At 49.3% G+C, this 71,921-nt stretch overlaps 1 long non-coding RNA gene across 1 annotated transcript; it reads right to left on the bottom strand.

Moving 5' to 3' along the window:
• Positions 1-38,531: 38,531 nt before the first annotated feature.
• Positions 38,532-47,331, bottom strand: LOC140596307 (uncharacterized). The gene is made up of 2 exons (XR_011998342.1): positions 46,751-47,331; positions 38,532-46,148 (listed from the first exon to the last, which is right to left on the bottom strand). It is a non-coding gene; the product is annotated as an uncharacterized lncRNA (long non-coding RNA).
• Positions 47,332-71,921: the final 24,590 nt, after the last annotated feature.

Here is a 71,921-nt window from a genome sequence, read left to right as displayed (position 1 = left end):
GCCTAGCTATAAATCGCTTATATGTCTGGGTGATAAAAAGCAAATATAAATTTTCAAAAAATTTAACCTTGCATGGTATATAAAGAGAATACATAATATTCTCAGGCATAAATATGTCTCAAGACAAACTCATTGCGTATACCCAGAATACATAATGGATCTTACCGAGACATATTTTTCCCCAAGCAAGGAAAAGTCAGATTTCTACAGTAAACTGTGTGCTTTCTGCAAGTCTGAGACGAGAGCCATGTCCTCGACTTGGGGCTGTCCACACCTGGGATCTCTGAGGACTCTCAGTGCCCTTCTAGGGTGACATGGAGTCCAGCTGAGGAAGAGGAAGTCTGGTTGAAGCTGGGAGATCTGGGGCTTCAGCATGCTTCTGGGGACCTTGACCAGATCGCTTCGGTGGGATGGGGCTCCAGTTTCTGCATCACAAAATAGAGGAGGCTGATCCAAACTCTGATTTCTAAGGCGGCGTTTTTCAAACTTTAGCGGGCATGCACCACTCCCTGGGGTCTTGTTAAAAATGCAGATTCTGAATGGGTAGGTCTGGGGTGGGGCCTGGGATTCTGTATTGGTCACAGGCTGCCAGGTAATGCTGACGCTGCTGGTCTGAGGCCCACAGTGTGAATAGTCAGGGTCGAGGCTTTCTAGATCTGATGATCTAGGGCAATGACACTCACCCTTGGCTGCACCTTGCAATTACCTGGGAGAGCTTTAGAAAGTGTCATCAACCCAGACTATACCCTGGACCAATTAAAATCTGAATCTTTGGGGGTCCGACTCAGGCAAAAATAGTCTTTAAAGGTCCTCCGGTGATTCCAAGGAGCCACCAAGGGTAAGTAGAGCTGGTAGAAGGCTCCACGTGGCTTCACACATGCAGCCGATTCTCCTGAGGTTTGTCACCCACGTAGCTTGCCTGTGACAATCCGTTCAGTAGAGCAAATGCAATTCACCGACACGGTGGGCAGCTCTGTGCAACCGAGTCATAGAGTCACGGCCCCCTGCCTCAACAGGTGAGGAGCCCGTTTCTCCAGGACACCAAGGCTGATGGGCCCACAGACTTTTACTGGGAAAACAGGCTGAGACGGGTGGGATGTTTTCCTTTACTAAAGGTCGGATTAGTGGTTGCAAATGCAGATGCCTACATGGGCCCAGGTGGGCAGCACAAATCATAAATCAGGACAAGATGTTCGCATATTTAAATGTGCAGGTGCGTTTTTCCCTTCCTCCAAGAATTATGCTTGTTCACATTTTTCTTAAAACTCGAGGGCATCTTTTCCTTCATTTTCCTTTTTGATAGAGACATGGGAAGGAGAAAAGGATCTACCTACGCTAAGAAATTGAACAAGGCAAGTGCAGGGGTGAGGTCTGGCTTACGGAGAGCCTGAGATTTGTACAAATGCACAATACTTCCCTTACTTTTGCAAAGATACAAAAATGCACAACCGTGAGAATATACTGATCTCTGTGCCTGAGGACGTGGGACCGGGCCCGAGGGAGCGAGGATCCTGAAGGTTCGGCTTCGTTACTTGTCAGGACATGCACTCCTTGCATGAGCCGGGGATAAAAGGCAGCTCACGTGGAGTCCTTGCACACAGCACCATGCACCTCAGACCGGACTGTACGGTCAAAACAAACACACATGCATGATGAAAAGGAGGGGGGCTTTAATTCAAGTAGTCCCCGGGAAGGATGAGGGTCCCTGCTTTTGTGACCTGGAGCTTACTACCCGCAGTGTGGCCCACAGAGCAGTGGGGGCGGCATCACCTGGGAGCTGGTGAGACACACACAACCCCAGGCCCCACCTCAGACCTCTGTCATCAGAATCCAGCCTCCCAGCGCCGAGGGGCAGGTTGAGGAACCACCACCACCGTCTTAAAGGACACAGTTTTTTCGGGAGTTCATTCATTCATTCATTCACACCCTTCTGCATTCATTCAACAAATAGCCTCCTCCGGACCAGGAACCGTGACCTGGGTAAGTGGCGTCAGGAAAGAGGCACGCAGTGGTGATGAGCCACCTGGCTCTCCCCCCAGGCTTTCTCTCCTTACTTCCCCCACCCGGCAACACACGGCCCACCCACATCAGGATCGCGAACGCGTGACATTTGCTGCGACAGGCACCTACTCGTTGGGCCACCGAAAGCTAGATGGGGGTGTGTGTGGAATTCCTGAAGGTGCCTGGGGCCGTCTGTGGAGCTGAAGTCAGGCTGGGGGAGGAGACAGCCCCGAGGTTCACTACCACTGGACAATGACAGATATTCCCTTTTGAGGTGATGGATCTTTTAAGACGCATGGGGAAATGACTGTCCTGCATTGTGAACCATGGGTCTCACAGCTCATAGGGAACCCCCACCCTCCACCCCGGCTTGAAATGCAGAGGAGTGAGGGCGGAGGGTTTGGACTCTGGGATCTGATTGCCTGGATCTGGGCTGTGGGGACATTAAGGTGATCCTCCATCCCCTCTTCTGTAATGCTGTCATGGCAATGATGCCTCTCAGGGGTGCATGAGAATGTAGGGAGAACCCTCTCCGGGCTTGGAGAAAGTGAGCCCCGCAGTAAATGGGAGCTGCTACCTTTTGGGGCTGCTGAGGCCGTATCAATCTTTTACATGTTAGTATGAATTAGATTTTACAGTAAGGCTTTGATCAGGGTGAGGGGAAGGGCCAACTTCTCACTGCCAGGGTTTTGAAAGGGGCTGGTCCAAAGAGCCGAGTGTGAGGTGCCCCTCTAACATGTGAGGAAGGAATAGCAATGCACAGACATTTCAAGGACTGAAAGCTCTGCCTGTTACCTCCCAGCTTCGAAGGCCAGCCCCTGGCGCCTTTGCTCCTAACTGACTCTCTGTTTATCCAACGAAACTTCAGACGTGTGTCCTCTCATTAACCCTTTGTTTCTTCTTTGTTCTTGATTTAGAACCCCCACACTCTGATTATTTTTAGAGCCGTGAGAAGTCAGAAGTCACTTGTGTTTACAGAGAGGCGAGGCCACCTTCAAAGGCAGGAGAGGAGTTTTAACAGCACCCTGCTCCCTCCCAAGGCCCCAGGCCCCGCCTCTCCCGATACATTCTGGGGGCACTTGGCTCCGCAGAAGGAAAAACACAAAGGAGAGAAATCTTTACTTTCTCTTAGATGTTTGCTTTCTCAGTTTCCCGTGACCTGCGTGAGCTAAGGAAAGGTACACATACACACATGCACACGTGCTCTGGAGTGCACACAAGGACACACACACACATACACACACAGGGTTTTCTGTTTCTCCCTGCAAAGTGGGATGAGGCCTGGGGCTGCTGTCAGATTTCCAGGTGCCCTTTGGAGGATGATTCCAACCAGATCCCAGACTCCCCCGCTGCTTGGAAAAGCCACAGCCACTGTATTTTCTCATCTCTGTGGCTGGAAGCTTCTGCTTTGGTGCCAGGCAGTGAGGTTGCTTAGACGTCCCACATCCACCAGCCCTTTCCTTGAATCAGGGTGTGAAGGGAGAGTTGAGAGGCTTTTCCAAGGGTGCCAAGGGTAAGTGTCATGGGCGATCCTTCTGATCCCCGTGGGGCCTGTCCCACAGAACTGAGCTTGGTGTCACCCCCACAGCCCTTTGAAGTCTTACTAATCGAAGCCCGCATGAGCATGTTGGGAGCCAAGGAAAGCAACTAGAATGGCCAAGGTGTGTGGATTAGCACTTCTGGAGTGGAAGGTGGGGTCAAATTTCTGTTTTGGTTTATGTCGAGTTCCCCTAGACATTAATGCCCAGACTCTTCTGCCTTTTTTTGTTCAGAGAAGTAGTATTGCATTGCAGTGTCTGATTAAACTATGGCCATGATACAAGGACATCTGGGTGGTTGGATGTGACCAGAAGACTCTATCACTTTCCTTCATTGTGATGTGTCTACATTGTATCAGGGCAGGTTGCAGAAATAATAGTTCTGTAGCTCTATGTGAAACACACACACACACACACACACACACACACACACTTTTATATATGGAGAGCTGGTGCTGACACCCTCCTGTACCAACACATAGCTTGCATGAACTATGACACCACAGTTGCAATGCTGCTGTGTGTTCTCCTCCCACCCGTCCACCATGTGTCATTTGTGCAGGGAAGGTCGTCTCCTTTACATTTGAGGGTCTAGATCACAGTATAGGTCTCTGAAACAGAATCTAATAAAAACCTACCTAGTACACATGAGTTCGGTTATCTGCAGAATTTTCTGAGAGCTTATCACATCTCAGGCACTCTTGTAAGTATTTTCCTTGTTGGAACGCCTCTCAACTGAGCTGTTTCCCAACATGCAGTAGCTTTGTGATCTTGGGAATATAACTTAAAGCCCTGTGCCTCAGTTTCCCCATTTGTGAAATGAGAGTAATAGTACCCACCTCTTATTTTTTTTAATATCTCATTCATGAGACACCCCACAAAGAGAGAGGCAGAGACACAGGCAGAGGGAGAAGCAGGCTTCTCGCAGGGAGCCCGACGTGGGACTCGATCCCAGGACCCTGGGATCACGCCCTGAGCTGAAGGCAAATGCTCAACCACTGAGCCACCTGGGTGCCCCTAATACTCACCTCTTGATTGTGTGTGTGTGTGTGTTTGTGGTGGGGAGTTCATGTGTAATAATAAGCTTCTGTGGCTATGAACACACCCAAATTGTGCCCAGCCTAAGGAAGGATCACAGCCAATGTTAGTTCTCTTCTGTCTTTTCAGTGAATTAAGAATGTTTATAAGTGGGACACCTGGGTGGTTCAGCAGTTGAGTGTATACCTTCGGTTTAGGGCGTGATCCCGGAGTCCTGGGGTGGAGTCTCATACTGGACTCCTTGCATGGAAGGAGTCCTCTCTCTCTGTGTCTCTCATGAATAAGTAAATAAAATCTTTTTTTAAAAAAAAGAATGTTTATAAGTATGTTGCTGAAGTTATATGGTGAATTTTCCATCTTATTATTTTGATGACTAGCCCTATGTCTCTTCTCTGTTTCTTCATTCATTCATTCATTCATTCAGACACCCAACCAATACACATGTAGTGCCTTCTAAGGGCCCCTCATTATTTTAAGTTACTGCAATAAACAAAACAGGCAAACATTTTGGTTCTCATGGAGTTTATAAAGTGACTAATTAATTATAACACAACCAAAATGATATGACTCTTAACAGAAAGGAAGCAATCGTCATAGATTCGGAAAAGTTATAAGATCGTGTCAGTCTTAATACATCTAGAAAGGTGTTAAAGTCTGTTCAATTCTCTATGCTATGATTCTTGTTTTCAAGGTGTATCTGTTAGAAATCTTTTGGTTTTAAGTGACAGAAAATTCAACTCAAACTGACTTAAACCAAAACAGAATTTATTGGCTCACGTAAGTGGAAAAGAAAAAAAAAAAAACATTGAACAGAAAAGTGGACTTCAGGCAAAGTTTGACCTAGTAGCACGAGTCATGGTACCAAAGACCTGGTTTCTCTTTATCTGTTTTCTCTGAATTATGTCATGTTGGCTCCAACCCCACATGATGGCCCCGATTTGTGCAGGACTCCCCTTATGATAATAGTATGTTTCCCCAGCACCAGATTTTTAAGTTTCTTCACATCACACTGCCCAGGAGGCTTTCTCAGAAGCCCCACCAAATTTCTCCTCACAACTCACTGACCCTGTCTCTGGAGGTGGAGGGGAGGTCCGTCCCCACAGAAAAAGCTGGCTAAAAAATGAGGGAGGAATCTCCATAGGAAAAATCAGGGTCCTTTTGCTGTTTGGGTAGAAAAAAAGCATGCTGGGGAGATAAGCAGAGCTGGACTGTCCCACAGGAATCCCAAGCATAAGTCTAAGCCACCAACAAAACAGGAGGAACACAGGTGATTGTTAAGAGGAGTAATTCAATTTTTAATGCATATCTATATTTGAAAGCACTGAAGTCATAAGGGGGAAAATTGGAATGTTGTTTTCATTGCAATTTCACTGTTTTATAGTTGAGCATTTCTTTCTTTCTTTCTTTTTTCTTTTTTTTTTTTTTTAGCATTTCTTTTATTCTAAATAACACATAGGATGGTGCTGGGCATCATAATCTTTTGAAAGCTTGGAGGTCCCTGAAATCTCAATGCAGCCCTGTGGGCAATCAACAAAGCTCACCTCCCCTGGGAAAATCCCTGATTTCCAGTGTACTGTTCTGTGTTCTTTGATGGCAGGCTCACTGGAGAGGGGTAGGGATTAATGAAGTGGTCTTTGGTCTTATTCATTAGGTTCTTATGAGTCTGGTTAGAGTGGGTCTGTCCTGCAGGGGCTGATTATCCCTGAGAGAACTAAAAAGATAGACTTCTGAACCATCCAGAATGAGGCCTAGGCCACCCCCAAGGCAATCACAGGCAGCGACAGATCCCGACGGAGCTGTCTCCCTCCTCTCTCTTCAGTGCTTTCTTGGAGACCACAACATTTCTAGTTAACTCACTCAAAAGGAGGCTCCGTAGAAGAAAGTCTGGAAGGAAATAGAGCCAACCCTTAGTAGTGGTTATTTTTGGGTGATGAAATATGGGCAGCTTTCATCCATTTATTCCTTCATTCTTTTATTCCCCAGATACTTACTGAGGGTCTATGTTGCGCCAGGCACCATTCTAGACATGGAAAGTGGAGCAGAGTACATAGCAGAACCCGCCCCTCCTCCACCTTTGTAGAGCTCACATTCGAGCGGAGGAAGATAGGTAATGAACCCAGTAAATAAAATCTCGTGTGGCGGATGGTGATAAGACTAGGAAGGTAAAGAGATCAGGGGAAATGGATGGGGAGTTGGGGGAGGGGTGACATTGCAAATCTAAGTAGACATCCAGGGAAGACCTCACTGAGAAGTTGGCACTTGAATAAAGCGATTATCTGAAGGAAGGGTGTGCCGGGCAGGGGAGATGGTCAGTGCAAAGGCCCTGAGGCAGGTGGTACCAGGCATGTTCCAGGAACAGCATGGAGGCCCGGCCAGCGTGGCTGGGGCAGATCTGTGGCAGGGGGAGGGGAGAGTAATAGATGAAGTCAGAGAGGCCAGGGAGGGTGGGGCAGACCGTATGGGCTACAACAGGCTGTTGTAAGGATGTCGGCTTCTGTGCCTAGATGGGAGATATTGAAGAGTTATGAGGAAGGAGTGCCCAGGTTGGGCTTAGGGCTTCAAGAATCCCTCTGGCCGCTCTGTTGAGAATGGGCTACAGAGGTGCAGGGACAGGAGCGGGGAGAGTGATCAGGAGGCTGTTGTGAAAACAGATGGTTAGAGCAGGGCACCAGTGGTGGAGGTGGTAAGCAGGAATCAGGTTCTGGATCTGTTTCCTTCTCGTTTCTGTGTTTTCCACATTGCCCCAGTGAACACATAGGGGAAAAGAGTGGGCATAGCTAGGTGCATTTATTCCGGGGTGGGGTGGGGTGTCCAATGGGTTGTTGTCAACACGGAGTTGGTGCCTTCCTGGAGCCCTGAGCTTGGGGCACCATGTGCAGCCCTGTTACCTGCCAGAGCCGGGCCCCACACCCCCACCTTGCCTCTCCCAGGGCAGATAGGAGGGCTTCATACCATGGATGGACATCCAGCCCTCTTGCTGGCCTCTAGATGGAAGGGGCCCATTCCCCCAAGGAGAGTGTCTTGGGGGGCTGGTCACCCTGGAGCAGAGATGAGGACTGGGTCTCTCATAGCACCTTGTCTTTCAGTTTTGCAGAGGAAAGGATAGGGCCAGGAGGAGGTGACATGGTGACAATTGGGGCCTAGTCCCAAAGGTCATATGACCCTAGGGAACGCTGACCAGTCAGAACAGACCAGTGAAGGCCGGGCCCGGTCCGTGCGTCTGCCCCTCTGTCTGCAGGCGCTAGAGAACTGTCGGGTGACTGCCCTCACAGGTCGGTCTGGCATCCCCTCGCAAAGTCAAGTCTGCACGCCCACCTCTTTGCTGGGGGTGGGCCTCTGTGGGAGCCACTAGTCACACGTAGCTATTTACACTGAAATATAAATTAAAGATAAAGAGAATTAAAACTTCAGCTCCTCAGGCTCCCCAGCCACATGTCAAGTGTTCAGTAGGCACATGTGGCTGGGGGCCACCATGTTAGGCTGCACAGCTCTAGAACATGTTCATGATTATAGAAAGTTCTGTTGGACAGCGCTGAGTTAGAGGCCGGGGCAGGCTGCTTGACGGTCCCTCGATGATGTATACAGCCAAGTGGCCACCCCGCAGAAAGGCCCGTGGGGCAGGCGAGTGCGCCATCCGAGAAGTGCCTTCGTTGTCAGTTCATTGTTCCTCATCCTCTTGGTACCACTCAAATGTCACCTGATCCATGAAGGAGTCGTCACTCGAGCCCCGGGCTCCTTCCCCACACACCGTGTGCAGCAAGATCATTTTCCACACTTAGAAATGCATTTCATCACATATATCACAGACTGCCCCACGTGACCGTCAGTCTCTGGAGGGCAGAGGCCGTGTCTTATTCTGCTGGGGGTCCCCAAAGCCAGCGCCAACCTGGCAGGTCGTGGACACTCAATAAACATCCGTGGCATTCCAGGTGTAAGGCCCGCTGTCCCTCCAACGACACGGCTGCGTGTCTATGGTGCCAGTCACTTAACCTCTCTGGGCTCCAGCTGTTTCTCATCATGAAGAGCTGGGCCCCTGGTGATATGCCCGGGCCATGCCGTCAAAGCCGTGCGGGAGACCGACAGAGACGCTTTTGGGTGTGATGGTGTCAGAAATAGGAGGCAGATCCCAGTAGCAGGCATGTTCCTGCCCCACGCAAGCCGTGTGACCTTGAGCAGTGCACCCACCAGCTCCGAGCCTCTCAACTGTCACCTGCAACCAGGAAATAAGGGGAATTATTGGGATCACGGGGCTGGGTGCGAGGCCTGGAATCTCACAGGCGTTTAATACCCGATAAAACCCAAGCTAATTGCAAAGAGAGCTGCAGTGTGTGTGGAACCCCCGGCTGGCGCTCCTGGGACAGCGTGGGGTGGGCGGCGGGGCTGGAACTCCCTCCCGGCCCCGGGCTGCACGTCCCCGTGCACCTGGCGGTGGCGACGAGCGTAATTCATCCCTGCTCATGGTTAATGGCTGGTGACATTTTGAAGGCGGCTGCCTGGCTTGGGCTTTGCTGGCAGCCGGCGGGGGTGGGGGGTGGGGGGTGGATTTTAAGACGTCCCATTGCTGTTGGGCACCGCAGAAACACAAACCAGAATTGCAGCAGGACTCAAGAAGGGATGCGGAGGCGTGTGAGCCAGGCGCGGGGCGTTCGGGGGTCCCCCAGATGACTGTGAGTGGCGGCGGCTGGAGGGGCTCGTCTGTTTCAGTTGCTCGGACGTGCCCAGATGGTGGGCCCATTCGCCATGGACAGGAGCGCTTCATGGGAACTTGAGGATTAAAATCCCACACGCCTGGAATCAATATTCTATGCTCGTGTTATAATTCACTTTGCAAGGGAGAGGACGCAGCTCGCGGAATTCTTGGGTGAAGTAAGCCGCATATCCCAGGGATTACCGGGATTTCCGTGCTTCTCAATTGCACCCAGCAGTGGGTGGGGTGGCAGTGTGGAGGAGGAGAGAGGATGGGGGCTGGGGCCGGGGAGGAGGGCTCCAATCCCACCCTCCCCCCTAAGCCATGATGACAAGTTCAGGGGACGCCAAGGTGCCACACTGATCACCGGCCCAGTGGGTGACTTTGCTGATGGGAACAACCCCAAAAAGGTGGCCTGGGGCACCTGGGGTGACTAAAGTGGCCTCATCAGAAATGACTAGTCAGTCGGCCTGTTTATGAAAGCAGCACAAACAGCTGGGACCCCTCCTCACACCAACATCGTCTCCTGTGTCTGAAAGGAAACAATGGAAATCCTTGCAGGATTTTTCTCCCCACCGTACCTGCTACTGAGTGGATGACTCTGCTTGTTTTGTTTGTTCTGCTCTGAGAAAAGCAATGCAGATGAAAGACCTAGAATGTACCAGGCACTTCCAGGAGGGGCAGAGTCAGTTTGGGCTGCCCCCTTTTCCCCGGCCTCCCCCCTTCCTCACGGGCCCTCCCAGATACCGCTTTTTCTTGGGGGTGAGAACCTCTGGCAGCAGCTCCGAGCTGGTGGGAGGCCTGTGTCCCTGGCAGGATGCGGCGAGCCTCCCTGGCAGAGGGAATTTGCGCCTCTCACCTCTAGGAAAGCGGCTCCAACCCAGGCCCAGGCTGAGCGAAATGCCTTCCTCGGTGTCAGCCAGCTCCCTCCTGGGTAACAGCTGATGTTCCAGAATCAGCTGGAAGACGGGGCAGGGGACAGAAGACGCCACTTCTTAGGCCGGCCTGGGGATCACAGCCTGAGCACAGAATTAGCTCTCAGCAGCCACGCGCCCCCCCCCCCCAGGAGAGCAGCCCCCACTCCGGCTAAGGAAGCAGAGGTAATAACTAATAACCTTCCCTCCGCCCCGCCTTCCCCTAACCTTGTCGTGAACCGTGGTTGTTTTGTTCAAAGAAGTGCTCGTGCAACCAGTCTCACTTTAATGAAAAGCAGACCCTCGCTTACCGTTGCCCCTCCTTGGGCAACAGAGATAAAAACCTAATGGCATGTCAGATCCTTGATGGCAAACCCGCCAGGAAGACAAAATTATCAGGGTAGAGCGGAGGCAGTGGACCGTATCTGCTTTTGTACCGTAAAATAACATAACCCGGTGACCCCCTCGTTTGCTGAAGGGGCACCGGGCTGGAAACACCGAGCCCCTCTTGCAAAAGTTCCCGCCTGCCTGTCTGCAGCTCTGCTCAGCAACCACCTTGCGCCTGGCTCCCTTTCCCCCTCCCCTTAGGGATTTTGGTCCTCATTTTAATATCCAAGGCACAAGCCCTGGATGACAACACCATCATCACTATACAGATTGTGAGACAAAGACAGGAAAAGATGCAAGGAAGCCTTGCTGTGCGCGTGCAAGCATGTGCACATGCCCCCCCCAACACACGGGCACGCGCATGCGGGCACACACATGACCTCCTCTACAATGAGTAACAATCTCCCAACTATCTCCATCCGACAAAGAAGTCAAAACGTACCTTACCTACCTACTGGGCCACTGCAGGACTCTCTTGACAATTCAACAATGGCATCTAATTGCATCCAAGAGGTGTTTTGAAACAACTTCAGAAATTGAAGAATTGTGAGAGGCTTTTAAAAACAACCCTCTTGTCAGACGAGCATAATGATCCTAGAGAACTTTCTCAAGTTGTAGGGCTGGCTGCCTATGGCTACTTTTTCTCTCTCTTCTTCCCTCCTCTCCCCCCGGCCACCCCCCTCCCCCCGACCTCTCCCTGTTCACAAACATTTACTCAGCACGTACTGTGAGCCAAGGCTGGCTGGGTTCTGGAGAAGCGTCTGTGAGCAAGACAGAAGTGGTCTCTACCCAATTTCTAGCTACCTGTGTTGGCAGAAGCCGCTTCTTGCCACTCGACATCCAAGATCCCCTTCTTCCCCATTAATAAACTCCCTGATTTTTAGCTGGGTTTATGAATCTCCAGAATAAAAATTACATATCCCGGCCTCCCTTGCAGCTAGATGTGACCATGTACAAAGCTCTAGCTAATGGGATGTCAGCAGAAGTATTGTGGGCAGCTTCCAGGGAGTGTCATCAAAGCAAGAGAAGCACAACATTTCCTCCACCATCCTTCTTTTGGGTTGGAATGAGGATGTGATGACTGGAGTTCAAGCAGCCATATCACACCATGAGGCAGAAGTCATATGCAGAGAATAGTAGAGGTGCAAGATGTATAGAGCCCTTTTGGAAAACTGGCAGTTTCTTACACAATTAAACGCATACCAAAAAACAAAACAAAACAAAACACATACCTACGTTACATGCGGCGATTTCAGTCCTATTTGACCGAGAGAAATGAAGACCTATGTGCACACAAAGACTTGCAGAGAGATGTTCATGATAGCTTTTTTTTTTTTCCATAATAGCCCCAAACTGGAAACAATCCCAATTTCCATCCACGGGTGATTATATAAGTTGTAATGTATTCAGACAATGGGATACTGCTCAGGAATAGAAAGAAACAAACTATTGATATACATGACTGCATGGGGAGTCCTCAAAATAGTACACCGAGTGAAAGAAACCAGGCTCGAAGGAGTACAGACTGTGTCATTCCATTTATAGAGAATTCTAGGACAGGCAAAAGCACTCCCTCCATGGTGACAGGTGTCTGAACAGTGCTTGCCTATGAGGGGTAGAAGGCAGCCAGAAAGGGGCACGAAGAAACTGTCCGAGGTAATGGAAATGTCCTATGTCTTGGTGGGGCAGTTGCTTACATGACGTACACAGTTGTCAAAACTCATCAAACTCCATACCTTCATGATCGTATGTGTTCCACCCATATGCAAACTATACAGTAATACGAGCCATCGTGTGATGATAACAACAGCCTCGTGACTTCGCGAGGCCACCCTTTTAGCTGTGGACCCTATTTGCATGAGAAAGAAACTTCACACAGTCCGACCTGGCATTTTCTGTTACTTGGGTCTAATGCCCCCGGCCCCCGACGGAGCAACACCTTCTCTGCCCCAGTCATCGATCATGAGATCGTGCGGCTGACTCTGCCCTGTGCCGGGAGGTCAGTGAGGGAGCTGGCCCCAGGAGTCGGGGCACGGGTGGGATTTGACAGCAGGGTTCTTCTGAGTGCCCCCATCTAGAAGAGTCTCTCCCTGGTCCTTGTGCCAGGGTCTCCCAGGCCTGAAAGGGCAGCCCTCTTTCCCTGCCCTTTCACCTAAGAGCCCCCTGGGCACGCAGGATCCCACTTCGTGGGGGTCACGTTGACCAGCTGATGGCTCTTGAATGCTTGTGCTACGACTTCTTAGCACGCTGCCAATCCCTAGGAGGCTCTGAAGATGCATGCGGCCGAGTAACAGCTGCACTGTGGCTATTACCAAGGCCATTAACATCATCATTATTGCGGGGATGCGGCTTATGTGGTGTGCCAGTCAGGGGATGTTTGGGGGCCTTTTCCATAGTCCAGGGCACGTGCGGCTTTGCATTTGGAATGGGAGTGACTTCGGGGAAACACACAGTAGGGGCTGGCATTTCTGGAAGGTTCAGTAGGCAGCTGCCTTCCTGGAGGGATTTCAGGTCCATCCTCAGTCCTCCTCTTCCACCCTGCTCACCCCTGCCCTCTCTGCCTCACCCAGCGGCCCCCCTCATTGACAACCACAAATTCTACAGTTGGAGATTCATTCCTTTGACTCTATGTTTTCACTGACATTACAAAGCAAGTCCTCTCTGCTGTCTTACCTAGAATTGGATATTCTCTCTTTGTCCATTTTCTCATTTAAAGGAAGGAAGTGGAATATATAAAACACAGCGTGAGAGGTCATTAGTGCAGAGATGTGAATGTGGAGAAAAGGGAGGTGGTGTGAGGTCAGTGAGGACAAAATAATGATAAGAAAGATGAACGCTTCCCATGTTTCCAACACGTCCTGGGTGTTGGCACATGTTATATTCTCAGGGTAGCTCTCTTCCAGAAGTTTTATCTCAAACCCTCGGTGTTATTATGTACCAGGCATCGAAGCAAGAACTGTACAAGACCTGACTCATGTAATTGTCCTAACAATTGCACGAGGTGGGTATGTTAGCATCCACATCTGGTATAGCAGGAAACTGAGGCACAGAGACATTAAGTGATGCTCTAAATTGCATGGCTGTGGGTAGTGGGACTAGGATCGCAACCCAGGCTGCTTTGTTGCAGGGGCCGTGCTCATCAGAACGCTTATGTGACCATATGACAACACGTTATTACTTCCTGTCACTGGGTGATCCTACGTACCCAGACACCTTGCTTTTCATTCAAACAACCTTGCCTTCAAAGAGGTACTCAGAGGGCGATCTCATGGTTCTAAGTTTTGTTCCCCAATGAGATGTCTTCAGCTTCACGTTGCCACCTGTGTATTCCCAGGATTTCATTTCCCTCCCCAGATATTTTCCCAAAGCAAAATGATGTGGTATCTGTTTCCTTAAAAAAAAAAAAAAAGTCTAAAAGCAAACACAAGAACAACAACAACAAAAAATCCCTGACCAGCTGATCTCATGCCATCTTTGTGACTCAGAGACACCGGGGCCCAGCGTGCAGCTCTGTGGGCCTCTGAGACACCTGTACTGGGACTTCAGAGCCAAGATCCGTGAATGGCAAGGGGGAAGAAACCTGCAAATATTGTTCAATTCTTGTTCATCAGAATGACAGGCAAGGAAAGGAGGAGTCATAAGCCTGACAGGTGCAGCAGACAAATACCGGAGTGCTTTCGGGAGAGGAAATGCTAGGCGTGCTGTGGCGGTTGTGGAAGATGCTGCAAGTTGTCGGCTCCAGCACTGGCACTTCTACAGACCTGGGCAGCTGGGAGCTAGCCAAGGAGGGGCGGGGGCGCGGGTGAGATTTGGAATGGCACCTGGAGTCTTTTTTATTTTTTATACAGAGAAATGAAAACCACATGTGTAACGAAGGGGAAGCCTGCCGTTCCATGGAGAATTTCCGACTCGTACCTGAGCTGAATGGAAACCTGTGAACTTTGTTTCTGCCTCTATGTCCTTAGGCTAAGGACTCTGGTGGTTCGTTGTTCATGGAGGCTACAGGAAGGGATGATCCTGTTAGGAAACATGAAGGCAGAAAGCACCAGGCCTTCCACTGGCTTGGGTCAGGCAGATGCAAAAGAAGGCCCTTTTCTGGAGGGTGCAGGGAACAGGTAGGGTTTTAACTAAAATCAGCTCATGCTCCGGAGCCACGGTATAATGACAACCACGGCTTCCTGCTCCCATAGCCCTCTGCAACCTGACTGGGGCTCTCGATCTCTGATCTGGAGGCCTAGACTTTCCTTAGGGTCAGGGTCAGGGGTCACTCCAGGCCGGTGTCTCACTGGAGCTTTCCCTGAAACATCATGACCCATCTGTAGTCATAGCAGCTTGGCCTAGAGTTTCTCACAGCTTGCTGGCACAGCACCTCACACCTCACCACAGCCTTGTAACCCCTTAACACTCATCTCCAATCTGTGAGCCCCCCATGGGTGTCACATCATCTGAGGCTGGGGGACTTTCTATTCCTATTTATAGCCGGCTCTACCACCCAGTGCCTGTCTGGCCCAGTGCATAGATCCCCAGGGATCAGGATTTGGCCTGTTTCATGCTAAAGAGCTCCCTTTTTGACCCCCTGGGGTTCTTGATGGACCAAACACAGGAGTGAATGTGCACCTATGTGCACCCAACCTGGTGTTATAATGCAGCACACACCTCATCTCACAGCTTCGCTGGATCACCCTCTGGGGCAGATATCATAATTCTGGTTAAAATAGCCTAGACACCTGGGACTCAGAGTGGTTAGGTGACTTGCCCATGATCTCCAGCAACCTTGCTTAAAATTACTTCTGTCAGAAAGCATCATATTCTACATATCCCAGTTGAAGCTTTGGAACAAGCACATACATTAAAGACTCTGACAGCTGTTTGACTTTCTTAAAAAAACTGACACCCCCTCCCCAGCCTCTAAAACCTCAACTCTTTTTCACTTTTTAAAAGATTTATTTATTTATTTGAGAGAGAGAGAATGCACGCAGATGTGTACACGTGAGGGGGGAAGGGGCAGAGGGACAGAAAGAGGGATAGAATCTCAAGTAGGACTCCCTGCTGAGCTTGGAGCCTGATGTAGGGCTTGATCCTACAACCTTGAGATCATGACCGGAGCTGAAACCAAGAGTCGAATGCTCAAATGACTGAGCCCCCCAAGTGCCCCTCTTTTTCACTTAAAAAAAACATGTTTCCCCAATTAATCTGACCATAGAACATTTTTCCCATGCAACTTGCAGTGAATTAAGTCATTATACAACAAAATCCACTCTTCCTCTCTAAACTGTTATGGAAAGAGTAAACTTCCTCGTCCTCATTGATGAAAGGCTTGGCCACAGTGCTTGTTTTGGCCAATGGAATGAGGATGGAGGTATCAGTGTGGCAATTTCAAGCCCATAGTTTAAGAGACATTGTATGTTTCCATTTGCCTTTTGGGCTTTTCCATCCTCCAAGAGAGGAACATACCCCAGGGGCTGCCAGCCCTCCCTACTTGACCCTAGAATAAGATACATGGAGCAGAGCTGTCCCAGACCGTCATGCACCGGCAGGTGCATGAGTGAAAAATAAATTCCAATCATTGTATGCCACTGAGTTTAGGGGTTGCTTGTTACACAGCATCATCATCAGTGGTGATAGCTAGCTGATACACTATTCCTGTTTACTATGTCATAGAATTTTACTGCTCAGTGGAACTTCTTTGGGAAATGTTGAGTCATAGTCACCAATAGCCAAGCCAGAGTCACACCCAAGGCTTCTAATGCCAAGACCTGCTTGCCCCACCACAGGGAGATGAGGGAGATGAGGGAGATGAGGGAGATGAGGGAGATGAAGGAGATGAGCAATAAATGCCTCCATGGTTGGAAGGTGGCCTGGAGGTGCTCTGGGGACCTCCTATTGGGAGGGAAGTATGGGGGGGGCAGGTGAGGGTTGTAGAATCTCTGGGGGCCGGCACCCTGAGGCAGGTTTGGAACTCTTGGGCAGGGGCACCAGAGGCAGGAAATGCACATGTGCTGTTGTGGTCTATCTGGGGCCAAGTCCACAGAGGTATTGGGTTGCAGAGGTTCTGATCTCAGACTTTGTCAGAACTGCTTTCAAGTTCTCCCCTTGCTTAAACCTGCAGAAGCCACATTATTTCCAAGGTCCTTGTCAGTAGCCTAAATTCATACCAATTTGCTGAGTCGGTACAAAGTGCAGAATTGATGGTACGGGAAGACATTAAACAACCTACAACCCTTTAGACCATGTCAACAGATCATCCGTAGCCTCAATTGCTGGAGCATTCCATTAAATCCTTGCGGTTTCTCCCCAAAGAGTAGGAATGCCCTTCTATCATTTAAAAACAGATGGAAGCCTGGCAGGGTTTTCACTTCAGCTAGGACAGCAGTTTCACCTGAGCTAAACTCTAAGGAGGGCCCGTTAATCTTCATTCGAGAAATATATCTTGAGCACCCTTGGGTGGGGGAGGGGCGCAATCCACCACAGGGTCTGCAGGGACCTGGCCCGGAGGGGAGAGCGGCGAGCCATTGACAACCACGGTGAGATGCGCTGAGGGCGTCAGGGAGGTCTGAGCATTCTTCATAGGCAGGAAAGGAATTACCAGGGGCTGTCCATATATGGGGGCCACTGTGAAATCCCCTCCAATCTGCCAAGTAGTAGCTATAGGGTTGCCTTCCCAGTTAGGCTAATGCAACGTGCACAGAGCTGGTGTGATTTGTCATCTGTGATGGGCTAACTGGAGAAGGGATGAGCTCCAAAATGCCCACCTAAGGTGAGAAGGAACATGTCCTAGGACGCAGCCCCAGAATGTGATTGGGAATCAGGAAACACTAAATTAATAAATTTAACCCCATATCTTAACTCTGTTTTGGAAAAAAACTAAAAGAAGAGGAGGGAGAAGGAGAAGCAGCAACAGAAGCAGCAGCAGCTCGTCAGCCATGGAGACTTCTAGGAAAATGAGACCTGGAAGCAGAGAATGGTGGAGATCACTGAGCAACTCCAAGGAAGAGGTCTTGCCTTGGGATCCTCGGGTATGCAGGGTCGCCCTGCCGAGGGGCCAAGAGCAGGGCTCTGGGACTCGGGTGAGGCAAGCAACACACCAAGGGCACAGCTTTACGGAGGCCTTCACTGCCAGGGTCATGCCCTTGACAGTGAGCGGGCCCTAGGTGCCTCCCTTGCTTCTTCCCAGTCCCAGCCCGGGGAAAGAGGCTAAAGGCACCAGCTCCAGACTTAGGAGGTGTGTTTCGAATCTCAGCTCAGCCACTTGTTAGCTCTATGATCTTGAGCCAGTTCCTTAAGGCTCTAAGCTCCAGTTTCTCAGTCTGTAAAATAGGGACACAGTTCCAATCTCAGACGGGGATAATGGAGGATGACGCTTGCAGAGCACTAAGCATCGAGCCTTCAGCCCAGGCACACTGTGGAGGTAAGGCAGGTTCTAGTTCAGATCACCACCATCAAGCCAATAACACAATGAAATGAGTCAAATGAACTTTTTTGTTTCTCAGTGCACATAAAAGTTATGTTTACTCTATACCATAGTCTAATAAGTGGGCAATGGCAGTATGTCTAATAAAAACAGTGCATGCATCTTACACAAAAAATACTTCATTACTAACGAATGTTAACCATCATCTGAGCTTTCGGGGAGTCCTAATCGCTGACCACAGATCACTGTAACACATGTAATGATAATGAAAAAGTTGGAAATATTGCAAGAATGATCAAAATGTGACACAGAGACATGAAGTGAGCAAATGCTGTTGGAAAAATGGTGCCCAGAGACTTGCTTGATGCATGGTTTCCACAAACATTCAATGTTTATTTTATGTTTTGAACTTTCAATTTTGGCAACCCCCCCAAACCCCAAAACAAACACCCCACAATCCCTAAAGCGTGACAACGGGCGGCACAATAAAGCAAGGAAGGCCTGTCCGTGGTTATGACTTGCTAGGCAAGAGGTTCCCTCTGCTAGGAGAGAGTCTTCACCCAGGCTTTTCTGCCAGATCTCTAGTCAGGTCACTGTAGTGGCTGCTGCCTGGACTCCCCTTCAAAACCACAGGACTGACTCCCCCAGCTGCTGAGATAGGCCTTGGCCTCACCGACAGCCCCAGTGGGGGCTGCCTCAGCTTTCTCCCCAGGGCAGCTTGCATTTAACCAATCGGTTAGGGATGCACAGGACCAAGGCTCTCACCCCAACTTGGGACAATTCTGAGAGGCCCCCTCTGCTTGGTGGTGGGCACTGCAGCACGAGTTCCTCCATGGCCCAGCCCGACTTGGCTTCCCTCACTTTCCCACCAGCACTTACTCTGAGAACTCCCCTCCATACACTTCCAGAATGTCACATGCCCACTTTTCTTAGGGTCAGATGTTACTCTGGACCAATTAGCAGAGCCCAGTGGCCATTTTAAAAAGTGGTCACTCCTGTGGTTCTGGGGGCTGGGTGGGGCAGCAGCCAGAGCAAGCAAGTGAAAGGGCATTTGGAGGATTAAAGCCATTCATAGTTGTTGCTATATTTTTGGTTGTCCAGCATCTGAACCTCCTTTCTCTGAATCTAGGTAGGACACAGACCCCCTGTCACTCCGAGGAACTAAAAATGCATGGCACTTGCTACAGCAGATGCTGTTGTGCCCACGCATAAGCACTTGGAACTCACGGCTCTTGTATGTGCCAATGTAAGCACATGTGACTCCATACAGGGCAGGCTGGACTGGTGGGGACGTTGATATCCCCTGGGGGGTAAGGCCACCCTCAACTAATGACAGATGGGAATTGGTGCATCCAGACTCCAGTGGGCTTGCCCCTCAAGTGGCGCAACCCCAGGAGGGTCTATACTGCCTCCCAGAGGTGCCTGGGGAGGAGTCCCCAGCTGTCCACAGTGGTGACCTGCTTCATTCTGCGTCCTTGACTGGCTTTTGCCTTTTCCTGTCTCAGTATCTTGCTTCCCTACTGGTACTTCCTGGGATCACTTCTCAAAGAAACTACTTGTGTTGAAATCCTTATCGCAGAATTATGTCCTGGGGAAACCCAAACTAAGATGATGGCCTTTCCAACATGCCTCTTGGTAGGCCACGTGAACTCAGGCTCAGCCGGTTAGATATACCTGCCATAGATTGGAATCTGAAGCCAGGGGGGACTGGGGATTCTTTCTGGCAGCAGCCACAGTGGCCAAACATCACTGTCAGCAGATGCCAGCAATCAAAGGAGTTGAGTGTCATCTGTTGGCGGTTGAAGCCGGTGCTCTCCCTGGCTTTGGTCTGGCTCCCCAGCTGCCCTCTGATTTTACCTGCTTTCCAAGGCTAGTTCAGCAACTTTGCTGGCAACTTGGTGAATGCACCATCTAGTATGGTTCCAGCAACTCCCTTAATGCTCCAATTAAGCCCGTCTTCCTTCTAAACACCAAGCCACTGTCAGCTAATGTGGCTGCCTGTGTCATTTGCTCATAAGCTGAGAATGTGATAGTCAGGCTAGTGGGAATGTTTGGCATCACTCTGCATTAGTCTGATTAGTCATCCTGGTTTGTCGATTTAAGTCTCTGTTGAGCTGGAAGAGTGAGCCAAGCCATTCTCAGGGGGCCAAGGGCATCCGGTTTCTGAGGCTGCCAGACAGGTCTGATGGCTACCGGGTGATGGATCCACCAAAACACTATCTCGGAGAGGACCAGGCAGACATCACTCCTCCTCGTCCCTTGAATCCAGTCTCCTTCCATTTGAAAGCCTGGCACAAAGATTTCCACCTGTCACTGAATCAGACTCACATGTGAGTGTCCCTTTTCAGAGCAAGACTGCAAATGCAGGGAGCTGGGGAAGGCGCCAGTAGGAAGATCTTTCTGTGGATTCTCTGTGCAGAACACAGTAAGGACAAAAAGCTAAATGTGCAGCTTTGAGCTACCACTAAACCTCCTTTGCGCAGTGGAGAGGAAACGAATTTTCTTACTCTTCTGCCTTCTCCCTTGTCTTGATAAAATTAACGTTGCTAAGTGCCAGTCTCCTCTGAATGTGTGCAGGAAAAAAAAATCAGAATAGAATAGAGTAGAATAATAGAATAGAAAAGAGTAGAATAAGAAGAGAATAGAGTAAGAATAGAGTAGGGCAGAGTAGGATAGGATAAAATAGGAGTATGGTAGGATATGATAGGATAAAATAGGATAGAACAGAACAGAATACGAGTAGAATAGGATAGGATAGGATTGGCTAGGCTAGGCTAGGAGTGTGATAGGATAGGATACGATAAAATAGAACAGAATAGAATAGGAGTATAGTAGGATAGAAATAGGATAGGATAGGAGTGTGGTAGGCTAGGCTAGGGTAAGATAGGATAGAATAGAATAGAACAGGATAGAATAGGAGTATGGTAGATAGGATAGGATAGGATAGGATAGGATAGGATAGGATAAACTGAGCCCACCACAGGCAAACAAAACCATTTTGCTTCCTGGTTCCTGAATCTGTCTTCCCTTTCTCCCATGACACGAATGTCTTACAGCTTTACCCCCAGCAAAGAGGATGACAACAAGCAAAAAGAAAGTTCCCTTGCTACCTTGGACTGCCTGTGAATGGTAAGTCAGAAAGGCCGTGGCAGGCTGAAGCTCCATTTACACACTGACACACTCCTGTCTTGTTAATATTTGCATTGAACAAGCCATTTTCTGTGCTGACATTTTGCATCTAGTTAAATGCCAGCAAATCCGGGGAGATGTGACTTTGACCTGTGGTTCTGCCCTTACGGACAACCGTTGGATGCTGTGGTACTTCCATTTTAATTTCTCATATTCCACATTTTGGATTCTTTCAGCTCAGATTTTTTTTTAAACTGGATGTAATGCGTCAGACTTAACATTATCTCTGCTGAATATTTAATTGGGAAATGTTGTTAAAAAGGCATTTGGCTTAAATGATCTAATTGTATGCATAGATATTTCTTTTCTGACAGTAAAGTGGCTTTGAATGATTTTTGGTATTATGAGGGAATTACAGAGAAATTTGCCCTAAAGTGTTCAATGTTAGGTTTTTTGTTTTGTGTGTGTGTTTGTGTTTAGTTTTGTTTTTTGAGCTCATGGCTTTGCTGAAGGCAAGGAAGAAAGTGAGGCTGAGTATTCCTTTAAAGAGTCTAGGGGGCAGGTTGGTGTAGTTATGGACTCAGGGGCTCTGGAGGAAAACAATGTTCAAACCTGGTACCCTCTACTCCCTACATTTCAGAGATGAGCAAGAGAGGCATTAGAGTTCGAGGGCTTTCTGTGTCTCCAGGCCATTCTGTGGCTGTGAGGTGGGGATGCACGGGGTGGGTGCACTCCATGAGGGTCCAGCCTTTTGCTCTGTTTGCTCCCTTGAGCCCTGCTCGGTGGCTCTGAGACAGCACCCTCTGGCCAGAGCTGAGGGCCTGGAGGTATGGGCAGTTGGCCCAAGCTAGGCCCCTTCTTAACACTTTGAATTTGGGACCCAGGGAGTTTAGTTGGTCTGCTCAGTCAGAAGGGTGATGAACAGCTGGTCCGTGTCAGGCAGCAGTGTGGACAGGGGCCTGTGGCCTGGTGAGCTAGAAGGCCCTGACCCCGGCTTCTGTCCTCTCAGCTCTTGGCTGCCATTCCTCCAGAGTGCTGCCTGGGCTGTGAACCCTGAACCACCTTGGCTTCCTCAGCTGAAGCCTCTTTCTTTAGCTCTGAAGGCTTCAGTTTTCTGAAACCAAACAGTCTTGGATTAAATGGATGGTCCTATCAAATTTCTCTAAAGTGGGTCCTGTTTCCTCAGCAAACTGCATTTGCAAATACGGGCTATGTCTTCGTCAAAGAAGAAAAAGATCAGCAAGAGATTGAGTTGCATGGAGTTTGGTTCATAAGACTTTGGAATTAGGGTCAGGCCACAGAATTCAGATTTTGGGAATACATGAATAACATGGAAATTGTCCTTGCCGCAGCCCGGGTAGCTCAAGGTTTAGCGGTTTAGCGCCACCTTCCTGGAGACCCGGGATCGAGTCTCACGTCGGGCTCCCTGCATGGAGTCTGCTTCTCCCTCTGCATGTGTCTCTGCCTCTCTCTCTCTCTCATGAATAAATAAATAAAATCTTAAATAAAAAGAAGTTGTCCTTCCCATCTTCTTTTTCTTTTCTTGGCTCTGAAGCTTACTCCGAGGCTTACATTCTTCTCGCTCCACTTTCATAGCCAGCTTGACTTCCTCCTCCATTCATTCAGTCTTCCAAGGAATTTTAGGTGCTTACCCTGCCCCTGGTGCTTTCTCAGGCTGTGAACTTAGACCCTGCCCCTCAGCCTGCACTTTCAACTTTCAGCCACATACTCAACTTTGCCTGAAAATCTGGGCTATCTAGAGAGGTATGCAAGTGCAAAGTTGCCCCGTAAACCTCTCCCCTCCCGCAGCTGTCTGCCTGTGTGGGCAGGCCGCCTAGAAATGTGAAGGAGTTATACAGGTGTGTGTCTGTATATGAGGGATTCACCTGGAGGGGAGCATTGTGGTGTTTTCCCTGTCCTTCCCACATTTCACTTCCAACCACCCACCCTGCCAGTGGCCAAATTAGAATCTTCAGGAGGGGTCCTGTCATCTGTGCAATGAGAACCTGCCAGAACGGGTGGCTGGTGACCCTCCTCAGGCATGTGATCTGAGCTGATGAGACTTGTGTGCTGCCCATCCCAGTGCCCTGGAATTTCTGGGAGGGCCTGACCTGGCCCCAGGAGGCTGGGGGACCTGGGAGATCAGAGCCCAGTACCTGCTTTCCTGCCTGGAGAATCTGGAAGGAAAAAGGGTAGATGGAATCATCCAGGATGGCAGATGAGAGAGAGGGGGCAAGAAAGGGTAGCAAGACTTAACTCCTGGAACTTGGAGTGGCGAGGGTGAGTGAGCCTCCTGGGTGACCACAGGTAAGCTGCCTCCTGGGGAGGAGGTGGCAGCAAGAGGCCTTGGGGTGAACCACAGTGGGCAGGAATTGAAGGGTGCCACATGAGGTGAGCCGGGGTGTGGCACTCACATTCCTCTGGCATAGCGCAGTGCTCAGGGCCTGGTGGGGCTTCCCAAGCTCTCATAAATATGCCCCATGAGAGGGTATCATTTAGGCCCTTCTGGAGGGAGCCCATCTTGGGATTATGGGAGGGCTGGTCAGGTATGATTGTGTTCTCTTCTCCCATTTCAACCTCTCATGTCAACCCCGTAGACATCAATGTGTCAGGGAAAGAAGGAAGGAAGAGCCCAGAAACAGCCAAAGGGTTGAACTAGGGGAAGGATGAAATGGGAAATAAGGTGAATGTATCCCCTTATCCTCAATGTGGGTCCCTGCATCTCAGGCCAAGCCCGAGAGGAGACAGGACTGGCCAATTCAATCTCCAAAGGTACTGAGAGGTATAAGAACAAGTAAAGATGTCAAAGAATGGGGGGGGGGGTAGGTGGGGAGCTGATGGTCACAGGTGTGAAGGCAGGTGTTAAAGGAAAATTCTATTTCTTATTACTCCCCCCTACCCTGGCTTCAGGCCGTGTAATAGGCTAGTTTTACATGCATCTGCTAACCTGCTCCACATATGCTGACTTCTTTGAGGAAGGGACATTATCATCATGTCACAAGGACACTGAAGCTCAGAACATTTAGGGTCCTTGCTCCAAATCTTTAAATTGAAATCATTTCCTTATTGGTCACCTCCCTAATTCTAAAATTCTTTATGCTATAAAATAAGAAATGGCCAGACATGGTGTCAGTGCAGAGTCTAGGGTGGCTCTGAGCAGGGGGGGGGAGGGGCAGCATGGGCATGAGGTCCCCCTGTGGCAGGGGGATGCAGGTTGAGAGACAGTTTTACCTGCTTCAGCCAGTGATGGCACATGGACACGTGGACTGCTTTCCTGGTGCCACATGCCTGTGGGCTCTCAGCTGTGGGAGAGGCGCGGTAGGCCCTGTGTGGAATCCCCAGCGTCCCTGAAAGCACAGCCTTCAGCTGGCTTCCAGGAGGAGAGCCTTTGCCTTCTTCCTCTTTCTATGTAGGCTCCCCTGTGATCTGTTACGATGCACAAGCACACGTGTGTACATACATACACACACACACACAGGCTGACACACACGTACAATCATGAATACAAATACACATGTGCACATACAAATGCAGACCCACATGAATACACATGCATGCGCGCACGTGCGCACACACACACACCCATGCGTGTAAGCTGATTTTTGCAGGAGTCAGGAAAACGCTTTCATTAATACACAGGCACATCTCCTCTATGAGTCAAAGTGGTATACTGGGCTCAGAAGGAGGAATATTGTCTTTCCTGAGATAGCTGAGCAGTTTCCCCTGAGGAAGTGATTCAGAAAAATGTTTCCTTCGAACGTCAGAGCATTCTTGAAGGGACATCTTTGGCCAAAACATTTATTTTCTTGACACAGTGACAAGTGAGTGGCCCCCTCACCCATCCTTGGTTCCTCTATCTCGTGGGGCCCGCTGGGTGTGGCTACAGGGCTCTGGGTGCTAGGGGGATGGGTGCTCTTCCATCCAGATGCTCTCCTTCCCTTGTTCTTCTTAGGATTACTTAGGACTTGGATGCTCTGAGGTTCCCTCCCCAAAGAACTCCTCCTCTTTAAAGAAATCCAGGAGGAAAGTTCTGAAGAACGGTTGTGCATGGTAAAGGAACACAAGCATTTGCAAAAATGGTCATCTGCAGTGATGAACCAGGGCCAAAGAACTGAACCAGGGGCAGAGGGCTGGGACCACGCTTCTCGGGGAGGGTGGGGGAGAGAAAGAGAAAGAACTGGTAGGGTGGGGGAAAACAGGAGGAGGAGGGAAAAACCAGACATCTCTCAGAAAGGATCAAAAAAAAAGGCTGAAAGGGTGGATGGAACAGAAAGGTCCCAAGTCAAGCATGGGGAGGTAACCCACCGTTCGCAGGCCAAGGGGGCTAGACTCTATAGCCAAGTGTGGAGTTCTAAATGTGGACATGATAGACTTGTCAGTAAAAAGAAAAACAAAAAACAAAAAACCACACACACACGCACACACACACACAAACCCGCTTATCTACTGTCTCCTAGTTGGCTACACTTTGCACAAGTAGTCAGAGTGATTGTTCTGGAGTAGCTGCCTCTCCTGGCCTGGAACATAAACACAGCCATAAAGGCCCAGGGCCGGGCTGGCCAGGGGCCTCTGCCTGGGGAGAGCAGACCACCCACGTCATTTGGGAAACCACTTTAGGCTTGTCCAGGAGGCCTTTTGATGTGTCTATTATACTAAAGATAGTGTTTTGAGGTCCTGAATGTTTATTTTGTTGGCTTTCATGTAAAAGACAGACAGCTGGAGAGAGAAAACTGTTTTAACTCAAGTAATAGCATAGGACTAGACACGAAATCAACTCAGGATTATTGACAAGAACTGATCAGATCCCCCCATCGTCTAGTGAACTACTGGAAGAAAGAGAACAGGAGAAGAGGAGGAAAAGAAAGGGTGAAGGGGAAGAGGGAGGGAAGAAAGGACAAAGGAAGGGACAGAAAGGAGAAAGAGAGGAGGGAGAGGAAGGAGGGAGAGAGAGGGATGTGAGGAAAGTTAACACAGATTCTCCTTAGTGTATATTAACAACACCACAGGAGTTTTGTTTGTTTGTTTAGAGAGAGCAGGGGAGGAGTAGAGGGAGGGAGGGAGGGAGGGAGAGAGAGAGAGAGAGAGAGAGAGGGAGAGAGAATGAATGAGAATCTTAAGCTCAACGTCCAGGGTGGGAGCTTGATGCAGGGCTCCATCCCACAACCCCAACCCTGAGATCCTAACCCAACTTGAGAAAGAGTCAGGCGCCCAGCCGACTGAGCCACCCAGCGCCTCCACCATAGGAAGTTTTTAATGCCTTTCCCCGTGCGTGTTGGATATGTGGCCCTATTAGTCTAGTATTATTTTTCCACTTCTGATGAAGACTTGGTACCAAGAGAAATGTTTTCCTACCTAAAGTAAAAACAAAAGCAAGAAAAAACCGAACCAGTGTAGCAGTGCAGAAAAATGGGCACTGATATCCAATCTCAGTGCCGGGGGTGATAGGAGTGAGTGGGGGCTGCAGCTCCCTGGGTGACCTGGTGCACAGTGGCTTATGAAAAGGAGGCTGCCACTATGCAGCTCCAGCTGCTGCTGCCTTGAAGGAATGCCAGGCCGAGATCATCAGACCTGACTTCTTAAGAGATGCTAGAAATTTAGGTTTATGTGGAATCTCCAACTTTTAATATCCTGGATTAATTTTTTAAAACCCACTTCAGGCTACACTCACATTCAGGGCTTCTGGGTTGTCACCTGTGCTCTAAAAGGACAACTGAAAGATGAGAAGTGAAGTGTGCCATTCATTCTTCCCCTCGAATGCTCGATTTTCCTCTCCAGATGCTGGCATCAGCAGCACAGAGAGAGGTGGTTTAGACTTCAGGGTAATCAGGACCTTCAAGTTAAAGGCAATGAGCAGAGTTGTTGTTGTTAACATTGTAGCAGTTTTAAAATAGGTCCCCCGGGTTCTCTGGCACTCCTGCCATTGAGAATTGGAGTCTGTATCCTCTCCCTCTGAATCTGGGTGGGCTCTGTGACCCCTTTGACCAGTTGATCCCAGAAAAAGTGATAGTTAGGTGACTTGACTTCTGGGCTGGGTTAGTGAAGGTCAGGCAGCTTCCGCCTAATTCCTTTGAAATATCTCTTCTTGAATGTTTATTCTTGGAAGGTTCAGCTGTTTTGGGCTCCCTCTTAGGATACTCTTGGAATTCAGTCGCCATGCCAAGAGGAGCCCAAGCCACAAGCCATGTGTAGATGCTCAGGTGGATGGTCCCAGCTGAGCTTTCGCCAACCGCCAGCCCCTTGCAGGCGCCATCTTGGATGGACATCCAGCCCAGTTGAGCCTCTGGAAGACTCCAGACACAGCCACTATCTGGCTGTGATAGCTTGACAGACCCCAAGTGAGGACCATCCCACTAAGTCCAGTCAGCCCACAGAAACCAAGAGGTTGTAATAATTGTCATTTTAAGCCACCAAGTCGTAGAGTGGTTTGTTGCTCAGGGACAGTCGCTGGAAAAGGCATCCGTTCGGTACAAGCATGTAGGATTAAAATGAGATCCCGCCAGCGCTGCAGACTCACAGTGTTCCACTCTTTGGTTGTGTTGTCAGTGCCCCAATTCTCATGGAGCTGGAGGGAGGAGGGAGGCACTCGGCAGCCCTAAGCCTCAGTGAACTGGGAGGGCGGCCAAGCCAACTGTGAGAGCCCAGCACGGAGCAGCCTCCACGTGAGGCAATTAAAATGTGAAATTTAACCTTTAAGAAAAGAGCCTGACTTTACCTTTGCATCTTGGAGATTTGGGATGCAGAAGACCTGTCAAATCCCTTCCTCTGCCCGGGCCTCATCGCATTTCTGTCTTATGTTTGGACACAGGACTCAGACTGTGTACACACGGGGAACGGGGTCTGGCGCCAAGAACACAGAGCAGCTCAGCACTGGTGTTCCTCCTCTTAGGGAAAAAATGACAGGGAAAAGAAAGGAAGAAAAATAGACAGGAAAGTTGAAAGGATGGAAGAGAGATGAAAGAAGGAGGGAGGGAAGGAAGGAAGAAGAGGAGAGAAGAAGAAAGTAGAGGAGAAAGGAAGAGAGGGAGGAGGGGAGAGGAAGAGAGGGAAGAGGGGAGGGGGGACTGCAGGGAGGAGGGAGGGAGGAGGGAAGGGGGAAGGCAAACCACTCGCAAGGTAGAGCTGTGCGTTTTTATTTCCTGCTTTACTGAGTGAGGTACCCCTTCATCAGAAGCAGATGTACCGAATCCCGTCAAAGTCTACCTAGGCAGGAAGCATCGGTTTAATTTACCCAGGTCACGGCAAATATGTTGTCATTCAGCATGTGGAACTGTTTGAACTTACAAGGAGTAACCCAGCAACAGCCATCACCCCACGTGTCCGCTGTGCTCTGATGATACCAACGCAACGGGAATGGAGGCTCATAATTCCACAAGGTGACAAAAAATTGGATTCTGATGTTTCACCTCCACCTGCGAATGAGCAGGGAGGCCAGCTGAATACACAAATTCCTTGGGTCCATGGGCACTGCACCAAAGCCCTGCCTCACTGTGGTCGGGCCCCTGCCCTCCTGACTCAGGCCAGCCCCACAGTGGGCTTTTGTTGGGGAGAGCACACCCCTTCGCACTGCTAATCAGATTTATGGTGACAAGGGCCAGGAGCAAGCAAGGTGCGGGTATGAACTCAACAATTCAGACCCTACTATTCAGAAATTTGGATTTTTTTATTTTTAAAATTTTTATGTATTTGTTTTTTGGTCACTGAGAACCAGACTGATGTTAATCTTGGTGCTATCCTTGAAAAAAGTCACTCAGAGTAATACGACAATAATATGTAATGGTTACTGCATTCCGACTTGCAACAAGGAACTGTCTGGAGTGCTTTACATGGATGTCTCATCTAATCTTCAAAGTAACCCGCGAGGAAGGCCTTATGATCTCCATTTTACAGGTGATGATTTTGGGGAACAGAGAGGTTAAGGCTTGCCCAAGCTCACACAGCTAGAGCGAGCAGTCTTATGCCAGAGTCATGGTCTCAATCACATGTGCAAAGGCAGCTTCCAGCTCAGTCAAGAATTCAGATTGCTTCTAAGAATTCAAAAATCATTTTAACAGTACCCATTTCTGTTCTGTTAAAAAAAAGGAGATGACCCAGCCGGTGATTCTTATCCATACATTAAGCCAGAGCTGCCCCTTGACCATCTCGTTAGCCTATATTTCATGCCCACACAATGAATAAAACTTCATTTGGTTCAAAAAGACCCTTGGATTCAGGCTCTCCACCCTTTTAGACCGGTATTCCCATTATTATTCAGTCACTGAGGTTTTTCTCCAAGGCCTTGGAGACTAGACTAATCACAGCTGCGTTGGAGGGGATGGCTGGGGAAGGGATGTTTTAAAGCGCCATCTAGATTGGCAATCAGAGGCCAGCCCGTGTCATCAGCTGCTGCCTTCCAGGGCAGCGCAGCCATGGGCTGAGAGCCCTCGACTTCCACTTCTGTTGATGGGCACAGTTGGTGGCCTCTGGGGGTTGGCTGGAACCCAGCAGCCAAGGAGAGATTCTTTGAGCTGTAGGCAGTCGATTCATCTCACCGACAAGGAGCCGAAGGAGAATTCAAGAAAGAGCAAAGGAATTTGGGGTCCCCTAGTTGGCACAGAATGGAGCTGTTCTTGGGTGACACAACGTTCCCGGGCCTGAGTTTGGGGACCAGTGTGGAGGGAGGAAGGTGGTTGCTCAGCGGCTCCCAGAACAGATGGTGGGGGCCCTCCGTGTGAGCAGCCACCCTGCCAGCTGATGCTCAAACATCCTGGCTCTAAACCCTAGCAGGGCAGGCTGGGGCTATCTGAGGCTTTAACCCAATTCCCCAGCCTCCACGGTGTTCAAAGGCAGAGAGCTGCATTGTTCCCTACAAACAAAACACAACAACCAAGAAACACTTTCAGACAAGGGGCCAGGAGTGAATTTATGGGCAAGCTGCAAAAGTTTCCCCTCAAACCTCTTGACTTTGGGCAGAAAAAGAAGTCTAGGTTTCCAGAACCACATGGTATCTGGGATCACCCAGTTTGGCCTCTGGTATTGCCAACTAGATTCTTCTAGGGAAAATTAAAAGTTGCTTTCTTGTGAAAGCTTCTCGTAACTTGGTTCCATTATACAATTTTTAAGAAGCCACGCGGCCCAAACAGAACACACCCGAGAACCTCGGCTGGCTCGCGGGGCTTTAGTTTGCGACCCTTGGAGAGCCTTTGCCTCTTGTGGAGTTGGGGAAACCAAGTCACAGAGGTAGCGACTGTCATTTAGGGGAGCAGCAGATGGCTTGAAACTACCAGACCTGCTGCAGATCCTCTCGGTACCCCCACCACCGCTCCACCCACCTTCCTGATCCCGGGGGCTCCCTTGATCCCCAGGAGTTAGTGTTTGTGGCCCTGTGCCCGAGACTGCTTTCCACACTGCAAAGGCCTCTTTACGCGAGCTGGAAGTACTGAGGAGTAACATCCCCCGAGAGCAGCCCGAGAGCAGTGACTCTGGGGGGTTGGTGTGTAAATGCCCCCACTCCCTGGCCTTGTGTGTGTGTGGGGGTGGGGGATGAAGAGGAGGCACATGTTCTACAAGTTTCCCGGAGATCCTGCAGGATATTGCAACACAGTTGTCTATGGTGGTGGCTGGATTAATAATGCAGCTGCCCCCTGGCTGGCCTCCCTTTCTTGTCTTACTGCCCCGTGTCTCCACCACGGTTTCCCGTTATTTCCCAAACAACTAGCTGCGCTGGAATCCCATGTCAGGGTCCACTGGGGGCAGAACAGAAACTCGGCCAGGGTCTGAATGGCAGGGATGCATCCAAAGAAGAGAGTGCCTCTCTCTGGGGTGCCTTCCTACACAAATAGTACAGTTATGGGGGTGAAATTTTTCTCCCTATCTGAGCGAGGTACCCCATGACCAGGATGAGAACACTGGGCCTAATTAAGGGTACCTGTCGGTTCCAGGGTGTGGAAAGAGGAAGAAGACAGTAAAGACTGTCTACACCTCTCCACGGCCCAGGGAAAGGCCATGCCTGGGAGAGGAGAGGCTGCTTCAACTGCGCACTCAGAAAAATAGAACATTCCAGCCTTACCCAGTGCAAATAATTACCAGGAACATGTTTCTGAATATCACCTAAATGCAAAAAATGAGCGTGGCGTTTCTATTTAATAATAATTTTATTAAAAGTAAAGTTCAGTGATGTGATGAAGCCGGGGAAATAATCTTCCCATTTCTCTCTCTTTTTTTTTCTCCCTCCCCCCCCACCCCCCACTGCAGGATTGAGAGGCAGCAGCCACTCTGGCACCAGCACCAGCTGGTTGACACCAGCAGTACTAAGACCATCATTTAACTCATTCTTGTCTGTGAGGATGACAAAGGCAGGTCCTAATTGTGAATTTTCCCATGGACGCTTCTGGCTCAAGGAGGTACAGATAAAAATCTATCGAGGGGGTCTTAACCTTTGCTGTGCCATGGGCTCCTCTGATGCTGGCAGAAATCTATAGACCTTTTCTCAGAACGATAGCATTAAGTATATAAAATAAAATACAGACAATCACAAAGGAAACCTGTTAGGTTGAAATACAGTTATAAAAATATATTTAAAAAACCCAGATATGTGATAAATGCACATTTATTAAGGCATTAAATATGATCTAGTGGCGGGTCTAATAACTACCATAATTTCCAAGTAGTGCCAAGCATATTTCAAGATACCTGTAACAACCATAATGTGATATAAAAATATCTATGATTTCTCTTGGTGATAAACTCACAGATGCTACTAATGTAGCTATGGACTTGCTAAATTGCAGGCAGAGTTCAGTGAAAATAAATATGTGATTTTTTTTTCCCAATCCAAATGGATGGACCCCCCTTAGGGGTCCAATGACCCAATATTAACTCCCCCTCCCAGATATGAGGCAGAGAGTGGAAAAAGCCATTCCTTTTCTGCCCTTCTAGTTTCTAGGGGAGATGTCAGGCATTCTTTGTGGAAAATTGCTCAATTGTCCCTGCAGCCACATTCTTAGCAGCCATTTATTGAACACCTACTGTGTTCCAGGCACTTTATTTACTTAAAAAAAATCTATTTAGGACTCCAGGTACCGGGAGGTGGTTAATCATACTCCCTGGTTCATGGCACATAATGTGTCCCATTCCCTCCCTGCCTCCCCACTGTCTGCAATCCACACCTTCACTCCTCTCCCTCACACAGGCCTGCCCTCTGTGCACCTGGGATGTGTCCTTATACAGGCACGCCTCCAGGTAAAACGGGCACTACCCTTCTGAGAGTGAGTTTCTAGTTTATGTGACCTGTATCATGCTGTACCCCTCGCTCATTTTATTTTTTCTAAGATTTTATTTATTTATTCCAGAGAGTGAGAGGCAGAAAGAGAGCAAGTAGGGGGAGGGGCAGAGGGAGCAGGACAAGAAGACCCTCCACTGAGCATGGAGCTACATGGGCTCAATCCCAGGCCCCTGAGATCATGACCTGAGCCAAAATCAAGAGTCGGACACTTAACCGACTGAGCCACCCAGGCGCCCCACCTTATTCATTTTCTTAACTTTTTGCACTCCGCACACTGTCATAAAAAGCTACTGCTGCTGCTATGTGTTGATGGAGAGTGCTCCTTCTTTCTGCTGGATGGCATTTCATAATGTGCCCCCGTCTTCTTTTTCTTATCTGTTCCCTGAAGGCTGGACACCCAGGTTGTGTCCAACTCTCTTCTGAGTCATCCCCAACAGCAGCTCAACAATGGACGTTTTCATAAAGACATCCTCCTGGGACCTGTGCATGGGACAGTTCCTCTGGGCTAGGCACCTGGCAGGGAGATCACCAGATCACAGTGCCTGTGCCAACTAAATTGCAGAATCAGATTTCTTTGCGGAAGAGCTGCTGCACTTTATACACATGCCAGCTCTGCAGGAGACACCGCTCTTTTCACATCTTCAGCAACACCTGATAGATTCACCTTTCTCATGTTGGACCATGAGGAAGGGTAGAAGAGATCAAGCTCTTTACACACAATAGTGGATATTTTAGTTGCCCCGAGTGCCATCTTCTTGGAGCACCTCTGCTTTCTGCCCCAGCGGTGACAGATAGGCCTGTGTGAGTTTCAGGCTCACGCCGCAATGGAATCTCATCTCAAACACACAGCATGCATCTCTACGTTTTTTTCTTTTTACCTCAATGCCTTCATAAGGCATGGGGACTTGTTCGGCCTGGAAGCGAAGTCCAGAAATGTGGTGGGAGAGGACTCTACTGAGGGCAAATGCTCAGCTAGACTCATGGAGAATAAAACCCCAGCCTCTTGTGTTCCTGGCAGATAAATCCAGGAGGCATTCTGTATTTCTCAGAGGTCCTGGTGGAATCCAGCCCCCAAATGCCTACATTGAAGACCTCAGTGGTCAGTTCTGATTGTGCCTTTTCTTCCTCCCCTGTCTCCTCTGCCTCACTCCTGCTCCATGAGCTCACCTCCCAGACAAACTACAAACACCCAATCCAAGACACATGTGTTGTTCCTAATCTCCACAGCACCTCTGTGAGGTAGGCATCCTTCCCATTTTACAGAGAGGAAGTAGGATCAGAAAGAGTCAGTGACTTGGCCAAGGTCACACAGCAGGTGGCTGAATGCCCTGGAATATGACCCTTCAAATATGCTCTGCCTTTGTGATGTGTGCTTTGGAAGACACCAAGGATATCAGAGCTTGAGGGATAATCTTGCTGGGGAAATAAAGCAATACATGTAAAGCAGCCAGATATGAACATAAGTTCTTTGTTCATTTACTCCTTCATTCAGCAGGGACATACCGGACAGCTACAGTGCTTAATATCAGGGATATAGTAGTAAACAAATAAACACAATTAGTACCCTCATGAAGCTTGTATTCTAGCAGGGGATGTAGATAAATAATTAGAATACTAATTGCAGCTTAATTGTGCATTCTTTCTGCTACTTCCCATCAGTCCAGATTGCATCTGGCTATATGGGACAGAGACTAGATTCCAGTGGCCTAAGGACAAAGGCCTTTATCTTTCTTCTATAAGAAGTCTTCAGATAGGGTTGTCTAGGTCTGGTGCATTTGCTCCAGGAAATCATCACGGTTAGAGACTACTTCTCACTTCTTGTTCTGCCAACCTCACATGGCCACGAGATGGCTACTCCACCTGCTATTATGCTATTATATTATGACCATGTCCCAGGCAGGATGACAGAAGGTGAGCCAAGGACATAAGTCACAAGCATGACTTATGACATAAGTCACAAGCGTTCACAACCTGCCAAGTCTTTCTCCTTAAAACAAAATGAAATGAAACAAAAAACAAAAGGACAACTTTCCTGAGAGTCCTACTTATTAACTTCTACTACATCTCTTCTTCAGCCATAACTGGGTCCTTTGCTTGTGTATAGCTGCAAGGGAGTCTGGGAGTAGGCGGTTTAATTAGGTACGTGACCAGTCCAAAAAAAAAATTGGGAATCTATGAGTGACAGTATTATGATAATGTAGCAGATGCCATGAGTACCCTACTTATATCCCCTTAGCATTTACCTCTCCTGTGCATGCCAGCCTGCTTCCCTACCACATGTGCCTGTGTCTCAGCACCTGTGGACTTTCTCTGGCTGCTGTAGTTTATGTGCCCCCTCCTCACAGCTGCCCTCCATCAATGGCAGCCAGGAATTGGTGGATAAACACCCCAACTCCCTTGCCCCTCGGGTAGAATAACTCTAAGATAAATTTTCTCTATCATCTCCCAGAGTTTCCAAGTGAGATTAAGTTCCAGTTGCTCAAAGTGATAACTGGCTGGATAATGTATCCTTTACTACCTGCCTTTCCTTCCTGGTCTCACTTCTGGTGTTGGTTAACTTTATGTATCAACTTGGCTAGGCCAAGGTGCCCAGTTTTTGGTCAAACATTAGTCTAAGTGTTGCAGTGAAGGTGTTTTTTTTAGATGTGCTTACTATTTAAATCAGTGGTCTTTGAGTAAAGCAGAGTGCCCTCCATAGTGTAAGAGGGCAATTAGACCTCATTAATCAGCTGCAGACCTTAATAGAATAAAAACTGACCTCCCCACATGCAAGAAGGAATTCAACTTCCACACAGCCTTTGGACTTGAGCTGCAACATCAGATCTCCCTTGGACCTCCAGCCGTCCAGCCTGCCCTGCACATTTCAGACTTGCCAGCCTCCATAATCACATGAGCCAATTCTTTAGAATAAATCTGTCTCTCTCACTATACACACGTATATGCATGTGCACATGCACATGTGCATGCGCACGTGCGCGCGCGCACACACACACACACACACACACTCCCAATTGGTTCTGATTCTCTGGAGAACCCTGATAATATACTTCCTCATTCCCTTACTGATCTTTCCCAAATAAACCACTTACATTCAAATCCCTGTCTTAGGATCTGCTTCTGGAAGGACCCTGACTAAGTCAGGCCATCTACCAACCCATGAACTTGAGGGTCATATCTATTATCAGCGTGGATCATAGGAGAAGAGAATCCACATCAACACTTCAGGTTGTTATTGAAGGCCACAGCTTGGTTCCCAGCAATGGTCTGGACATAAGAACTCACTGCCTCCTCTTCCTTAAAGCTTCCCATGAGAACTTTACCATTAATGCAACTCAACAATTGACTTCCAGTTTCTGAATGTCTCCATTTATGTTTTAAAGATAAAGAATCTGGCTTATGTGTTTTTATCATATGTTTGCCCCCTGGGCACATCAGCTCCAGTCAGGAAAGCAGAGTCATGTGGCAAAAACGTGGCTGCTGAGTGTGTTGGAAGCAAACCCTGTGTGTAAGGTGGGCAATCCTCAGAGAACAGGGCCTGGGCAGTCACAATAATAAGTATCTACTACACCAGTGTTGAAGCTTTCTGCCAATTCTAAAACATAGCATTATTGACAATTACAAGTATAAAGAGCATGAATGAGGCTATACAAATGGGGTTATTTCTGGATAAATCCACATCCATAGAAATGTGAAAGGACAATTCACTGTGAGGATGAACTTGTTGTCAGCAAAGATGAGATTACTGCAGCTTTCATTCAAGGGAGGAGCCTCCACATATCTGGGCTTCCTGCAGGTGAAGAGGATTCAGCATATGGAAATGAAATGAAAAGCAAAGATGATCTTCCCTCAGCACATGGAGAAGATACTATAAATACATCTGAATTGGGCTATAAGATTAAGACATTTTGTGGGTTTGGGCATCTATGCCTGTACTCTGTTATTATACAATATATCCAGAAATCTAGAACCCTTCACACACAAATCATGCAGGAGTGGTCTTTCTCCTCTGTCTTCCGTGGTGTGTTGTCCCCCTTTGAAGATGTCCCTCGTGGTGTGACGTTGTAACTAGGTCAGTAACTTATTTGACATCTCGTGGAGCAGGTTCAATATATTTGAACCTTCTTTTATGGGCACACGAGAGTCTCACCCAGCATTCCATCTGCCATATGGCCCCAAGGAAATGGAGAGGCATTTTGTCCTCTTGGGGAGGAAGATGTTTTGTTATGAGGAAGATTCCTTCCAGACAGCAAGAGAAACATCTGCCCCTTCAAGCTCAGATGGAGGATGGGAAGAGGAATGAGAGAGAGAGAGAGAGAGAGAGAAAGCACACAATTAGACTCTTGCCTCTCTACTCTAGGCTGAGATCCCAGAGGTTACAGAGAATATCAGCAACAGTGGGACTTTTGTGCTCCCTATTTGGAACTCAAGTGTGGAGATTGTCAGGCAGAGTGGCCCCAAGGCACCTGCTGAGAGCCATATATGTAACAGCAGAGCAAAAATGGCAGTGCAGTCTGATCAGGTGGTGTTCTGATGATCTATTAATACCTACCAACTTAATGGCTTAAAATAATGCCATTAAGTTTGTTCACAGATCTGTAGTCTAGGCAGGGCATGGTGGGGACAGCTTTTCTCTGTTCCTCGAAGCATCAGCTAGGAGAACTTGAAAACTGGAGTCTGGAATCCTGAAGGCTCACCCACTCACATGTCTGCCACTTGGTGCTGGTTATTGGCTAGGAGCTCAGTGGGGATATCATTCCTACCTGTGGCCTCTCCATGGGAGCTGGGCTTCCTCATAACATGGTGGCAAGATTCCAAGGGTGAGCCTCCTAACAGGGCCAGGTGGGAGCTAGATGTTTCTTTTAGGACCTCAGAAGTCATACATCATCACTTTTGCCACAATCCTTGGCCTTATCAGATTCAAGGGGAGAGCACACAGGCCCTATTTCTTGAAGAATGAGTGTGAACTTCACACCATAAAAAGAGCGTGTGGGATGGGATATACTGGTGCCATTGTCTTTGAAAAAGAGAGTTGGCCATGGGCTAACAGAGAGAAAAATGAAATTGGGCTAGCATGTGGAGCCATCCTCCCCTCCCTGGTGCTGTGTAAGGTCATCACATGTTTCACAGGTCCCAATGGGACCACAGAGGACAACTGAGAGGCAGTGTGGGGACCTCCTCAGCAAAAGTTGCTGCCATCTGATCATGGGGCTGAATGGGTGTCACGGTCACACCTCAAAATGTCTGCAGCACCATCAAGAGCCAAGGTCAGGCCCGGCCCTCCAAGGTGGGGGTGACTGAGTTTCCTGGAAGCTGAGGAAGGCCAACAGCACTGAGTTAGACTAAGTGTGGGGGTTAAGGAGATGCAACAGAAACAGTGGGAAGCTCAGGACTGTGGCTGGGCATTGCTAACAGAACACCCAGGGCAAATGCTACTGACAGAGAGACTGAAGAATCTGTCCTGGCAAAACAGGCAGGAGGAATGAGACAATCCCAACAGCTATGGTAGGGAGGAAGTAGGGGAGAGATTCTAGTGAGAAGAAAAACAGGTGGTTTTCAGAGTTGAGTGGCTGAGATGCCAATTCCCTTTGGGGGAGGCCAGGAATCACCTTCACATGAGAACTAGAAAGCTGAGGTGTTGTTAGCATGCCCCCCGCACCACGTGGCCTTCCTCAATTCTCTCACACAGAAAATCACTGTGAGACAGGTATGATTATCCTCATCTTACACGAAAGGGGAAGGAAGCTCAGAGAGGTGAAGCAACTTGCCCAGGGTCATTTACTAAATGGCAAGGCCAGACTGTACTCTATCTCTCAGCCCTATCTGATAGAACTTTCTCCGATGACAGAAATACTCTATGTCTGTGTTGTCTAGTATAGCAGCCACTAGTCACATGTAGCTATTGAGCACTTGAAATGTGGCTGGTGAGACTGAGGAAGACGATCTTTTTCTAAGATTCTATTTATATAGAGAGAGGACATGAGCGGGGGTGGGGGCAGAAGGAGGGGGAGGGAGAGACTCCCAAGCAGACTCCACACTATTCATGAAACCAGATGCGGGGCTCAATCCCACGGCCTCAAGATCATGATCTAAGCTGAAATCAAGAGTCGAATGCTCCATGGACTGAGCCACCTAGGCGCCCCTGAGGAAGAGAAGCTTAAACATTAAACATATTTAATTTTAATTTATTTCAGGTCAATTTTAAATAGTTGTGTGTAGCTAGTGTTTCCCATATTGGCCAAGGCAGGCAGAGATCATTAGCTGGTTGCTTAAAGGAATGGTACCCTGCATCAGTGTCTGATGAGGGGCTTTTAAATATATGGAGCTGTCTAGAGAGGACAGTAGAGAGTCATAGAGGAAATAATTCCTATATGCCTCTTTGTATTGCTATTGGTTTGGAAGAAAGAGGTTTTATATAAAATCAGATCGTGACTTGAGAAACCAATCATTAAAAATATAGACTAATTTTACCTCATTAAGATTTAAGAACACAGGCGATAAGGAGCTGCTATAAAAAAAATAAGGAGCTGCTATAGACTGAGTGTCCATGCCCCCACCCCTATTCCTATGTTGAAACCTAAACCCTGATATGATGGCATTAGGAGGTAGGGCTTTGGGGAAGTTACTAGGTCATGAGGGTGGAGCTCTCATGAAAGGGATGAGTGCCTTTATAAAACAGGTCTCAGAGAACTTCCTCACCCCTTCCACCCTGTGAAGACACAGCAAGAAGATGGCCATCTGTGAACCAGGAAGCAGGACCCCACCAGATACTGAGTCTCAAATTCTGTCTGGAAGGTACAAAGCAATCTCTGGTGGCTTGAGTGACACCTACCAATACGAATTACTCTGTTACAAAAATCAGGCATCAACAGTCCTCAAACACGAGGCCACCCTAAAATCACCCTAAAACTCAGAGGCTTAGAGAATTCTTTAGACTTAAGCTCATGGAGGAAATCAGCGACAACTGGACACTTCCTGGTCCAGACATTGACAGCGGGGAACAATGGGTGCGGTGGCTTTCAGGCAGGGGAGATCTTGGTGTGTCTGAGAAAGCAAAAGATCAATGTTGGAGGACGCTGGGGATAGAAGGGAATTTTCCAGATTTATGTTTTAGAAATGTCCCTCTAGGGGCACCTGGGTGGTGCAGTTGGATAAGCATCTGACTCTCGGTTTGGGCTCGAGTCATGATTGCAGGGTCGTGGGATCGAGACCCCTGTTGAGCTCCACATTCAGTGCGGCACCTCCCTGCCCCCTTACTTGCTCGCTCTCTCTCTCTAAAATAAATAAATAACATCTTTAAAAAAATCTCCTTCTACCTGTTGGGTAGAGAACTGGGTAGTAGAATTGGGAGTGTGTGCAATAATTGGGAATCTGGTTCTGTAGTCAAGGCAAGCAGCCAGCGGGAAAAGAAGAGAATCTGCCCGCAGAGTGGGCAGGTTTTTAACGTATTTTGGAGGAAACAGGGTTGAGAATTGCCCGCTGGGGGTGTTGAGGGGAGGGAAGGGGCGAAGCAGGGACACCAGCCCAAGTCAGGGAACGCCAGGGAAGCTGGTGGGTCACAGGATGATCACACAGTCCCAGGGGGCTAGTGGGAGCATTAATTAGTTCATATTTGTCTGCATATTCTCCGATAAAAGGGGCTTTATAATCCTCAAATGAAGCATGAAATTTTGAGCGGCAAGAGGCCATGTAGTGTAAATGCAGGCGGGAATGGTTGGGATGGGTGGACCGGGGTCATTAGTCAATTACAAGGAGCCTGAACGTCCCCGGTCAGCGTCTCTCAGAGAATGGGCACATCTGGTGGTCACACAGAGTCCCTCGGTGACCAACCTTGCACTCCAGCTGAGATGGGTTCTTTCATTTCCACCTTAACATGAAAGCCCCTTTTTTGTGAAGACGGTACGGTGCCCACCATCAGGTTAATTTCTTCAAAAAGGAACGAAGAACAAAAGGACAGACTCTCAGCATCATTAAAACTTCATTTAAACCTCAGGCACCTTCTGCATTATTCTGAGATGTTCTCGCAGCTGTGCGTGCACTGGGGTGGGGGTGGGGGCGGGGGCGGCAACAAATCCTTCCCGGGAAGCAATTGCGGTGGACCGAGATTAGATGGAAAAGTTCATCGTCTGGGCATTTGATGTGGGCTCCTCTCTTTTATCTGAACGCTCTTTCTTGGTCGCTCAGATAAAGCATCAAAAATGATATTAAAATGCTAGTTAGGAAACATCACCCCCAACAAACCCTGTTCATCAAAATGTTAGTGCTCTCTCCGGGGGCCCTGCGTTCGGTTTGTCAACAAGCTGAAGCCATTGAGCTGGGGCTCCGTGAGGCCCAGGAGCATGATTTAATTAATATCCTACCCATAATACCTTGCTGGGTTTATGCAAACAAAGCCCTGTCACTCCTCACCTTAGGATTTACCCTCTCCTTGAAGCAAGCATTTATTTACACACAGTTTGACCTCACGACGGTGTTCAGCAGATGTGGGTCTTACTTATTTGCATTGTTTTGTGACAGTTGCAAAATTCATTAGTGGCTCGGGGAGAAATCCTCTGTGGACCGCCCCAAAGATAGGTAAAGTAAGAGGGTTCACACTAATTAATCCTCCCTCTTCAGTGATGCTGGGTATTAATGATAACACAGTGCCCCTTTCAGAAACTCCCTGTTCTCAGTTCAAAATTTTGTGGTCACAAGTGACAGAGAGGGACTCCTGGCTCTCCTGGGAAAAAGGGGGGTGTTATGGCACAATCTCGGGAGCTTAGATCAGCGGAGGTGGGGTAGGAGCCCAGCTGGGCGGCCGGCACCGTTGCGGTCAGGATGAGGTGCCAGTCATTGCTGGGGCAAGTCCATCTCCCCCAGGTCAAGGTCCTCCTGGGAGACTGGGTCACCTGGCCACCTTTGAACGGATTAGGGTAGTGAAGGAGGGCACTCAGGGGCTTCCGCGGGGAGTGGGCAGGCCTCTGGATCACCAGGCCCCACCACCGAAATAACACAAGCGGGAAGAGGAAACTCCCAGAAGCAGGACAGCGGGCTGCCGGAGCGGGAAGAGTTGCAAGTGGCCAAAGTGTGCGACAAATGCCTCGCATACCACGCGTTCTCTCTGCATCAGTGCTAGTTCCCGAGGCCCACAGGCGTCAAATGTCTTTACTGCAAAATGTCGAATCTAAGGAAAAATGAGGGGGACGGGGCTCATCCCATTCCACCAAGTCGCGAGTTCACGGTGTGTAAGCCCCCTGTCGCTCTGTGACGGCGAAGGCATTATGGGGCTGGAGATCAACTCATTCCTCAGATCATTCCTCAGATCAACTTCATCAGAAGGCGTGTGGCGCGGGGACTGTCATCCCTCTCACACAGACGAGAAAGTTGGGCCTCTGTTCCCACGCTTCTTCGCTCCGTGGCCAGTTACTTCTCCGGGAGGAAGCTTCACTTGACAAGGCCTTGCCTGGACACTCATGGCCAGCTTGTTTTCCTCTATGCTGAAAGGTCAAATCGAAGAGACGGGCTCTGTGACGGGCACGCTGGTCGGGCAACCCAGTGGTAACATGACCGCACGCGTTCAGCACGCTTGTACTGCGGGTCTGCGACGTGCGTCTAGACATCGGCAGGCAGAGTGTTTTATGCCCCGCGTTCGGGAGCTGGGCAGGCCGGAGAGCCTTCCCGGGTCCCCGGGTGGCCCTGGGTCAGGCACCCAGCGGCTGACCTCCAGCACAGTGCTGGGGGTGGGGGGACCTGTCTCTAAAGGTGGGGTTCACGGTGATGATAGGCAGGACTCGTCAGACAAGGGCACTTGGCCCAGAGGCTGAGGCTGAGGACGGGGCTAAGGGAAGCAGGAGCATCTGGAAATCCCTGCGGCAGAAGGGGCAGGGCTGGGCCAGCCGGGGGTACACGCTGCCTCCTTTCCATGTGAGAACTCTCTGGAAAGAAATAAGCTATCCGAAGCTTCTGAGAGCAGAGGAGTGAGAGGACATAGGGGATAGCCTGGAGGGAACGTGACGGCTCCCGAAGACTCCCTGCAGCTGCCAGGGCTTCCAGACCCCTTGGCGTGATGACTTCCAAACGTGTCTCTCACGGCCAGAGCACACTTGCACATCCAGCCGTCTCCCAAGCCGCCCATCCACAGTGGGGCTCGGGACTCTCAGCCCCCAATCTCTTCTTTTTCCACCACTGCTTACCATCCCAGAAGGCGGCACGGCTCTCCACCCGCCGGCTCACCCGGGGTGCTTCCCTCTCCACCGCCCTCCTCCCGCCAGGGGGGAACCCAGCACCCAGTGCTGAGGACCCTCAGGCGGCAAGCGCTCAGGGACACGTGGGTCTGTCCTTTGCTGCCCACTCGCTTTGGAGAAAGCCCCCTTTGGCTCTCCCCGTGACTATAGCTCCTCCCAGCTGGTCCTCTGGTTCCCACGACCCACGCAGCAGCAGGAGTGAATTTTAAAGGTCACGCGTGGTGCTCCAGCTCTGGTCTCCTCACCAGCCATCGTCCTTTCACTCCGTGTGCTCTAGACCCACGGGTCTTCCCGCATTTTCTCTAATGAGTGTGACAAACTGTCACCTGCCCTGAGGCCTCTTTCAGGTTGGGGTGTCCGAGAAGCAGGCCCTTGTAAGGAGTCGGGAGCACCAAAGCTTTACTGGGAGGAGCACCCCAGAAAAGGGTAGGGCAGGGAGGGCCGGCAGGTGGCAATGCAGGTACGAGCAGGGCCCCCCGAACAAAAGGTGCCCACTCAGGGAGCCCCACGCTGGGCAGAGATGACCAACCTCAAGCGCTGGCACCGGCGCCCTAGTTGGGCTGTGGGTCTGGGCCACCCTGAGAGGAGTGTGAACTCAGCTCAAAAGCTGAGGTCGACAGCAGGAGACGGGCAGCTAACCATGATTCCAGTCCTCGGGCAGGGGGTCCTTTTTGGAAGGGGGATCTGAACAGGGCTTCCCCACATCCGCTGTAGAAAATCAATAGTCAATGTGTTCCACACCTGCCCTGAACTCTCATATTCTTCAACCTCTGGGCCTTTGCACATGTTCTTCTCTCTGCCTGGAACAGACTAACCCATGCTTGTGTCCGCTCATTGTTCACGTATCAGTTTAATCTCCCTTTTGCAGGGAGGCCTGCCCCTGAACCCCTTTATCTGGTAGGACAGATTTCAGCTGCAAGTAACAGAAACACAACACAACCGTGATTTAAACAGCTAGAGGGGCTGTTTCTCACACCAACGCCCAGAGGCAGGCAGGGCATGGTGGGTTTGGCCATGATGCTCCTCTAAGAAATTCTCAGAGGAGCCAGGCTCCTTCTATCTTTTTTTATCTTGAGTGATCTGCATTCTCAAGGGCACTTCCTGGTCCAAGGTGGCTGCTCTGGCTCTAGCTATCCCATTCCTAGTCTAGCCAGCAGGAAAAACGAGGGAGCCAAGCAGGGTATGCCTCCTTCCTCTAAGGGCACTTCCTAGAAATTGAGTACACCATTTGCACTTGTGTTTATTGGCCAAAACTTAGTAGTCATGGCTAGCTGCAGGAAACGCTGGAAAATAGCTTTCTCCTGGGTAGCCACATGGTTGGTTAATATTAGGGATTTTTGACTATTAATAAAGGAAAGGTATTTGGCCCCAACCCCTAGGAATCTGTCAGAACCCCAGTCCACAGGAGGCTCTCCTCTTGTTTGTTTCTGTAGCTTCCCTGTCCCTCCTTCATGAGCTCATTCCAGTTGCAGTAACTCAGTCTATTTTCACCACTAGACTTTTGAGTTCCATGATGGTGGTGATCTGACTGGTTTTGTTCTTCCCTTTCTTTCCAAAGCCTAGGTACACAAAAATACTAAATGGATATTTGTTGAATGAATGCAAAATGTCTTTCATGTGGGCCCCCATTGTGCTGAGAACACATATTACAGCAATTGTTAGACTGCAGTGTGTGTGTGTGTGCACGTGCATGTGCACATCAGGTGCATGCATGTGTACATGTGTGTATTGGGGGAGATGGACTGGGAAATGTTACCTTGGGCTATGTCCCCACCGGGAATATCTATTCTAATCTTCCCAGAATGTGTTTTGCATAGTAGCATTTTTCTAAATGGGAATTTATATTAAAAATAATATATGCTTATCATATAAAAATTAATAATGCAGATATTTTGCTGTAAAAACTATAGCTCTCTGGGGGTAGATTAGATTACTGGACTCAACTCTTCACCCCTTCTGTATCCCTCCTTACCCTTTCTCCATCCCTTGACTTTGGGGCTTAGTCGTGTGACCTGCTTCAGCCAATGGGGGGCTAGCAAAGATGGAGCAAGCGTCACTTTGAAATGTGCTTGTGTGGTTGTACTTTTCTTCTTGTGTCTCTGCCATTACCATCAAGAAGAGCTTTCCCCATGAGATGGCAGTTCCCTTAGTTGGCCCAATACCGGCAGACATGAACCCAGCCCAAAGCAGGGCTTCCCAGTGGAGTCCAGGCCAGATCAGCCAATCCACAGATAAGTGAGTAAGAGTTGTTTTAAATTACTGAGCTTTGGTGCTGTTTGTTATGGCAGTGATAGCTGACAAATACACTCTTCTTCTCCTCTGTCTCTGGCTTCACTTCTACTCCCTAAAGGAAATTGTGTTTATGTTTTCTCAGATCTTTACTCTGCTTGTGCACATGTATTCCTGTGTGCATAATCACCTCTGTGACTAAACTGTCAACTCCTTAAAAGCTGGGACTTGGTCTTACTCAATTTCACCATTCTTTTCACCATTCATTTCACCACTCATTTTCCTCCTAGAACAGTGATTAAAAATACAGTAGAATAGGAAGACAGGCTCTGGCATGTGCCGTTTCTAGTCAGTAATTTACCAGCTAGGTGACATTGGGTAAGCCGTGTGACCTTGCTGTGCCTCACTCTCCTTCTTCGTAAAGTGGGAATATTATAATCTACCTGACATGGTTGTAGAGAGGATTCTAAACACTCCCTGTCTTGTCGCTGACTTTGCTTTGAGCTCATCTCACCTCACAGCTGAGTTTCAGGGGAAGATAAGCAGCTTGTCCTTTGGATGGCACCTGGTGGAGTGCAAAGTGTGTGCTGGCCCATCAATCAGGAGCCCTGTGTTCTGAGGGCCATCTCGGGCCATTGGACAAACCACTCATTGCCTGAACCCAACACTGACCTGTGAGCCACGGGGAGGTCATTATCCCCATTCTGCAGAGAAGGAAACTGAGGCATGGAAAGATTTTTTTTTTTTTTTTTTTTTTTTTTAGTGACTCACCAAAGAACACAACATCAATTCTGGCAGAGACAAGACTAGACTCTTAACCTAGTGCTTTCCTACTCTACCACACTGCCTTCCAGACTGTCAGGAAAATGATGTAATCTGACCCAAGAATTCTCTTCTGGAAGCTCCCCTCAGCCTGTCTATCTGAAGATAAAAGCAACCGCAAATTCAGTTTACATCTTCTTTTACTCCCTAGCCTGTTGGAGCCAAGGCTGAATGGTGCCAATTTGCCTATGGTGGTTTTTATGATGTGGGCTGGGATCACTGGGGACTGTTCTGAAACCATCAAATTCATTTCAATTAGAAGTGTAACTTAATGTCCAATTTTCAAACCAGATTCCCTAGGTAAAAGAAGGCCATTTTGTTTGCTGAGCCGCCTCAACCCGACGAACAGTATTTCTGCGTACCAATTATGCCCAGTTGCGTGCCCTGGACGGGGCATTTTCTCCAAGTTACAACTCGATCAAAAGAAGGGTGGGAGAGTCAGCATGGAAGATGGGGGGATGCGTGAAATTTGAACCAGCGTAGATCAATTCCAGAACGTTGCCCAGGGATTCCTAAAAAGAACCCAGGGAAAAATAAATACATCTCATCCTTATTAACACTCCAAGCCCTTAAATGAGTCCTGATGTTAATCCCTAAGAGATGCCTAAATGCCTATTTCCAATTGCTGCCCCACTTGTCTTATAAAACAACTTGTACTTCTTTTTATTCTCCCCATGTTCAAAAATAAAGGAAATTCCTTTTGCAGTCGAGGGCCAAGGAACAACCCAGGCCTGGCTCTGATTACTGAAAGCTGGAGAATTTTGAGTGAAAGCTACAGCCGGCTGCCAGCCTTGTTATTAGCAATAAGCATCAAGCCGTTCTCGGGAGAGCAGGGGCCTTTTGAGAATGTCAGACGGCAGCCCGCACCTCCCCTCACGAGCACCTGCAGTCACCGCTGGAGGTGTAAGCCTGTCCAGAACTCCATTTCCCCTTGGCTGAATCAGCAGCCGCAATCAACAGAGAAATAACCCCTTATATTTATATAATATCTACCTACGAGCAACTCAAATTGCCATGCTCCTGTTTAAGATTCTACAATGGCTCCCCATTGCCCCTTGGAACAAGTCCAAGTGCCTGGGCTTATTGTTCCAGGTCTTGTGACAACAGACCCTACCTTGGTGATGCAGGAGCTTTTCTCTTTTCTTTCCTTTCTGGTTTTTAAACAGCTTTCCAGGCCAGGCATTCTTCTGCAGCCTGAGAGTGATTATGGAGAGAGGGGCAAGATCTCCTAAAGCTGGAAGGCTTGGTTCAAACCCCAGCTCTCCCCAGCTATAGGACTGGGCGGATAAGCCACTCACTCTACCCACGAGCCAGGTCCTCTCTCACGTGTAAGACGATGCATTCAGAGTAGACGATGTAATCCGTCTTGCCTTTGAGGATCTGAAATCTTAGCATTTTCCCATCACTAGTCCTTGCAATTGTTTTGTTCCCTTCTCGCCCCTGTCCTCCAGGCTGGAGGGGCTCCGAGGCTCACTTCCTGGCCTCTCCTTCAGCTGGCAGTGGCCAAATGCTGCAGCTCTGGCCAATCAGACACCCGGAGGTCTGCCGGCTGTGGCGCCCCGTGACGCATGCCCTCAGCCCACCTCCGATTGCAGCCTCAGCTGCCACAGTGAAACAGTGGACCATTTTGTGTTGTTTGGACTCATTTTGCCAAGACAACATCCGACTTCAAGTGCGCAGTGTACCACCCTGCTCCCTGTTCCAGGGCTTCTCCGACACTATAAACTCACCGGGGCTGCACAGAAGCAAAGCCTGGAGGTGTGGGCTTCATGTCCTTGGGGTCGACCTTCAACCAGTGGACAGGGCCTGGTGGGTAGGTGCTCCAGGCACTTGTCCTTTGGGGGTGCAACTCTGGGAGGCATCGTGTACGCTTCTCTGGAGGTCCAGGTGGAGCAGAGCCCCTGTTGCCCAAGATGGCAACCTCCTTGGCACGCCTTTATATTACCTTTTTTCCCTTTTTTCCTTTCCTCTTTCACTCTCCTTGCTTCCTTTGCTGCTTCCAGGGATCAGTTGTACTATGTGCGCTCAAGTCTTTGTTTCAGGATCTGCTTTTGGAGCAACCCAAGCTAAAATAGCTGGCCTCACCTTCCCTCTTTCTTCTATCTTGAAGGCAGATACAGATATGATGGCTGGAGCTAAGCAGCTATTTTAGGACCAAAATGAGGGGCAGGCTAAGAAAGTGGCAGAGATGCCATCTCTGACATCGTTGGGTGACTGAATCAACACAAGCAACTGCCAACTTCTAGATTTCTTGTGATATGAAACTCGCTCTTATTTACGTAAGCTGTTGCTGCTTGGATGCTTTCTTATTTGCAATGGAGCAAGATTCTGATATATTAATTGTGCTCCAATGCACTACTACAATCAGTTTTAATCTGTGTCTTTCTTCATGTTGTTCCCTTTCCCTGGAGCACCCTCTCCACTCCTTTCTGTTGCTCTAACTTGTCTTTTTCTTTCATGACGCAGATGAATACTCACTTCCTAAGCCGTTTCCTCAATAAAACCATGGTCTTTGGGCTTCTATAAAGTTTTTCCATACCTTTGTATATGTAGAGCAATACGCAATCTCGTGTCCAGCACTAGGTAACCCTGGGCTTATTCCACATCATGACATTTTAGGTCAATCCCACCTAAACTGAGAGTTTCTCAAAGGCAGGCCCTGCGTTCGCTAGTGCTACTATGACCTTCCACACCAGATGAAAGAGCCTTGTGTAAACGTAGAGGAGTCATATGACAAACATGTGCTCCCTAAGCCAATTAAACCGTGGCTCTGCATGTGTGTGAGAGAGAGTGAACAATCTAAATGGTGTCCATGGCTTCACACTGATTGGGGAGTGGAGCAGAGGGGGAGCATTGCATGGTCATCTTTGCTTTCCCCATTTCCCTGTCTTCTGACGTGACAGCTTTTTTCCACTGAATAGGACTCTTGTACAAAAAGTGACTTCTTTTTTCCTGTAAAATGCCCACACAGTGCAAGTCACCTGGTTTATCTGGCAGCCCATAAGAGAAGCAGTGATCCATTCCAGCCCAGGAAAGAAGGAGTGATCCATTCCAGAAAGATAGCCGCTGTGTTAAACCTCCGGAGAGATCTCCAGCTGCTCTCTAATATGTTGCCTCTGGGAGGGATTTTGACCCCATGTGATCTTTTACCAACTGACTTAAGAACCTAGAGCCCTGTGCAAGGCCAGACCTCACTTCTCTCACATCCTCTCCTTTTTTATTATACTTCCTCCCTGGGCCATGGCCTCCACTCTCAACCTTGGCCCCTTTTCCTAAGCCCAGGTCCACATCACAAAGGCTCTGCTCCTCCTCCCAGCCTGATGGCCCCAGCCATCAGGACTCTGACATATGGAGAGACTTATTCGACTGCTCCCAGGGCCTGCCTTGGCCACGTGGTGAAGAACCACATCATCCCCTGTGTCTCCCTCTAGTGTGGTTCCTTATTTATGTTCTCATCAGTCCTGCCCGATACCGGGCACTCAAAACCTCTCATCGGGGCTATTGAATTGGCCTCCTAACCGGTTCCTTGGCCCCCATCACATCATCCTATATGCACCCTGCTAACAAGTTGTCTTTCTAAAGGGCGACCTACAGCAAAACATTCCCTGGCTAGAGATTGTCCAGTGACTTCCCTTCTCCCACAGATTAAAACTCAGCTTGCTTCTTTACTCTGTCTTATTTTCTAGCTAAAATGAACACTCCACTATTGGGAGACTACACCTCACACTTGCAGGCCTCTACCTGTGGCTCACACTGTCCCCCACTCCCCAGTGGCATGCCATTCCATCTCCACCTTCCAATGCCATTCTGGGCCTGAAGACATCCGAGATACCTGCAGTCAAATCAACATTGCCCTCCCCTCTTTCTCCAGAGCATCATGTACTTCTTTTTTTCTTTAAAAAAAAAAAAGGTTTTATTTATTTATTCATGAGAGACATGGAAAGAGAGAGGCAGAGACACAGGCAGAGGGAGAAGCAGGCTCTTCACAGGGAGCCCAATGCAGGACTCGATCCCAGGACCCCAGGATCACATCCTGAGCCGAAGACAGACGCTCAACCGTTGAGCAGCCCAGGTGCCCCAACACCATGTCCTTCTACCCTATCATTCGCGGCCCTTCTCTTACATTGTATTTATTCATGTTTGTAGACTCTCTCTTCTGCTGCCGTGTTACGGGTTTGGTAGACCCTGGTCGCAGGAAGCACTGACCCTTGCACATAGAATGCCGCAATAATCATTGTAGTTAACAGTTATTGTGCACTCGCTCCATGCCAGGCACTGTGCTAATCTCGTTCCGAGAGCTGACTCACTGAGCTTTCATAGCAGCCCTGTGAAGAGGTCTGATGTCCCCATTCTTTCAGATTTGGAAACAGACCCAATGCAACAGAGCCTTGACCCCAAGTTCCCACAGCTTAGGAAGTTAAGTCACAGAGCTGACATGCCAACCTTGGTCTCTGTCCGTGTCGGGCCCAACTGCAAGAACTAACCTCTTCCGTGACTCAGTGTACCAGGAATCAGACTATCTGGGGCCTTGCACCTGCCCTTTACCTTCCCTTGTAAACTTGACCCAGTGGCTTCATGGCTCTGAGCTTGAAAATTCACATTTACAAATTAGAGATCAAAATACCTCCAGGCTTCACCACCTGAAGCTTCTTTTGTGGAGATGGCCTGTGTGAGAATATGCAAAGGCCTTTTGTCAACAGGAGCACAGGAGGTGTGGGGCCTTGTGACATCAACAGGTGGCTGGGGAGAGAGGGGCAATGGATGGTATGGTGGTGACAGCATGAGACCGACCCTGAGTGGTAGGTCTGAGTCATGACGTCCGAGTCACGAAGTGATTTCAAATATTCAAATTCTCAACGTGAAGACTAAGGAGTATGACCTCAGTCAGCTACTTTCGAGTATATTTTCCTTTGCACAAGAGTGCTATATCATATGAAACTGTCTAAATAAATTTAAAAGTGCTCTTTTAATAACTATAAAGATTCTAAGCGGTAAGGAAAGCGTCGTGCTATCGTTTAAATGGTGGCCTGTTTTTTTTTTTTTTTTCTGATTGGTACATACAATATTGGTAGGTCTTATAACTGATGGATCACAGATTCAGTGAAACACCCTGCCACCGGGGAAAAACCTAACGGGCGTGAGAACATGTAATGGGGCACCTGGCCTTATGGCGGGCACCAATCAGCAAGGGCTTCCCTGAGGAAGTGGCATTAAGTTGATGCCCATGCAAGGAGAGGAAGCCGGGAAAGAGCCTCTCCATTTTCTTGGGGAGGAGGAAAGGAAAATACAGCCCCCATTTCCCCCTATTCTCACAGGATTTCTCTACCGGCGGCTCCAAGGTAAGCCCGACTACTGACTCCCTTAGAGACTCTTCGAGGCCAGCTGTGCTCCCTTCATTGATGTCCCTGCCCCTTAACTAGGGATAAATGACACTGCCCAAGGAAAGGGAAACCCAGCTTTTAGGGGCAAGCAGGGGGGAAAAGGTCAACAGCTGTTCTCCAGTGTATATGCTCTTAATTTGGCACCGGGTTCTGACATGGGGTTTTTGGATCTGCAGCCTTCCCCTGGTCTGCAGCTCCATTTCTGGATGCTCACTGCCTGGAGTGGCATCCCGAGGAGCAGGCCTGCAGCAAGGGGAAGAGACTGCCGATCTTGGGTGCATGCAGAAAGGAGTCAACAAGCGCCTCTGAAGTTCTTTCGAGGTGAACTTCAAACCAGGAACACAGTGGAAGTGAAATAAACAAAGTGGCATCTCTGCAATACCCACAAGCCAACGGGTTAACCAAGAAGCAGCCAGATGTAGCAGGGATGGTGATCATATGGCGCCCCTACCCCTAGTCCCTTCTCCCTCACCCCTGGAAGCTGTGGCTAACTGATCCTGGGACTCTCTTCAACCGTGCCCAGATCTAGGCTCAGAGTCCTACTTACCACACCGTTGCCTGGCAGCCCCTGTCAATCATCTGTGGGTCTGGCCCCGATGCTGAGGGAGGGAGCAATGGAAGCACAGCCAGGAAGCCTGGCCACTATGTCTAGCTCTGCTTCTAGCCCAGCCCATGGGGCCACAGACGAGTCATTTGATCTCTCCAAGCCTCGTTGTTCAAATCTGCAAAAGGAGGGAGGCTGACGCTATCTAAGTGCTCTTCTGGTTCTCAGATTCTAAAACGCAAATAGCAGTGGTGCTGGAAATTAATGCAAATATTCCATGTCATGTGGGCTTCGGAATCACATCAACATTTTGAAGGTCTACTTCATGCTCAGTATAGTTGCTAAATATTCTGTAAGGGGACAGAGAAATGTAAACCTTGGACATCCAAGACTTTGCAGCCAGGTCTTGGAGGTGACCCCGTGTATAGGAAAGCATTGGACAAATGAAAAACCGGTCCAAAGAGAGCCAATGGGAATTCACAGAGGGGCAGGTGAACTTGGGGTGGATGGAGTTCTATGAGTCAGCTACTGCCACAACAACTCTGGGTAGCACTCCCCCCGCCATTCCCTAAAAAAGTCTTAACTATAAACATCTATTTCATTCCTGGGGCTGCAAGTTTTACCTACTCTGGGCTGGACTGGGCTGGACTGGGCTGATCTCCACTGTGTTCACTCATGCATCTTCAGCCAGCTGTGGCTCCGCTCACCCTGACTCCTAAGCGTGAGGGTTTGCTTATTGTTGGCTGATCGAGAACGGCTTTGCTTAGCATGTCTGGAAGTGGGGGAGGGTACTTGGCTCTGCTCCTTACACGTTTCTTCCTCTGGCTGCCTGGCCCAGGTGTGTTCTCATGACAGTAGTTTGGGTACCGGAGCACAACGGAAACACACAGTGCTTGTTCCATCACTCTGCAAATTTCCCAGAGGGGAAAACGGCTATGGGCACAGTGGGCTTTGAGAACTTAGAAGATGGGTTGCCCTTGGGCTGAGGGACTATTTGCTTCCAACCAAATTCACGATACTGTGGCCCAGGAAAGGATTGCAGATGGCTCCTTAGAAGATGTCCACCACGACTGACTTATCAGCCGTGCATCTTGCGAAACGCATCCCCTTGCCTTGATTTTTCTTGGTCCCCCGCCTCCCTTCTCTTCCCATCACTCCCATTGTCCTGGGTCACTTTCCTCAGAAAGCATCAGCAAGTAGATTGGCCTCAACCTGTTTTCTCAGGGACCCCAGCTATGGCACCAAGGAAACCTTCCTTCTATAGTTTGACTTTTTGAGTACATGAATGCAGGGAAGGGGACCCCAGATTTAGCAGGAAATTTTATTCCACAGGCCCTCCTTCACCTCAGATACACGGATGCCTTTGTAAAATGGCATCTGGGTTTACAATTGGGTGTCCCATGAAGCCAGATTAGGAAGAAACATTCACCATGTGGTACATGCGCGCGCGCACACACACACACACACACACACACACACACACACACTGGAATATTATTCAGCCATCAAAAAGAATGAAATCTTGCCATTTGCAATGACGTGGATGGAACTAGACATTAGGCTGAGCGAAATAAGTCAATGAGAGAAAGACAATTATCATATGATTTTGTTCATATGTGGAATTTAAGAAACAAAACAGAGGACCATAGGGGAAGGGAGGGAAAAATAAAACAAGATGAAATCAGAGGAGACGAACCATAAGAGACTCTTAATCATAGGAAACAAACTGAGGGTTTCTGGAGAGGAGGGGGTGGGGGATGGGGTAACTGGGTGTTGGGCATTAAGGAGGGCATGTGATGGAATGAGCACTAGGTGTTATATGCAACTGATGAATCACTGAAAAAAAAAAAAAGGAAGGAACACTCACCAAGAAGAGATCATTGGCTGAGAGAAGCGTCACTGAGCTCATGAGACTGAGTTCAGAGCTCTGTCTTAAGACTAGTTGGGGACCAGATTGTAGGGTAGTATGAACATGTTCTTCATCACCTCCTTACCTCTCTTCACCCACCGTCCTACCAAAGAGGCCTCTTTCATCTGATGCTCTAAATTCAAGCAGAAGACAAGCCTAGAAAGATCAATACAGTAATCCCAGGTTAAAGTGATAACTCATCATAACCTGAGGAAACACCCAGGGTGTTTTCATTTCCATAGGGGACCCTTGGAAAATAGAAGGTCATCTCCATAAGGAACTAAATATCTAATGGTGAAATTTTAAACGCCCTAGCAAATGGCAGGTAAAATACTTTGTGGTGAGCTTTTGCTCACATAACCCTCTGGAACTAAGTCCCAACCATGCCTCTTTGTGAGGTGAGCCAGGAATGATTGTCTCACTAGGAAACGGAGTCTCAGAAATGCAATGTCACTTGCCCATCATCTCTCAGCTGATGAGTAGCAGAGTTAGGAATAGCTCTACCCCTCTGCCACTTCCCCAGAGTGGGATGAAGGAGACCAGAAGCTGAAAGGCCCATCCTGTCATACTGGGAACTCATGAGAAGATCAGCAAGTGGAGTTCAAGGACAGTGGGCTCAGGGGACAGTTCAGTGTAAGACCATCGCCCAGAGTGGTGCTAGCACAGCTGTCTTCCCCTCTAGGCCAAAGGCATGATTCCAAAGGACGGGGCCTCAGGTGGTGACATCCTGAGAGTCTTCCCAGCCTAGGCAGCAGCACAAAGGCTCTGGCCAGAGCTGCAGCTGGAGCGAGGGCTTCGAGAAACAAAAGGCCTGCCCCAGAGTTAGCAGGCCCACACCATGTGGGCCAGGCAGAGCCAAGAGTGGGGCAGGAGACTGTAGAACAAGTGGCCATCTCCATCCACCAGGGTGCTGGGCTGCCCAGGGAAGGCCCCTTGGCTTCTCTGAGTCGGTTTCTCAGAAATAATAGAGGCAAGACTTTCCTCACCTACCCCAAAGGGTTGTCACGAGGTGCCAGAGGGGCAATTGTCTAAATTTAAGTGCCACAGAGATACATGATGATGATGGAAAAGCCATAGTGGAGTCTGCAAGCCTGGTGGCTTGATGGAAGAGGCTCGCATTAGTTTCCTCTGTTGCTGTGACAGATGACCACAGACTCGGGGGCTCAGACAGCACATGTTCATTCTTTCCCAGTTCTGGAAGTCCCAAGTCTAAAGTCAGTCTCCTGAGGCTTCAGTTAAGAAGCCGACAGGGCTGGTTCCTTCTGGTGGGTCTGAGGGGTGGATGTCTATACTTCTCTCTTCCGGCTTCTAGAAGCCACCTGCATTCCTTGACTCGTGGCCTTCCCTTGCATGGCCTTTTCCTTCCTGACCTCTTGCTTCCACCCTCACCTTTCCTGCTGCAGGCTCTGGTCTCCCACCTCCCTCATATGAGCCCCTGGCAATGACATGGGCCCACATGGACACTCCAGGACACCCTTCCCATCTCCTGTTCCTAAATTTCAACCCACTTGCAAAGTCCCTTGGGCCATATCACATGACTTATTCACAGGTCTGGGGGTTAGGCGGTGTGCATGTTTGGGGGGTGGGTCGTTATTCCGCCTATCACGAGGCCTGTTCTCTAACAGAGCTACTTCCTGCAACATGCCCAGAATGTTTCCTAGCGCACCCTGCCTGTATCCCGACCAGACTCCTTTGATACTTAACATTTCTGCACGTGGGCCGACTTCCAACTGCCAGCACCTGCATCTCTGCCTGAGGGCTTTTGGCCACTGGCGCCTGCTCTGCCTGTGCAGATGGCTGGAGGGAGGAGCCAGGGAATCCATGTCCCCCACACTCTTCCCTCCCGACCTTGGAAGCAGGCCTTAACCACTGCTTGACAGGATCTAGTGGATAAACACTCCAGTTCTCTTGCCCCTTGGTTGGGATAACTGAGGCGTGTGCTATACTGCCCCCTACAGGCCCCCAGAGGAATTGCTCTCCAGTGGCCCACACGGGTTAACTACCTTGGGAACCCTCCCTTGGTTGACTGCCTGCCTTCCCTGTCCTGTCTTTCCCACCAGTGTTTTCTAGAATTATCTCCCAAGCAAACTACTTGCACTCAAATCCTTGCCTCTAACTTGGGACGATTTCTCCCAAGCTTTGTTCATGCAGCTCTCCTGCCCGCAATGTCCCTTTTCTTCACTCACCCATCTGCTCCTCTTTCTAAACCTTCTTCCTCAGGGAGATCTTCCCCAGCACATTGGTGCCTGCCAGTCCCGCCTCGTCCTGCCCATCCCAAGTGGTCATGACAGTTGTCAGCTGTATCAAAGAATCGGGAGAGACAGCTCAGCATACAGGCTAAGACAAAGGATTCTGAAGCTAGACTCCATGATATGGATCCCTAACCTCATCCACCACTTACCAGCTCAGGAATAGCGACCAGATTACTTAACCTCTCTGAGCCTCAACATGGGGTGCTAATCGCACCCCACCTCATGGGCTTTCAGTGAGAAACATGCTAGCGTAGGCAGTCTTCTTAGAACCGCACTCGGCACACAGCAAATACCTGATTGGTGGTGGCTGTCATTGTCCCTTTAACGAGTTTGGATACAGTGCACTTTGAGTACTGCCCGGGTCTCTTTCATACAGCCCTCAGATCAATAATCAACTACACTTTGGTTGATAATGCAATAGCATTTTCTCTGGAACATATACCCTTTGAGAGCAGGGACCAGTCCATACTGATCTCTGCTTATACCCACTGCCTGGAGCAGCCAACTGATGTCTGATCTTTGTTAAAATGCATATTATATACAAAAGAGAGAAGGAGAAATCATAAGGCTCTGAGAAGGCGGGGGAGGGGGGGAGAAACGCCATGGGGAAGGGCCACAAGCTTCCTTGCAGTCTGGGCTGGAGCTCATGGGCTGGCTGCGAGGGCAGGCTGAGTGGGGGCCAGCCTAGGAAGCCCTGGGTGGCTCTTAGAACCAGTTCCGCCTCTAGGTCTGCGACAGGCGGGGAGGCACTGCCCAGATCCCCCTTGGAGCGAAGGTCTCGCTGCCCAGCTGTGAGGAGTGTGGTCAGCAGACAGCCCCCAGCTGTCAGCTCCTTCCCGGAGCATCTCGGCTGCTAAGAGCCGTCTGGCCGGAGGTCAGGCCTTGGCCCGAGATGGGCCACTTCCCAAGACTGAGCAGTGGGAGAGTGTAAAGGGCCAGACATTTCTGTCCGACATGGTCTTTCCAGGGGCATTCGTTGCCCAGAGCCCCCCACTGGGTTGGCTCAGCTTTGGTCATGTGTGCCTGGCAGCTGGGCCGGCCCCCACTCCTGCACATGCTGTCTCCCAGCAAACATCGTGCCCCAAAACCCCTACCCCTGCTTGCGGACAGCACAGCCTGTGACGGCAGCAAGGACTCGACCTCCTTGCAAGTTCAAATTAATGCTTGAGGCTCTCTTTGGAAGTTCAGGGACCCAGAACCACCTTACTGTTTTCCTCTCTGGCAGTTCCACCCCTCCGTGATGTCAAGTGTCCTGACTTGAGCCTGGGAATGTTCGAAGCTCACTGTCCTGTGGCCCAGACAAATGAGAGCTGTTTATCTTTCAACTTCACTTAGAACAGTAAATAAAAAACCTCATTAATTCAGACTGTTCTTATTTGGAATTTGTGATGATCCAGAGAGTGGCCTGGCGGGTGTTTGTTTACTTTTGCATTATCAGGGAAAAAGAGAGCTTGCCAAGCAAATGGGGAATGTAAGCAGATTGTAAGGGAAACATTTCAACAATTTTCCAGAGGGAAAAGCCCCTTCCCTTACTTCAAAAAGCACCAGTTTACAGGCAAAAAATCCACGTGACGATCTGATCAGCTTATATCAAAATAACTTTTTAAAGCAACCCATTCGTGGTCTAGTTGGCATCATTCTATGAACTGAGATTCGATTTGATGTTGACTGAGCTCCTACTGCCTGCAGAGCACGGGATAGGTCCTGTGGGATGTACCAGGATGAAAACAACGCAATCTATACTCACGAGGACTTTACAGTCATAGCAGTTACTGCCAGCGTATTAAAAAAAATGTTGTTTTGCATTTCTTCTCAACTGTTGAAAAGGGCTTCATAAATATGTAGCTCTGGCCACAAAACTGGAGTATCCGAGTTATACAGGAAGTACCTGTTGAACCAGAGAACTCCGGTTTGAACCAACTGCCCGAGTCACTGGTCACCCACCACCCCGGGCCTGCAGAATCTGGAGGTCCCTAGAGTCCCAGCAAGTTGTCATGTTCCCCACTGTGGCACTGTGGGATGCCCTGTACAGCTCGCTCAGTCCCCCAAGGTTGTACACATCACAGAGGAAACCCTCACCCACAACAATCAGCTGTGATCTCAACCTTTTTGAAGAAAGACCCCGTTGAAAATGGCAGTCGTGACCTTGGCTCCGTGTACTTCGCAGGGACAGAGCTGGCTGGGTTTCTGGCCTGAGGCTCAGCCTGCAGGCATCCAGAACTTCCAGACAATTACCATGCCCCTGGAATTGCCCTCACTCCTGATTGCTATTGGTTAATTAAAGAAATCTAGGCTCCAGACTGTATTACCCACCCATATGTCACCTCCGATGTAACTAACGAGTTCTCAGCAGAACGGGGCTGTGTGTGTGTGCGTGCGAGTGCGCGCGTGTGGCGACGTTGTTAAATTTGATGCATGGTGCTTCTCTCCACAAAGAGGGGTTCCCTTTCTCCCCTGTGACTCTTCAGCTGCAGTGCCAATGCTTACTCTCTGCCAACTGTAATTCTGCACATTTTCCACATTTTCTAGTGTCACCCGTGATGTTTTTACCTTCATTGCGCACCTTGACTTCTGCACTTAGGAACCCCTAATCCAAAGAGCCTCAGATGCTCCCTAAACTCTTTAACTGTTACCAGTCTAGGGAGATACTCCTTCTCCCCTTCTGGCAAAGCAGACTATGAAAATGACTGGTCTAGGCGACTCATCTTATCAGAACTGATTTTCTTCTATTTAATTCAATTCAGTAAGAATCTGGCGCCAACTTAGGTGCTCTAGGATGGGAAACAAAGATAGGGCCCTGCACTCAAGATATGGTCTTTTCGGAGAAATAATATAAGATTCCTAGAACATTTACAGAAGAATTTATTTCATTTATTCATCCAACGAATATGTATTAAGCATTGCGGTAGTTTGGATAAGGGGTAAGGTGCGGTAACAAAAAGCGCCCCCCGCCCCCGCCATGACTTACAAAGCAGAAGAATTCATTTGTCTCTCCTGTAACATTTCTAAAATCAGTGGTCAGTGGTTTGTAGAGCGACTTGGCTCCGTGTAGTTCTTTAGGAATTCCAGATCCTTGACTCTTAGGCTCTGCCACTAGGGTGTGGCTGTCATGTGTAAGGTCACAGCCACAACAAATGTGGTCAGGGCACATTCGTGTCCTAGCTTGTGGGAAAGTGAAAGGAAAATTTCAAGGCAAGCAGCTTTTTTTCTTTTTCTTTTAAGGCTTATTTATTTTAGAGAGGGAGAAGGAGAGAGAGAAACTTGGGCATAGTCCTCAGCGCAGAGCCCGGCACAGGGCTCCTTCTCATGACCCTGAGATCCTGACCTGAGCTGAAACCAAGAGTCAGAGGCTTAATCGACTGTGCCACCCAAGCACCCCAGGGCCCGCAGCTTTTAAAAGCAAGTGAAGCACAGTTGTACATGCATCTTCCCATCCCATTCTACTGGGGAAAACCTAGTTGCGTGGCTGCAGCTAGTTGTAAAAGAGCCTGGAAATACTATCTTTACCTGGCTGACTATGTGGCCGAGGAGGAAAGGGAGAATGTGTTTGGAAGAGCAACCAACCAGCATCTACTGTAGGCCAGGGACTTCCAGATCCCACGGTTACAGCAGGGATCAAGAAGACACGGTCCCTGACCTCAGAGAGCTTAGATTCCAGGAGGGGAAGCAAACATGAAGCGGCTCCTAATGTTATTGTGGAGCAGGAGGGAATCCAGGTCTGAGACCAGAGCCTGCACGCCTCAGCATTCTGCTCCAAGAGTCCTGGACTTTAAGGCTCTGTCTTTTCAAACATCCTTCTGCTTAATATTTGCTGAAGACTCCCTATAGCTCGGACAAGATGCAGCTTTTGTTAGCGCCACCCTGGGAGCGCCAGCCCTGCCGGCGGCCTTCGCTCAGTTTCCTGGGCAGATTGCCCTCGTGCCTTTGGCTTCAGTCGCGATCAACCACTGGTTTCCTGAGGGCAGGCAGCCCTTTCATCATCCCCTGCCCTTTACCCAAGCTCTTCCCTGTGCCTGTGATGCCCTCCTATGAACAACACCCGGTACCCTCTCACCACCCCCCTCCCCTTCACCAGCCCAAATGGCCTTGATGTCCAAGCAATTAGACCTGCTTTCGCTCCCCCCATCATACCTGTGCACGTGCTTAGCAAGGCGCCCGCCTCTGTGTGAGGTGGTGGACAGCACACGGCCTGAGAGATCCGCCAGATTGGAGTCTGAATCCCAGCGTTGCTACTTACTAGCTGTGCTCCGTGAAGGGTTCTCTATGCAGGGACTGGCGCTGAGCAGATGCTCAACGAAGGGCAGCTACTGTCCTGCCATCATCCGTCTGTCTCCCCTACGCGATGGCGAGTTTCTCCAGGCAGGGACTCCACTCGGGGATCCTGGGGTCTGGAACAGAGGAGGAGGTGCTGGAGACAAGTCTGTGAAATAAGGAGATGACAGGATTCTGTTAATTCGTAGTGACACGTGAATTACTTTTATACTCTTCTCCTTCAGGAGCATTTCTATATTTTAAAGGACCGTAAGAAGACAGAAGTGCTTAATTCCAAGAAACGACTTGCCAGTGGAATTTGAGACTAGCCATTTTGGAGCAAGAGAACCTGGGTTCTTGCAAATTCCAGCAATTAGCCAGCTACTTTGTCCTGCTGCTGCCAGGTTCTATCTTACCCACACAGCCAACATCCATCTCTCTCGAACGATCCTGTCCTCTTCCCCACCAGGGAAGGGCCTAACTGCTTGGTGCCTTGCTCCCAGAGGGTGGAAATACATCAGGATAATTAACTGACACGGAGCTTCCAAGCACGAGGGCCCGGCAGAAGGACAGCTGCAGGGTGGGGGCAGGGAGTGACAAGACCTGGGTGTCCTGCTATCTCCATCCCTCACCAGCTGTGTGACTTGGGCTAAGGCACCTCTAGTCTCTGATCTTCAGCTCACTCCTCCGCAAACTACAGTGGCTCATTAGGACAAATGGTATCTAAAGTCCAAAGGGACATCTCTGGTCCCGCAGTGAGGCTGTATCTTGATAGGAAGAAGCGTCCACAACTCAGCCCGTTTCCCAAAAGGCAGCAACTGGCACATTGAGAAACCAAGTGGCTTTGACTGTCATGTTTGCTTAGCAACACTAAGGATGCTCCAGAGACCCCAGAGCCGCAGCTTGGCCCTGCCCTGCCCTGTGGGCTTCCTCTCCCTTGACAACTCCAGCCAGGGCTGGGGATCTCCAGCCATGGCTCCTGTTTTCCTGTCCTGTCCAGGGCCAGCCCTGCCTCCAGGCCCACCCCCTGCCAGTGGGCTCACTCCTCCTGTCCTACACTCTTTGTTCAGGTCCGTGTCAGCACCTACTGATTATTATTCAGTCCAAACACCTCTGTCATTGCTGGCATTTTCATTGATTTAAATTAAGAGTCAGACTAATAATTAATGCAAACGCTCCCCCCATGCTCACCCCCTGACTGATGGATTCTCAGTGTCAAAACATTAACCTTTAGGTTTGGGACCTTGATGCATTCAAACCCCTAAGTACCTGATAAGCAAGCAAACTATAGAAGTATTCCCTAAACTGGCTCTTCCTATCTCGCCAGCCCTTATTTGTCTATGCAAATAGATATTTATCTTGGGAATGAAAACAACCTATATTCAAAAAGACACGGACAGAGAGAACCAAACCCACCCATCACGGCAAAGGTGAGATTTGAAAGCCAGTTAGCAGTTCCTCTGCCTCTCCTGACCGGGCCCCGAAGGTAGTCAACTGGATGCTCAGAAGAAACCCCATGAAGCCATCCGGAGACACCAGCAGGAAGACGGTCAGACCCAGGGAGCGGGACCAGATTCTTCCGAAGGTGCATGAAGAGTTCCAGCCACCTACAGCTGGGTGACCAACTGCCCTGATCTCTAGTGGCTTAAGACATGCCTACTCATTCCCTCATGGTTCCCCAATCAGAGCTGGGGAAGGCTCGCCCCCACTTCACGCAGCATCGCCTGGGGTGGCTTGCCTGGGGTTGGAGGATCCACCCCGGAGAGGGCTCCCTGTGCGGCTGGCCAGCTGGCTCTGGCTGAGGGCTGGTTGCCGAGCAGGGGCTGTGGTGCCCTGCAAGGCCTCTCCCTACAGCTTGGGCTTCTCCCAGCATGGCAGCTAGGTTCCAAGAGAGGGTGCACAAGAGGGCAGGCCCCAAGGTGCAAACGATTATTAAGCGTCTGCTTGCTTCATGCCTGCTAGTGTCACAGAGCCAGTCCTCAAGTCAGTGTGGTGGGCGGTGGGGGTGGAGGTGGAGGCTCTACAAAAATACAGTCCTGTGGGGCCCAGCTTATTGGAGCAGGGGAAGATGGAGCAGACCGATGCATAGGTCACCACAGATGGTAACTGAGGGAAAAATGAGAAATTCATTTTCTTTAAACACAACAATTGCACACCTTGTAATTCAAATATTTTTTAGCGACTGCTATCCAAACATCACTTCTAATAATTAATAATAATAATAATAATAATAATAATAAAAGTGGGGCCAGTTCCATTCTTCCTACTTTTCTCACTTATAACACGCCCAGAGTCCAGTGGCTCTGGGGTCCCCAAGGTCCATCCTTTGGATTCCAATGTGCCACGACCCCGTAACCCAGAGAGCTCTGTTCTTGCTCTCAGGTTCCCTGCCGGCTCCTCCATAGGCCATCTTCCTCAAGCTGCAGCCTCGAGATATGGAGGAGATTAAACTTGCTGGATATTGGAATTACAAACAGAAGCTCCTAAATGTACGGATTCGGAGAGCTGGAAGGAGGCCAAGCCGCCACCTGAGAGAGGAGAAGAAGCTGAGGGCAATCCCCACCCCCCGCACCCCGCCACTCCTGTCCTTGCTCTGTGTCTTGCTGCCTTGGCTCAGCCTTTTTGTAGTTGTTTTCTCTGCATCTCTCTCTGGCTTTTTCTCTCTTTCTCTGTGTCCTGTCTCCACCTCCCTTGGATCTTGTCTGACTCGTCCCCTCTGGTCCCTGCTCTCTCTGCATCTCTGTGGCTCTTAGGCTCCCCCTCAGCACCCCTGCCTTACCATCTGTGGATGGCTAGCCCTGGGCCTCTGTCTGGTGGCTCCTCTGTGGGCAAGCTGGGTGCCCCCAGCCTCTCTGGGGTCCACACCCTTCCCCAGACTGGCACCAAAAATAAAGCTGCGGGGTCAGTGGCTCTGGTGGGACCTCAGTGCATGAACGCAGGGACAACTGGGAGGGTAGAGAACACACATCTACACACCACACTTGCGCTCTGAGGCAAACACTCTAACGAAGGTGGGGTTTGGTGGATCCCCTGACGAGCCATGGAGGTCCGCCATCTCAGAAGAGCTTGCTGCCCAGCTGCTGGGGGTGCTGGCAGTGGGGGTGGACACCCGCCGGCTGTCAGGGCAAGGAGGGATGCCACAGGTGGCACGGAGAGCTGTGCCCGAGGCCACACCCCTGCCGGGCCACCCAGAGCCGGTGACTGAAGGACACCGGCTTATAATCGCATGGCCTTCTCGACCCATCTCTGAAGGCCCCTCTGACTCCTCGGCTCTCTGTGGAGTTGGCCAAGGCCTGCTTCACCGCAACTTGAGAGCTTCCTCTGCATGCTCCTGCTTCCTTCCACTCCTTCCCCAGACATGGGTCCCAGGGACTCTCCTTAATTAACATCCTGGGTGCTAACTCAGTCTCCAAGTTTGCTTCCTGGGTAGCCCAGCTGGTGACCCTCACAGTCGCTGTCTCTGTCTCTGTCTCTGTCTCTGTATCTCTCTATCACACACACACACACACACACACAGACTCACACTCTTTACCTAATTTCTTCTCTCCCTAATGCCTAAAGCCCACCTTTCTCCTTGGACCTCTCCTCTGTAATGTACTGAAGCCCCATTCCCCAGGCACCTCCTCTCACTGTCCCCAGCAGCCTGCTCTAGGTCTCTCAGATTGCACTAAAGTCTATGGCAATTCCCTGCTTTGCTTTCTCCTCATCTGCACAGTAGAAAGAACTTGGGCTCAGAAGGGGAGAGGCCAGGTGTGGAATCCGGACCCCATTGCTAACCACCTGGGGGACTTTGTGCAAATCACTCCCATACCCCGGGCCGCATTCTCCTTGTCCCTGGAAGGGTTTCCCGCGAAGTCTACCTCACAGCCTGAGAAATGGCGCCTGACGTTGCGCAGTGAAGTACCACATAATCCTGAGTTACAGGAAGTATGTCAGGGTGGTTATTTAGTTCATGTGACAGTTTTTTCTTTTATTCTTTTTCTTGGGTCTTCGCCTTAGTTCTTTGATTGTTCAAAGGCAATGGAGCCCTCACCACCCCAAAACCCCAACAATCTTACTACTTACTGAGCCCCTACAATGACTTCTTTTGAGTACCTCACTGGATTCCCACAGCCATCCTATGGAGCCAGCTTTATTATCCACTTCTACAGAAGGCAGCACAGAACCTTGGCAAGTGGAGAATTTATCCAAGGTCACATGGCAAATGATGGCCGGTTTAAGAGCCAAACCTGAGACCAGTCTAAGTTCTGTTTTTAACCAGTTGGGGGGCCTTTCACAAATCTCTGAAATGTATTGGGTTTCCATTTTGTCATGGGGGGTACAGTGCACAGCTGTGTGATCACTGAGGTCCCTCCCTTCCGGTTCTTAAACACAGACTCTGACCACAATGCATGAACTTTACTCTCTGGCTTTCCAAATCCCATCTGTTCCTCAGACTTCAGCTCCAATCTTACTGTCTCAGGGTTGCTCCCACTGACTTCCTGGTACACTCATTGACCTCCTCCTTTTCCGGCTGCCCAAGGCCTTCTTTCCACATTCATTTACATGCCTATTCATGCAGAGTACAAGGAACTCATTTTGGGACTTGACCCTACATTTAAATCTAGACCCTGTAACTTGGCTGCTGTGTGACTTTGGGCAAGTCACCAAACCCCTCTGACTCAGCTTCCTCTTTATAAAGTGGTGATACTGCTTTACTTCATAGGGTGGTCATGAGAAAATGACATGATAATTTCATGTATTGAAAACTTCAAAGTATTGTATCAATCTTAGTTGATATATCACTATTATGATTAATCAGTTAAGTTCATGTGCAATCCTAGTGAGCATTTCTGGAAGCTGGTGCTTCCTCCCCTGTAGAATCCAGAACATGTTTTGCATGCAGTTGGCACTAAACACTTGAATTGGCCTGAATGGAGTGTGATAATCCAGGAAAAATATCTGGTGTATTCTCTGTTAATACGTGAAGATAAGTGGGCTTTAGAGAAGCAGGCAGTACCTCTTCCATACCCTGAATTTTATAAAGCAGAGGACCAAACGATTCCTCCAACCACCTGTCGGCATAAGCTAGAATATTCATCTTGCCTTAAGATCAAAGAACACAGGCTAGACTAGACTTCCCTCCAGGATGGTTCTATGTGACAGGCAGCCACCATATTGGAAGCACAGACTGACTCTGGGGCTATGGGCCCAAATCACATGTATGTCAGCAGAAACACGGGTTCAGGGGGAGGGCCGACTCTGCAAATGGAAGGTCAGGGATAATCTGTCGCAGGAAGAGGAAAAGGAAAACTCTCCCCTGGAAAGAATAGAGGCTCAACAACAGCCCATGGGACACCCCCCCACACACACACACAACTGTCCAAGAGAAACAGGAAGACACTGGTCAGAGGTCACAAGGTGAGAGGTGGAAAGCAGTAGTGCCTGCCTCTCTTTCTCTTCCTCCTGTTTTTCCCTGCCCTGGGGGCCTGTGGGAGGGGCTATTTCCACTCCCCAGGGGCTCAGTTCCTGAGCTGGTGGTCCCTGCCCCCGCCCCCTGGAGTCCTAGACCACCACCTCCCTAGCCTTGGTTCTCCTAGCCTTGGGGGTGGTAGCCACTTGCTACAGTTTCTTTGCCTTTGGGTTAACTTCTTCTTTGGCATCTTTCAAGCCTTCTAACACCTGGATAATTGATGCCTTTTTAAAAATCCCCTCTAAAATACCTGGATGGTTTCTACTTTCCCTGCTAGGTATTCCATTATGTGAAATAGAGATCAAGGGGCAATAGGGTTTGGTGAGAGCTACTGAGGAAGTCTCCCTTCCATTCGTCTCCAAAGACACTTGACATCATAATCTTATGTTGCAAAGTGTATTTGGTTGAAACAAATAGGTTAATAATAATAATTGTAATATCTAGGGCAGCCCGGGTAGCTCAGTGGTTTAGCGCCACTTCAGCCCAGGGCCTGATCCTGGAGTCCCAGGATGGAGTCCCACGTCGGGCTCCCTGCATGGGGCCTTCTTCTCCCTCTGCCTGTGTCTCTGCCTCTCTCTCTCTCTCTCTCTCTCTCTCTCTCTGTCTCTCATGAATAAATAAATAAAATCTTTAAAAAAACAAAAAATGGTGATATCTAACCTAATGTGAAGAGCAAAGCATAACATTTCTAGAAGCTGAATCACTATGCTGCACACCTGAAACTAATGTAACATTGTGTGTCAACTATAATAATTTTTTTAAAAAGATTTATCTATTTATTTTAGAGTGGGATGGGGGAGGGGAGGGGGGAAGGGGAGAAGGAGAGACAGAATCTCAAGCAGAGTCCCTGCTGAGTATGGAGCCTCAGGACACGGGGCCCAAACTCACTACCCTGAGATCATGACTTGAGCCAAAATCAAGAGTCAGACACTTAACTGACTGAGCCACTCAAGTGCCCCAATAAAAAAAAAATTTAAATAAATGAATAAATGGGAAAAATTATCCAGGGAAAATATGTCAGAGATATATGTTTGCCTCTGTTATATCTAGGTCTGATATCAGGCAGTAGCATGGTGCAGAGAAAGCACGCTGACCCGGATTCTGGGGACACAAGTTCTAGAGCTAGTTTTGCTGCTAATGAGGACTTTGACCTTGGACAAAGCAACCAACCCCTCTGAACCCTTGTCTCTACATATATGAAATGAAATGGTTGAAATAAATTGTCTCAGACTTCTAAATATATCTCATATTTGATGAATCTCAATATACATACTGGAGAGTTACTTCATAAGTATTATGAGGGCAGGGACTCTGCCTTATTGGTCTTTATAACCATTACACTATTAGGCCATAAACACTCAATAACTATTGATTGCCATAAAAATAATAGCGAACACATAAATAGCACTTACTATGGGCTAGGCATTATTCTAAGCACTACACACATAGTAACTCATTTAATCCTTCCAACAACCTTGTGAGAAAGGCATTGCTATTGTTTGCATTTTATAGACAAATAGAGTGAAGCACAAGGCCCGGAGAGTGAAGTTGTCTGAAGACAGAAGGATAGTAAGAGGCCAATTGGTATTCAAATTCAGGAAGTCTGGCACCAGAGTCTAACTCTTTTTTTAAAAAATAATTTTAGAGGGGATCCCTGGGTGGCGCAGCGGTTTGGCGCCTGCCTTTGGCCCAGGGCTCGATCCTGGAGACCCGGGATCGAATCCCATGTCGGGCTCCTGGTGCATGGAGCCTGCTTCTCCCTCTGCCTGTGTTTCTGCCTCTCTCTCTCTGTGACTATCATAAATAAAAATAAAAAAAAATAATTTTAGGGCAGCCCCGGTGGCTCAGCGGTTTAGCGCCGCCTTCAGCCCAGGGCGTGATCCTGGAGACCCGGGATTGAGTCCCACGTCAGGCTCCCCGCATGGAGCCTGCTTCTCCCTCTGCCTGTGTCTCTGCCTTTCTCTCTCTCTCTCTCTCTCTAATAAATAAATTTTAAAAAATCTTAAAAAAATAATTTTATTTATTTGAGAAAGAGCAGGGGGACGATCAGGTGCAGGGGCAAAGGGAGAGGGAGAAACAGGCCCCCCCCCCAACTGAGCAGGGAGCCTGATGGGGGACTCGATCCCAGGCAGAGTCTAACTCTTAACCACTGTCTTAGCATGGCTTTCTTCAAGAGCAGACTTGTAGACAAGCATTCAGTTTCGAGTAATTTATTTGGGAGATGATTTCAGGAAGCACTGTGAGCAATGAGGCAGAAACGGGAAGAAAGCTGATAAAGAATGTGCTAATAAGTGGGCTACTGCTCTGGGCATCAGGGCTCCATCCTGTTGCGGATGTTCTTCGGGACTGGCTATAACCCAGTATGGAGGATCACTCCTTGTGTGTTAATCCCCTGGCCTTTTCTGCCAATCCCTGCACGTGCCACACATTTCCCCATGGCCAGAGGAGAGCCTCAGCCGGGAGACATAGTAGGCCATAGACACGTGGGAACTTTTCAGCAGTGGCTTCCTGGGTGGGATGAGGGAATATCCGCCATGTCTACTACACTCACGAATCACAACTGCTTCTTGCTTACTCGTTGGCAAGTCTGTTGTTGTATATAAGTAAGATGGCAAGTTCAGATCACTGTACAGAAGCCAAGGAAATTATCAGAGCCACTCTACCTACACCCAAGGGGATGTGGTTAATGTCAGTGACCAGGATGATTTGCCCCCTACCTCTCCTCATCTAGCCTGTCACCATGTCACATAGTCCTTACCTCCTGCTTCTGCCCATCAGCCTCCCTACTGTGTCTTCATTCAAGCCTGCACCACCTCTCACCAGGGATGTTGCAAAAGCTGCTGCCTGGCCTCCCAATCTCCAGTCTCTGACCCTTTCCAATCTATGTTATTGCTGGGATAATCTTATGAAAAGGCAAATCTGATCACACCCCTTCTCTGTAAAAAACCCTTTAGGATCTTCCACAGCTTTCAAGTAAGAAGCCAAACTCTTTCAGATGGCAAACGAGGCTACTATCTATGGATTCAACACCACTCCTCCTGCTTCCTAAAATCACAATCTCCTTTCCATGTATGCCCTGCTATCCCCATGCCTTTGTTCCTGAGAATCTTGTGCCCGAACACCTGCCCCTCTTCTTCCAGTTCTGTCTTATAAGACTCAGCCCAGGCCTCGCCTTTCCTGGAAGCACTGCCTTCTTGCCCCCTCCCTGCACACCCTCAGAGGATCTGCCTCTCTCAGCTCCACATACCAGCACAGTGCTTGGCAGATGGTAAGGGTGATGAAAGAATTTGTGGTCCAAATCAAGATACTTCTAAGATAGAAAAGAGATGTTAGTGATTACATCAAGACAACCAAGACTGTTCTAGGGTAGCCAGTATTGTAACCCTACACCAATAATACATGCTCAGTTCATGATCACTGGATGCATAAATCAATAAACACACACCAGATTCCAGCAAACTTAGTGAAATGGTTTCATAAATAGGATGTGCATATCACCGGTGGTGTACAAGATGAGCCATCGAGGGCCAGAAGATGCATTAGAAACACACACAGACGGAGACAGAGAGAAACAGAGGGAGAAACTGAGCCCAACTCAAGCCTCTGCTTGCATCATATCTACTAACACCCCATTAGCCAAAGCAAGCCACAGGTGCAAGCCCAATGTCAAAGGGTGAAGCAGTACCCACTAGCCACCATGAGGCCATGGCAAGGATGCAAGGGTATGAATATGCAGTCTTACTAGAGGGGAGTGGAACCAATAATCCAATACCATATTATGTATATATTATAGAAGTACAGCGATATGTATTTATATAATGTATAAATATATATGTAATTTTAAGTATATATATATATATATATATATATATATATATATATATAATGGAGGACCTCAAAATCTTTTATGGCTGAGGTGTGCAATCAACAAAGTATGGAGGGGTTCTGGGATGGATCAATTGGTTAAATGTCTGACTCTTAGTTTCAGCTCAGGTCATGATCTCAGGGTCATGGGATCAAGCCCCATGTCGGGGTCCACACTGAGCATGGAGCCTGCTTAAGGTTCTCTCTCTTCCTCTCCCTCTGCCCCTCTCCCCTTAAAAAAAAAAAAAGCAAAAAACACGAATTTTGGAAACAACACTTTACTGTCACAGTGCTGTAGGTAGGATGTTGGTCCTCAGCAGTCATGGACCGCGTCCATCAGGAATCATGGACAAACTTGACCCTTTTGTTGACAGCGGAAAGTGCCTAGACATGCTGCCTTGCATCCAGCATCATGTGAACATCCCAAGGAACCTCAGGGTCATGTGACAATCATACCTGAGACTCTGAGATTTGGGGGAACCAGGTTCGAATCCTACTGCCCTGCTTATAAGCCATACAATCTTGGGTCTATCTCTGAACAGTGTGGGGGCTCATTTCCCTTATCCTTACAAGGGGGTTGTATCGCCTGCCCTATCTGCTTTGTAGGATGATTATTAAGTTGAAATAATGAGAAGGTGCCTTCGAAGGTATATGTTGTCTCCACCTAAGGTTCCTCCAAAAGCTGACTCTGAGACAGGGTCGGCGTTTGAGTTGTTTGCACGTGAGGGGACCTAGGGACCACTGATGGGGGGTGAGGGAGTGACACAAGAAAGGAAGGCATCCAATAAAGGGTCAGTTTATGAATGGCTTACTACTCCAGGCAACCATGGCTTAGACCCACTGGGTACCTGGGAGATGCTGGGGAGCACACCTTAGTGCTGTGAGCAAGCCAGAATATTTATGCACCAACTTCCTGTCTGACGCTGGTGGGGGGCTGCTTCCTTGGCCCACCTAAATAGTCCAGGGCTCTGTGGCAGGGCCAACAACCTCTCCAGTGCACAGTACTCCCCACCCCAACCCCATTTGTGAGAGTACATTTGTATGGAGCTGTTGACTATTCAAAGCACTTATATTTATGCAGCACAAAACAGTCTAGTGCAGTAGTTATGGGCACTGACCCTGGTGCCAGATTGTCAAGGTTCAAATCCCACTTCTGCTACTTGCCAGCTGCGTGCCTGTGGGCAAATCCTTCAACCTTTCAATGCATCTATTCTTGTGTGCAAAGTGGCCTGGCTAATGGTACCTATCTCGTGGGGCCGCTGTGAGGGCTGAATAGATCCTTAAAATTAAAGCATGTGAAACAGAGTCAGGCACATAGCAAGCAATATTGTCTGATGTCCTTATGGAGCATGTGTAAGGCAAGTAGAGAGTGTGATTCCTGGTGGAAAGCTGGGGAAACTGAGGCACTGGGAAGCTTGTACACACTGACTTGTCAACTGTCAGCTGCTTCCTTTGATTCTAGCCTGGGCTCCTTCTGAGACCCCCTGGTCAAAACCTGCACGGGCCAGCTTCTGGGAGCTCCTGTGCTCCCGCCTGTGGCACAGCTGGAAACGTGGAAACACCAGAGTGTGTGTGTGTGTGTCTTGTGCATCCTGGTGGTTCTGAACAGCAGGTGCTCAAGGAGAAAAAGGCAATGCTTCAGCATGAATGCACACAGCCAGCCCAGGCAGCTGCACTTCCAGGAGCTCTGGGCCCATCAGGTGGCCTAGGAGCAGAGGCTACAAGGTTGTAGGTGGCGCGACGTGCACCCTCTGCTCCCTGCATCGCATTTGGGGGGGGGGGTGCCTCCTTCATGCTCTCTCTCCTCACACAGAGGTAGAAAAAACCCCTTCTCTCCTGCCCCTAACATCTTTTTAGAGACCTAGGGACACACAGGTGGCTTAATTCTTATTACATTTGGTGCCATCTCCCTGTCGTTGGTTCCCTGTTCATTAAAACATGTGATAAGAGACGGGGGAGCTATAATCCGAGAGAGAGAGAGAGAGAGAGAGAGAGAGAGAGAGAGAGAGAGAGAGGAGAAGGGAAGGGAAGGGAAGGGAAGGGAAGGGAAAAAGAGGAGAGGAGAGAAGCCCCACCAGGGAGATAAGGCAAAAGGATACAGGGGAGCATAGATCAAAGGACAGGATCAAACCTCCCTGATCTAAAGTCAAGGATGGGCAAGAGAGGAGACATTACGGTGTCTGCTGTCCGGCAGGAAGCCCCGCAGTGAGAGCGGTTGCTCCAGTCCCCGTAACTGTGCGGCGGCTGCGAGGGCCCGGGCCTGTGTGCGGCCGCACTAAGGCCATTCGTGTGGTTAGCGCCCAGGGAAGAGAGAAGCGCCAGGTGAAACGGCCCGAGTGCGCTCTGCTGAGAGACCTCAGTCGAACACAGGAAACGGGCCGGGCCGCAGGGCTACGGCGGGCCTCGGCGTGCGCGGGAGAGCGTGGTTTGACTCGGGACCGCAGGACGTCGTCGTGGCTCCTGCGCCAGGAAGCGGAGCTCTAAGGGTCTCCCCGCCTATTTCAGCCGCGCCCTCCGAGCAGGGGAGAGCTTGGCCTCCCTCTCGGTCTACGCATCCGCCGGTCATTAGGGGGACCGCTCCGGAGGCCCCTCCGCCAGGCAGGCACGCGGGATGCGCCGATGAGCCCGGGGT

Source organism: Vulpes vulpes, chromosome X, assembly GCF_048418805.1.
Source record: "Vulpes vulpes isolate BD-2025 chromosome X, VulVul3, whole genome shotgun sequence".
NCBI lineage: Eukaryota > Metazoa > Chordata > Mammalia > Carnivora > Canidae > Vulpes > Vulpes vulpes.
This window is presented reverse-complemented; position numbering and strand designations above follow the sequence as displayed.